This window comes from Eschscholzia californica, unplaced genomic scaffold, assembly GCF_041429995.1.
Source record: "Eschscholzia californica isolate CP2 unplaced genomic scaffold, dmEscCali1.0.p SCAF_1, whole genome shotgun sequence".
Lineage (NCBI taxonomy): Eukaryota > Viridiplantae > Streptophyta > Magnoliopsida > Ranunculales > Papaveraceae > Eschscholzia > Eschscholzia californica.
Window position 1 is genome coordinate 62,489,181 of NW_028238198.1, and position 72,089 is coordinate 62,561,269.

At 39.1% G+C, this 72,089-nt stretch overlaps 3 protein-coding genes and 1 pseudogene across 3 annotated transcripts; all 4 read right to left on the reverse strand.

The window, feature by feature from the left end:
- Nucleotides 1-16,159: 16,159 nt before the first annotated feature.
- Nucleotides 16,160-16,744, reverse strand: LOC147568081 (pathogenesis-related thaumatin-like protein 3.5 pseudogene; annotated as a pseudogene).
- A 3,210-nt stretch (nucleotides 16,745-19,954) lies between these two features.
- On the reverse strand, nucleotides 19,955-21,552 carry LOC147568082 (uncharacterized). Its single transcript, XM_086670462.1, has 2 exons — nucleotides 20,469-21,552; nucleotides 19,955-20,172 (listed from the first exon to the last, which is right to left on the reverse strand). The coding sequence occupies exons 1-2, from the start codon at nucleotides 21,544-21,546 to the stop codon at nucleotides 20,138-20,140; spliced, it is 1,113 nt and encodes a 370-aa protein (XP_086526588.1). The 5' UTR covers nucleotides 21,547-21,552; the 3' UTR covers nucleotides 19,955-20,137.
- Nucleotides 21,553-21,815: 263 nt separating this feature from the next.
- Nucleotides 21,816-26,194, reverse strand: LOC147568083 (secreted RxLR effector protein 161-like). The gene is made up of 2 exons (XM_086658959.1): nucleotides 25,888-26,194; nucleotides 21,816-21,913 (listed from the first exon to the last, which is right to left on the reverse strand). Exons 1-2 carry the CDS (start codon nucleotides 26,192-26,194, stop codon nucleotides 21,816-21,818), a joined length of 405 nt encoding a protein of 134 aa, XP_086515085.1.
- Nucleotides 26,195-47,992: 21,798 nt separating this feature from the next.
- LOC147568084 (pathogenesis-related thaumatin-like protein 3.5) lies at nucleotides 47,993-50,196 on the reverse strand. Its single transcript, XM_086670474.1, has 2 exons — nucleotides 50,106-50,196; nucleotides 47,993-48,747 (listed from the first exon to the last, which is right to left on the reverse strand). Exons 1-2 carry the CDS (start codon nucleotides 50,155-50,157, stop codon nucleotides 48,077-48,079), a joined length of 723 nt encoding a protein of 240 aa, XP_086526600.1. The 5' UTR covers nucleotides 50,158-50,196; the 3' UTR covers nucleotides 47,993-48,076.
- Between the last annotated feature and the right edge of the window lie 21,893 nt (nucleotides 50,197-72,089).

Consider the following 72,089-nt stretch of genomic DNA (forward strand, 5'->3'; position numbering starts at 1 on the left):
CACGGGCCGTAGCGTGTCGTTTTTTCCATTCCTAACGTGTCGTGGTTGACGGGTCTGGGAGCTTAAAATCTCAGACCCGCCACGGCCCACTTGACCCGTGACGGGTTGGCACGACACGATACGCGACGTTCCGTGCCGTGTCGTGTTGCCTTATAAACGGGTTGTGCCGGTCTGTTTTCGTACCGACACGACCCGTTGGCCACCACTAAGCTCAGCGCCTTTGAGCCATTGTCGCTCCAGCCCTGCTAGGGCTAACATCTGGAAATCCCAATTAAGTCAAAGAAATGCTTAAACTTGAAAGTTGTAACTGCCTTGGTCAGGATATTCGCTGGATTCTCTGCCGTAGAAACCTTCTTCATCGTGATCTTCCCTTGTTCAATCACATCCTTGATAAAGTGATACCAGACGTCAATGTGTTTAGTTCTCTCGTGATACATTTGATTTTTGGTCAAATGAATAGCACTCTGGTTGTCGCAGTAGACCTCTATCACCTCTTGCTTCAGGCCCAAATCCCAAACTAAACCACTCAACCATATTACCTCCTTAACTGCCTATGTTGCTGTCATGTACTCAGCTTCCGTTGTAGACAAAGCTACTACCGACTGCAACACTGCTCTCCAACTAATGACACCCCTGCAGAGTGTGAACGTATAACCCGTCAGCGACCTCTTCCTATCAAGATCCCCCAAAAAATCCAAATCTACAAATCCAACTACCGAACCAGAAGTGTCAGCCCTTCTGTCGTAAACCAGACCAAGCTCCGCAGTTCCTCCCAGATACCGCAGTATCCATTTCACTGCCTGCCAATGACCCCCTCCAGGTCTTCCCATGTATCTGCTTACTACACTAACAACAAGTGAAATATCAGGCCTTGTACACACCATAACATACATAATGCTACCTACTGCATTTGCATAAGGCACCCGAGACATGTACTCCGTTTCGTCATCAGTTGTTGGTGATAGTTCACCCGAAAGCTTGAAGTGTGCTGCCAATGGAGTACCGACAGGTTTTGCCTCAGTCATACCAATACGTTCCAACACCTTCTCGATGTACGTTTTCTGAGACAAGAACAGTTTCCCAACAGATCTGTCTCTTCGTATCTCCATACCCAATATCTTCCTTGAGGCACCCAAGTCTTTCATCTCAAACTCACCCTTTAACTTATCCTTTTACTGATCCTTTAACATGTGGATTTCCGACATAACCTTGCAAGTTATCAGCATGTCATCCACATACATGAGTAGATACACATAAGAACCATCCGATAGTTTCCTGTGGTACACACAACTATCATACCTGCTTCTGTCATAGCCGTTTTTAACCATAAACGTGTCAAAACGATTATACCACTGCCTAGGAGACTGTTTCAGTCCATACAAATACTTCTTCAACAAACAAACCTGGTTTTCTTTCCCGAGAATATCAAACCCCTCTGGCTGACGCATATAGATTTGTTCCTCCAGCTCGCCATGTAAGAACGCAGTCTTAACATCAAGCTGCTCCAATTCCATATCATACAAAGCAACCATAGAAAGTATCACTCTAATAGAGCTATGTTTAACAAGAGGAGAAAATACCTCATTGAAGTCTATTCCTTCTCTCTGTAAACCCCTTAGCTACTAACCGTGCTTTGTAACGTGCATCTTCCATCCCTGGGATTCCCTCCTTCTTCTTGAAAACCCATTTGCTACCAACAATCTTTTGACCCTTAGGCTGCTAGGCTAATTCCCAGGCCTGGTTCTTCCGAAGAGACTCAATCTCTTCATTCATGGCAAGAGACCACTGCCTTGATTCATCACTCCTCATAGCTTCTTCGTAGGTGCATGGCTCACCTCCATCTATACTTTCCCCCACACTAAGTGCAAACGCAACTATATCTGCCATCCCATACATTTCCAGTGCCCGGATGTCCCTCCTTCCCTTGTTCCTCGCACCATAGTAATGAACCAGCTCTAGTTCATCTTCCTCAGCTTGCTCATCTACCTGAGGCCGAATATCTTCCAGAGTGTCTATCTCAAACTCCACCTGCACCCAATGATCTTCCTGCTCCACCTGTTTACCAACACCCTCCCGAGCATCTACAGGCGTTACCTTCTGAGTTACCATGGCTAACTCATCAAATGTAACATCCCTACTTATGAGAAACTTCTTCGATTTTCCATCCGAATTCCACTACCGATAACCCTTAATTGCAGACTCATACCTAAGAAATACAGATTTCTTAGCCCTCGGATCAAGTTTACCTTCCTTAACATGTGCATAAGCCAGACAACCAAAGATCCTCAAGTTCTCATACTTAGCAGGATAACTAGACCATACCTCATTAGGAGTTTTACACTCAATAGATGTACCGGGTGAAATATTTACCACATACGCTGCCGTGTTCACTGCTTCAGCCCAGAACACCTCCGACAGTCCTGCATTTGAAAGCATATAACGAGCTCGTTCCAATAGAATTCTGTTCATACGTTCCGCCACCCCATTTTGCTGTGGGGTCTTTCTGACTGTATCGTGTCTCGCTATCCCTTCGTCTACACAGAACCTATTAAACTCGTTTCTGCAAAATTCCATGCCATTGTCAGTCCTTAAGCGTTTGATCGATTTTCCAGTCTGCTTCTCGATCAAGGTCTTCTACTGCTTGAACTTGACAAATGCCTCATCTTTGCGTTTCTGTATGTAAACCCATACTTTTCTGGAAAAATCATCTATCAAGGTTAACATGTATCTACCCCACTATGTGAGCTGACGCGAGAGGGACCCCAAAGATCTGAATGGATGTAATCCAGAGTTCCTTTGGTATTATGAACCGCTGTACTGAACTTTACCCGACATTGCTTCCTGAAGACACAATGTTCACAGAATTCCAATTTTCCAACCTTCTACCCACAGAGTAAACCCTGCTTGCTCAGTATAGCCATCCCCCTTTTACTCATATGCCCTAACCGCATATGCCATAGCTTGGTAGTCTCAACTTCCTTGTCTGATGATGATACCGCTACAGATCCGGTAATAGTGTTACCCTGTAGCACATATATACCATTCTTTTTCAACACCTTCATAACTGTAAGACTCCCCTCCGAAGAACACCACCTTCACCAATATATTTGCAACCATTATCATCTAGAGTTTCCAAAGAGATTAGATTCCTGTTCAAATCTAGAACATGTCAGATGTCTGTTATACTCTTTACAACACCATCGTGCATCTTGATCTGAATAATACCAATTCCAACCACCGTACAAGGAGCGTCGTTTCCCAATAACACCTTACCGCCATTAATGACTGTGTAAGTGGAAAACCATTCCTTATGAGGACATACATGGAATGTACAACCAGTATCTAACATCCACTTATCTTCAGCGAAGCACACATTGATCGCCAGAACCATAGCTTCATCACATTCTTCAATGAATGCCAAGACACTACCATCATCTTCTTCGATGACTGCTGCCTCACCTGGCTTCTTTCTAAGCTCAGGACAATTCTTCTTGAAGTGTCACTCTTTCTTACAATTAAAGCATCTGTACTTTTTAGGTTTCGATTTAGACCGTGAACGACCCTTCCCATCGACCACATGCTTCGTCCTTCCCCTCACAACCAAACCATCTCCTGAGTTGCTTTCTTCCATTGACCTCCGTCTCAACTCCTTCGAGTTCGATGTTGTTTTAACATCCTCAAAGGTTGTAGTTGTTTTATCAGACATAAAAGAATCAACAAAGTTTTCATATGATGGTGGCAAGGATGCAAGCAATTACACTGCCTTATCTTCTTCTTCGAATTTGACATCTATATTTGCCAAATCTAAGAATACTCGGTTGAGTTCATCCATATGGTCTTTCAACGATTCCCCTTCTAACATCTGTAAACTAAATAATTTTTTCTTTAGATACAAACGATTAGTTAAGGATTTCATCATATACCTTGTCTCCAGCTTACTCCATAGCCTAAGGGCTGTAGTTTCCGTCGCTACTTCCCGCAATACCTCATTGCTCAAACAGAGTAGAATCTGACCATGAGCTCTCTCCATGAGATCTTTCTTCTCTGCTTCTGAAAGTGATTCAGCGAGTGTAGCCTTCTTCAACATCTTCAGCAGACCCTGTTGAACTAATACTGCTCGCATCTTAATCTTCCAAAGATTAAAATCGTTACTTCCATCGAACTTCTCTATCTCGTATTTTGCCATCACAAAAACCTCAAAACCAAAGCTCTGATACTAGTTTGTTATGCCAATCAGGGTTAATGTGATCAATACGAGTAATCCAAGACAAGCAATAAAAATAGTAAAGAACAATCAAGAATAGAACAAAGAGATTTACGTGGTTTGGTTGGTGAGACCTACTCCACTGCGACAACGACGCGATGATTTCCACTATGATAAGCAAACAAGTTTACACAAGAGATTCGTGAGATTGTGCTACTGATATCTCCTTAGGGTTTAGTTTATATAGCCAATAAACCCTAACCCCACCGCCTCACCGACTCTCTACAACCGACTCTCTCTACAACCGACATTATACACGGATACGCTAATACTAATAACCGACATAAGCCTAAAGACGATTTATTTGCCTTAATCAACTAAGTTCTTTGTTTTACTCGGGTTCTATTACATGAACGTTCTAGAAACCGGAAGATATTGTCATTAAAATCAATAAGAACTTAAAAATATATGAAGATTTAATCTAAAAATTGACTTGCATATAAATCAAAACAACAACATTCTCATTACAGACTTCATCTAAAACCCTAGATAAGAAATTTAGTTTCTCATGATGATAGATGGAAGTTTAACTAAATAAATGATGGGAGAAAAGTAGAAAAAGTTGGATTTCTTACTGATTTTGCAGCCAAACAGAGCCTTAAGGAATTGATTTCCTTCTGTTTTTCCCGGAAATCTGCCAAACGCACCCTCTGGGAAAACGATTTTTTCGTCTTCCCGGAAATGGATTCCTTCTGGGAAAATAATTTTCTCACCTATTTGCTCGTCTTCTCCAACTCTGTTTCTCACTCTAACCTCCTGTTTCTCTCTTTCTCTTTTACTTTAATCTCTCTATCTATGTTATTTCTTGCTCTCTCACTAAACAGGAAACAAAAAGAAAGAGAAAATCGAAAATCAAATCAATTTCTAAAAATCGAGTTTCTGTTTTTCTCTCTCTCTACAATAACTCTCTTCTTAATCTCTCTGCCTCTCTCTTTATCTCTCACGAATAAAGAGAGTACAATAAAAAAGAAAAGAAAAACAGAAATACTCAAAACCTCTCTCTCTCTCTCTACTGTTCTATTTCTCTCTTAAAACCGAGATTCAACTCGACTTTTCTCTCTGTTCTTGTTTTATAAACTCCTCCTAAAACTGTGATGCCTTTCTCCAAAAAGTCTCTTCTGTTTTATAGACCACAAACCAATCGAAATCTCTCCTCTTCTGTTTTGATTCTTGCCGAGAATATCTCCTTCTCTCTCTCGGTCTTATCTCTCTTTCTGTTTGATAGTAAGATGAGAAAGAGAATCGAATGTGAGTACCAGTGAGATATAGACGTATTCTCCCAAATCAGCCACGGAAATCTCTTGAAAATCTTCAACTGAATCGAATGTTTCTTCCATCTCTATCTCTCGGTTCTCTCTCTCTAAACTGTTCTTGAATAATTCCTAAAGAAGCCGGGAGAGAGGGAAAATTTGAATTCAGTCGGTGGTACTTGGGCCGTCCGATCTAGTCTTCCTTTCTCCCTGTCCGTTGGATGTCTCGGTTCTATTCTAATAAGATGAAACCCATACACTGGATCCTTACAACGTGAAACCCCTGAGCGCCTTCCTTCCGTACCCGAATGTAGCCCGCGTCTCTTCTGGTTCGTGCGATTGTTTCCTGGATGCATGCCATGTGTCCGTCTTGTCATTTAGTCCACCAAGTTTGACCCGAACTTTGACCTTCTCTATTTTATTTATCCGGACTCCGATTTGACTTCGCCTACGGGCTCGTCTTGGACTCTACTTTCCATCCGAACACTAATCTTGACCAATAAGTCAGAATCAACAAATGACCAAAATGCCCCTAGTCCGTATTCTTTCCGACTTTATCTGTTTTGCACGCGTAACTCTGAAAAAGGTACCTGAACATAAAAGAGAGTAATTCGTGAGAGTAACTGCTCTAGAGAGACTAACTCGTCTAAATTAAGAGACTCAGATGGGACATTTCCATGTCTCATCAGACATCCCCAAACTTAGATTTTGCTAGTCCTCGAGCAAAACAGATAAATAAACTAAACCCATTTCACCATTTTCGTAGGGACCCACGATTGCACTTAGCACGTGCAACAAGCCGTTAAACCTCTAGGTTACCCAAGAGGACGAGTTTTGTCTCGTGAGGGTTTGCAGTGAATATACCCACAAAATTCAAAGATCAAAAATGCAAAAGGGTCTAAATATGATGTGGACTAAAAATGTTCACCCGGTAGATTTTCAAAAGTTAATAGACATGAAATCTAAGTCGACCAAACCATACAAATGCTAAAAATCCCTTCACTAGTAATCAAGACTCGAAGTGCACGTGACCAGCCAATATGAGTATCATTTCGGTTCTGAAAAGACAAGACTTCGATTACCGTCTCGATACATTTCGCCTCGACTACTGCCTCACAATCATACACTCAAAAATCAAAGTCACTCAAGAATGGTTCACTCTATGTGTTGGTATGAATATGAAGGAAAACTCAACACATGAAAAAAGACAGACTAAAATTTTGTGGACGACTGATCTCAAAGAAGGAAACAACCACTAATATGGAATGGGGAAACTAACCAACTCTTCTCACCTGATCTACTATCTAACAATGCTTCCTAGAGGTAGATAGACACTAATGAGGATCTGACTAGAACTCCTGAGAACTCGACGTCTTCAAATCTTCAAGAACTACTTCAAGGGGTAAACACTCAAACAAAACTACATAAACACTTTTTTTCTTGCATTTTTCATTTTTTTTTTAATTTTTTTTTTAATTTTTTTGCTACTGACTCTGGTAATAAAACTCAAGATACATAACATACTTTTTCTTCACATTATTCTTTCCTTGGTAAAATTCTATCCACTTTGCTTCATGCCTTATTCTCAGGGTTCTAAATGATGAAGTTCCTATCTTCCTATAGTTGACACTGTTTTCAAGTTTCTCAGACTACAAGAGAAGGTTAGCATTCCTGATGACATCCCTAGTGGTTGTAAAATTTGAACTCAAGAGATCAACTGAGTTCTAAGGAATACTGCGAGGTTGAGTAGCTCTTCATTCTACTCAGAATTAGCTCAGAAGAGATCACTCGAAACAAAAAGAAAGGCTCAGAATCTCACCTGGGTTAAGTCTCCACTAATGATAGATTAAGTTCTCTTAGAAAAATCTACTCTTCACCTATCTAATACTCACATGGCTAGTGCACAGACAACTTCAAGACTCGAAATTCGTGGAAAAACCTTTAGCAAAAGCATAGTACAACCAACTAGACTCTATAACTATTAACAAGCAAAAACAACTAGACTCACGTTTCCAATCCAAAAATTAAAAATTTTGAACCCCTTTTGAATTTTTGAAATAAGGACTAAAATTCAATCCCCCATCCCTAAACTTAAACTGAACATTGTCCTCAATGTTCTGAAGACTAGACTATGCAAAATAACAGGATTAGGGAAAGATATTACCAGATTCAGAAGTCCTATGCATGGGTTGCCTCCCAGAAAGCTCTAAGTTTAACGTCTTCAGCCAGACGAAACTGATCATAGCGGATCAGTTTTGATAGACAGGATCTTCGATAGGAACGTCCTCTGTATCGGTCAACATCTCCAAAAATGGTTTCAGCCGTTGTCCATTCACTTTGGACACACTACCATTTCTGTCTTCAATGTCAACCGCACCATAAGGATACACAAACTTGACCGTGAAAGGCCCTGTCCATCTAGAACGGAGTTTACCAGGAAATAAATGCAAACGTGTGTTATATAATAAAACTTTCTGACCCGGTGAAAATGTTTTTCTTAAAATAATTTTATCATGCAACATTTTCATCTTATGTTTATATAACCTAGCACTCTCATATGCATCATTTCTCAACTCCTCCAACTCACTGAGTTGCAACTTTCTCTCTCTACCCGCCTTGTCAAGCGAAAAATTCAATTGCTTGATAGCCCAATATGCTCTATGCTCTAACTCAACGGGTAAGTGGCATGCTCTGCCATACACTAGTTTATATGGAGACATTCCAATAGGGGTCTTAAACGCTGTACGGTAAGCCCATAGTGCATCGGTTAGTCGTAAAGACCAATCCTTCCTATTGGTGTTAACCGTTTTCTCTAGAATGCGTTTAATCTCCCTATTAGATACCTCGACTTGACCACTAGTCTGTGGATGATATGGGGTAGACACTTTATGGGTAATACCATATTTATTCATTAAAAGCTCAAACTGCCTATTACAAAAGTGTGTGCCCCCATCACTAATAATTGCCCGCGGTGTACCAAAACGTGAAAGTATGTTTTCCTTCAAGAAAGTGATCACAACTTTGTGATCATTCGTTTTGCAAGCAACCGCCTCTATCCACTTAGACACATAGTCAACTGCCACTAGGATGTACAGATTTCCAAATGAATTTGGGAAGGGACCCATGAAATCGATGCCCCACACATCGAAGACCTCAACTACCAAAATAGGATTAAGGGGCATCATGTTCCTACGTGAAATGCTTCCCAACTTTTAGCATCGTTCACATGCCAAACAATATGCATGGGTATCCTTAAATATAGACGGCCAGTAAAAACCACATTGCAGAATTTTGGCAGCCGTCTTTTTACTACTAAAATGCCCTCCACATGCATGATCATGACAAAAGGAAATGATTTTCAATTGTTCCTCATCAGGAACACATCTCCTAATGATCTGGTCGGGACAATACTTAAATAAGTATGGGTCGTCCTAGAAGAACCGTTTCACCTCGGATAAAAATTTATCACGATCTTGCTTGGTCCAGTGTTTGGGTATTTGACCAGTAGCAAGATAGTTCACTATATCAGCAAACCAAGGTAATCGGGAGACACTAAAGAGTTGCTCATCAGGAAAGCTCTCTCTCATGGGTAACTTGTCTTTGACAGACTCGACTACAAGTCTAGACAAGTGGTCTGCTACTAAATTTTCGGAACCCTTTTTGTCCCGAATCTCTATGTCAAATTCCTGTAGCAGTAGTATCCATCTAATCAGCCTAGGTTTTGCATCCTTTTTAGAAAGGAGATATTTTAATGCAGCATGATCAGAGAATATAATGACCTTAGACCCAACGAAATATGATTTGAACTTCTCTAAGGCATACACTACAGTTAACAACTCTTTTTCAGTGGTAGAGTAGTTTAGCTGTGCATCATTCAACGTCTTACTGGCATAGTATATAACGTGAAGAAGTTTATTCTCACGTTGACCTAACACGACTCCAATGGCGTAATCAGATGCATCACACATGATCTCAAATGGAGTACTCCAGTTGGGAGGTTGAACAATAGGGGCGGAAGTAAGCATAAGTTTAAGCTTCTCAAAGGCTTCTAAGCAAGGACCATCAAAGACAAATTTGTTCTCTTTTGCCAAAAGATTACAAAGAGGTCTAGATATCTTGCTGAAATCTTTGATAAACCGCCGATAAAATCCAGCATGTCCTAAGAACGATCGAATGTCTTTGACCGTTTTAGGGACTGGGAGGCTTTTTATCAACTCAACCTTTGCTTTATCTACTTCAATGCCCTTTTCAGAAATGACATGCCCTAAGACTATTCCTGAGCGAACCATAAAGTGACATTTCTCCCAATTAAGAACTAAGTTCTTCTCTTTGCATCGAACCAACACGAGTGTGAGGTGATGCAGACATTGATCGAATGATGAGCCAAAGACTGAAAAATCATCCATATAGACCTCGAGAAACCTCTCTACCATATTTGAAAATATGCTCATCATACATCGTTGAAAAGTGGCGGGTGCATTACACAACCCAAAAGGCATCCGACGATAAGCATAAGTTCCAAATGGACAGGTAAAAGTGGTTTTCTCTTGGTCTTCGGGGGCTATAGGAATCTGATTATAGCCAGAATAGCCATCTAAGAAACAGTAGTAGCTATGCCCAGCTAGTCTCTCTAACATCTGATCAATGAAAGGAAGAGGAAAATGGTCTTTCCTCGTGACCGTGTTCAATTTCCTGTAGTCAACACAAACACGCCACCCAGTGGTCATCTTGGTGGGTATTAACTCATTTGCTTCGTTCTTGACTACAGTAATGCCTGATTTCTTGGGTACAGTTTGAACAGGACTGACCCAAGTACTATCTGAAATAGGGTATATGATACCCGCACCTAATAATTTCAGGACTTCAGCTCTAACTACCTCCTTCATGTGAGGGTTAAGTCTACGTTGCATTTCCCTTGACGGTTTAGCATCTTCCTCTAGGTAGATATGGTGCATGCAAACAGAAGGACTTATACCCTTTAAATCTGATATTGACCACCCTAAGGCCTCTTTGTGGTTTCTAAGGACATCTAACAGTCTACTCTCCTGTTCTTTTTCTAACTCAGAAGCAATAATGACAGGTAGAGTTTCAGATGTGCCTAGAAACGAATACTTTAAGTTGTCAGGCAAGGGTTTCAATTCTAAGGAAGGTGGTTTGTCTGTGGATGTAGACAACTCTGGGATAGATGGACCACTGGACTCATTGGTTGATGATAGTTGATTTGTCTCTAAAGTTGGCGAGTCAATTGGATTTGACAAAATGAGGGGTTCAACTTTCGCTTTCCACTTATCAGTATCCAGTAATGGGGTAGAATCCAGCAAAGCATTTACCTCATTGATACTTCCCTCCTCATCAAAGTCTAAGCCAAAATGAGCCCACAGTGTTTCTAAGGGATCCTCGGATAAAGTTTTAGGTAAAGAATCCTGAACGAACATATCTATCAGATTCAACTCGGTAAAATCCTCAACATCATCTGGAAAAAGTCCAGCTTTATAGATGTTCATCTCTACAGTCATGTTTCCAAAAGACAATTTTAAAAGACCACTCCTACAATAGATAACATCATCAGATGTAGCTAAGAATGGTCGTCCTAAAATGACTGGAATCTGACTCTGGGTATCACGAACAGGGTCGGTATCCAAGATGATGAAATCTACAGGAAAGATGAATTCACCAACTTTTATCAAAACATCTTCCACTATTCCACGTGGTCGTCTAATAGACCGATCCGCCAACTGGAGAACTACAGAAGTGGGTTTTATTTCTCCTAAACCTAACTGTAAGTACACCGAGTAAGGAAGAAGGTTAACACTAGCACCTAGATCTAATAATGCTCGTTCGATCTCATGTTCTCCTATGGTGCATGGTAATGTAGGACTTCCTGGGTCTTTGTACTTAGATGGAAGGGTTTGTTGGATAATAGAACTCACTTGATTAGTCAAGAAGACTTTCTTATGCACGTTCATCTTACGCTTTCTAGTACATATGTCTTTAAGGAACTTAGCGTAAGATGGGATCTGTTTAATGGCATCTAATAATGGAATGTTAATAGTAACCTGTTTGAACATTTCCATTATCTCCTCAAACTGCGATTTCTTCTTAGGTTCTACCAGACGCTGAGGATAAGGGGCTCTAGGAACATATGGCTCAGGCACAATGGGTAGGTTTTCAGACTCAAGAGCCTTCACAGGCTCTTTACTAGGGGTACTAGTTGGTAAGGTTGGTGGTTCATAGTTTGGTTCACTATCTTCGGGAACTCCTACCTTATTGTCAATTGCCCTACCACTTCTGAGGGTGGTTACTGCATTGGCCTGGTCCATAGACATTTTACCCTTCGGATTTGGCTCTGGTTGACTAGGAAATATACCATGTTCTCTCTGCCTAAGGGCTTCTGTAAGTTGACCTACCTCGGTTCTTAGACTAGATATAGTCTGGTTGGTCTGTTGTGCAAACTCCATTTGGGCCTTAGCTAGCTGCTTCATGGTTTCCTCTAAAGACTCTTTGTTCTGAGAAGGATATTGGGTACTAGATTGACCCTGGTTTTGAGCATAAGGATTCCTAGGAGCATTAAACCCAGGAGGGTTCATTGAATTACTAATCTGACCCTGACCCTTTGACCAAGAAAAATTGGGGTGATTTCTCCAACCCGGATTATAAGTGTTCGAATAAGGATCATATTTCTGACGGTTATCTTGCCTAGAGTTTAGATAAAGAGCATTAGCATGCTCTTTCTCGTCAGGAACAAAAAATAGGGTACACTTATTTCCAGTATGAGATGGGTCTCCACAGACCGAGCACGGATAAGAGATGGATTCATTTCCAACACTCATGACTTGAGTGGGATCCTCCCTGAATGCTTTAGGCTGACCAAGTTCTAGGGCTTCTATCCTTCTCGTCATGGCGGCGAGTTTAAGATCTGACTCATCAACTCTATAGATGCCAGCTTTATTCGGAGTAGGATTAGCCCTAGTAAGAGGTCCTCTAGAAGTTTCCCATTGCTGGGATTTCTCAGCTAGATCTTCTAGAAAAGCCATGCAATCATCGACGGATTTATGAGTAAAACCGCCACCACATAATGATTCTACCATGGATGTAGTTGGGTAATTTAGTCCGTCATAGAGAATCTGGACTAGTCTTATCTTTTCAAAACCATGGTGTGGACACTGTAGTAAGATTTCTTTAAATCTCTCAAGATATTTATAGAGAGATTCTTCTTCTTGCTGCACAAAACTGTTAAGACTTTGCCTTAAAGAGGTAGTTTTGTGTTTCGGGAAGAATTTCAGAAGGAATGCACTACTCAATTCTTCCCATGTAGTAATGGAATGGGGTTGTAAGGCATACAACCAAGATTTTGCTTTCTCCTTCAGTGAGAAAGGGAACAACCTAAGTTTCAATATTTCGTCAGGCATATTGGGGAAATTCATAGTCCCACAGATTTCTTCGAAATCCCTAACATGGTAGTAGGGATTCTCGTTCTCAACCCCACGGAAAACAGGGAGCATTTGAATAGTGCTCGGTTTCAACTCGAATTGAGTCGTGCATTGGGGTAACTGTATGCATGACGGTTGACACGTTCTAGTGGGATTCATGTAATCCCTGAGTGTCATAGGCTGATTTCCATCCCTGGCTTGGTTTAGATTCTCACCCATAGTGTCACTCAAAGAGAGACTCGCTAAAAGATTACTTAAATGTGCTTCTCTACCGATGCAACGTCCTCTCTTATCACGATATCTATTGGGCATAAACTAGAGCCCAACGACCAAGGATATTCGAACCAAAGAATCACTACGAGGAACCTATAGGAAAGCAAACACAATCAGTCTGACTCCACCAAGCAACCTAAACAAAATCTAGACAATAGACAGGTTTGTCAGATTCACCCTACAAATCTAGACAGCTCCTACCTCGCCACAACACTTGAACTTTGACTGTTTATAAAGGTTACTCGATCAGAGTAGTCGGTAGACAATTTTCCAGGAAGACAACCAACGATGAACGTTGTGACAGCCGTCTTCCTTCGGCAAACGTTTCCTCTTCTCGAGGCGGCCTTTTTGACAAGAATTGTTTACAAACTTTCCTCTGAGAATGCCTAGATAAAGGTCAATTTCCCGAGTTGTTTTTGAAGGGTCTTATGAGCTCGATACCTTAGGGGTTGATGTCTAAATAATATTTTAGCTTTTTAAGTGAGGTTTGGGTTCGTGAATGTTGTTACCTATGTGGGCAAGAGAACGGTGATGAAATCCGTTTCTTATCTTGTAACTGGGTTAGTGCCCTTACTAGAATGATTACACTAAACAGTTCGGTCACAGCAATTAAGCACACGAATTCACACCAAAAACCCACTGACAGGAGATTCGTGGGTGTTCAAGAAATTTACCTCCCGTTCAAGACGGGCGATGACCTTTGTAGATGACCCGCGAATGTTCCGACCCGAGGCTTCGTTTTGATTTTCGGTGACAATTTAATTAAGCCCTCCAATTTAGGGTCAAAACTTTAGAACCAAAAATAAAAAGAAAGTCTCTCTCTCACCAAATAAAATAAAAAATAACAAAAAATGTAAATTCTTCTTCTTGAGCTCCTCTCCTTGTTGCGCCTTCTCCTTTGCTCCTTAGTGTTTTTTCTACACCAAAAAACAGAAAAGCAAGTAAAAGTGTCCAAAAATATAAACTTACCAAAAATAGAAATAAAATTAGATTAAATTTAAACTAAGTCCCCGGCAGCGGCGCCAAAAACTTGATGGGCCTAAAAGGTTACCCTAAAAGGTCTACACCCGCAAGTGCACGGGTGTCAAGTTGTAATTTTTCGGTAAGACCGGTTCGTTCCTCAGAGACTAAGTCAAACTCAATTTAATCTTAAAACTATTGTGATTTTCAAAAGTGGTTTGATTGGTAATATGATTCAAAAAAAGAAAAGAAAAAGAATAGCAAATATAACTCAAAAGAAAATAAATAAGTTGGTATTCAAAAAAGGGGAACCTAGGGTTTTTGAATCCATCCACATGATAATCCTAAAGACGATTTATTTGCCTTAATCAACTAAGTTCTTTGTTTTACTCGGGTTCTATTACATGAACGTTCTAGAAACTGGAAGATGTTGTCATTAAAATCAATAAGAACTTTAAAATATATGAAGATTTAATCTAAAAATTGACTTGCATATAAATCAAAACAATAACATTCTCATTACAGACTTCATCTAAAACCCTAGATAAGAAATTTAGTTTCCCATGATGATAGATGGAAGTTTAACTAAATAAATGATGGGAGAAAAGTAGAAAAAGTTGGATTTCTTACTGATTTTGCAGCCAAACAGAGCCTTAAGGAATTGATTTCCTTCTGTTTTTCCCGGAAATCTGCCAAACGCACCCTCTGGGAAAATAATTTTCTCACCTATTTTCTCGTCTTCTCCAACTCTGTTTCTCACTCTAACCTCCTGTTTCTCTCTTACTTTAATCTCTCTATCTATGTTATTTCTTGCTCTCTCACTAAACAGGAAACAAAAAGAAAGAGAAAATCGAAAATCAAATCAATTTCTAAAAACCGAGTTTCTGTTTTTCTCTCTCTCTACAATACTCTCGTCTTAATCTCTATGTCTCTCTCTCTATCTCTCACGAATAAAGAGAGTACAATAAAAAAGAAAAGAAAAACAGAAATACTCAAAACCTCTCTCTCTCTACTGTTCTATTTCTCTCTTAAAATCGAGATTCAACTCGACTTTTCTCTCTGTTCTTGTTTTATAAACTCCTCCTAAAACCGTGATGCCTTTCTCCAAAAAGTCTCTTCTGTTTTATAAACCACAAACCAATCGAAATCTCTCCTCTTCTGTTTTGATTCTTGCCGAGAATATCTCCTTCTCTCTCTCGGTCTTATCTCTCTTTCTGTTTGATAGTAAGATGAGAAAGAGAATCGAATGTGAGCACCAGTGAGATATGGACGTATTCTCCCAAATCAGCCACGGAAATCTCTTGAAAATCTTCAACTGAATCGAATGTTTCTTCCATCTCTATCTCTCGGTTTTCTCTCTTTCTAAACTGTTCTTGAATAATTCCTAAAGAAGCCGGGAGAGAGGGAAAATTTGAATTCAGTCGGTGGTACTTGGGCCGTCCGATCTAGTCTTCCTTTCTCCCTGTCCGTTGGATGTCTCGGTTTTATTCTAATAAGATGAAACCCATACACTGGATCCTTACAACGTGAAACCCCTGAGCGCCTTCCTTCCGTACCCGAATGTAGCCCGCGTCTCTTCTGGTTCGTGCGATTGTTTCCTGGATGCATGCCATGTGTCTGTCTTGTCATTTAGTCCACCAAGTTTGACCCGAACTTTGACCTTCTCTATTTTATTTATCCGGACTCCGATTTGACTTCGCCTACGGGCTCGTCTTGGACTCTACTTTCCATCCGAACACTAATCTTGACCAAGAAGTCAGAATCAACAAATGACCAAAATGCCCCTAGTCCGTATTCTTTCCGACTTTATCCGTTTTGCACGCGTAACTCTGTAAAAAGGTACCTGAACATAAAAGAGAGTAATTCGTGAGAGTAACTGCTCTAGAGAGACTAACTCGTCTAAATTAAGAGACTCAGATGGAACATTTCCATGTCTCATCATAAGACTAATAATTTATTTTTGTGTAATAGACTGAAAGTATCTACAGAATAGGCAGAAAAGGGCAGAAAGTAATATTGTAATATGTTGCACCAGTACACCTATGAGCAGTACCTTGAACACCAGGATAAGTCCTAGTAAGTGGGCAAGCTCTCTTAAAACCATCTGAATAACGATTAGGTCGACAATTACTACCAGTATAATTTCCTGTGCAACAAAAAGCTGGATCTTGATACACATCACATGGGCTTTTACAAGCAACTAATCGATCGTTAGGCCCAACAAATAATAAATCCTTTGGGCACTCATTTAGTAAATCATTTTGACAAGCAGCCATTGCACAATCTCCACTACCACCATCCGGAACAACCGAAACCCTAATATTATACCCATGAAGTAAGTTAACTTCATAATTAACTTCTCTCTCATTTATATCGAAACTTAACATTGTAACGGGGTATTGTGGGTCTCCACCGTCACAACTTAGACCTTCGCCTTTACAACCACCAGTGACACAGTTTAGCTTACTGTCATCACCCCTTGTGCAACCGGTTCGGGCCCAAATGTTTCCTGTCCATTTATCTGGTGCTTTTAAGAGGTTTAGGGTATCTGGTGGGCGTTCCCACATGGATTCACCTATGGGTGGGTTGGATCCTATCCAAATGCTCTCTTTGCATTGGTTTTGAGTTTGAAGTATTACATCTCCTATAAATAAACCAAGAATAGGTGGTGTATAATAGACCTATAATGGTCTATTATATGATGGAAACAGAGAAGAGATAGAGACGAGTGATGAAGGAGATAGAGACGAGTGATGAGGGAGGGAAAAGATAATTCAAAATTGATTCTCTTGTATATAATTAAACAGTTTACATTGGTATATATATAGGGAAGTTAAGAGAGATATTATAGGAATACATTAAGATATAAATCTAGGTTGTTACTTGACCAAGTCATGCTTGATCCTTGTGTGATCTTCGGTTGATGTAGGTGGACCAAGGGAAACCGTGTGTGACATGTTAAGACTCCCCCTCAAGTTGGAGTAGAAAGATTAGAGATGCCCAACTTGCCAATTAAATGTTGAAATGTATCCGCACCCAATGGTTTCGTAAAAATATCAGCGAGTTGTTCCTTAGTCGATGTGTAACATGGTGCAATCAACTTCGTCTTTATCTTCTCACGAACCAGATGACAATCAATTTCGATGTGCTTTGTCCTTTCGTGAAAAACCGGGTTTTCAGCAATGTGGAGTGCAGCTTTGTTGTCACAAAATACGCTCATAGGATCATTATGTGAAATACCGAGATCATGAAGAAGGAACTTAAGCCATTGTAGCTCACAAGTGAGAGAGGCTAATGCCCTATATTCGGCTTCGGCCGAAGAACGAGCAATAGTAGATTGCTTTTTAGATTTCCAAGATAATGGACTAGTGCCAAGAAATGTAATATAACCAGTAGTTGATTTTCTAGAGGTGGGACATCCAGCCCAATCAGAGTCACTGTACCCCGAAACATGAAGTGAGCTAGAAGATGATAAAAAAATACCCTTACCGAAAGATCCTTTTAGGTAACGGAGAACTTTATGGGCAGCATCCAGGTGAGAACTGCGAGGTGATTGCATGAATTGGCTCAAGGTGTTGACCGCGAAAGTAATGTCTGGTCTCGTGACTGTGAGATAAATGAGACGACCAATGAGTCGTCGATAAGGTGTTGGATCAGGAAGAAGTGTACCATCGTCGGAAGTAAGACGTAGTTTTTGATCCATTGGAAAGGAAGAAGGGCGAGAAGCAGTAAGTCCAGAGTCTTCAAGGATGTCAAGAGTGTAACGACGTTGGCATAAAAATATACCCTTGGAAGAACGTGAAACCTCGATACCAAGAAAGTATTTAAGTAAACCAAGGTCTTTGAGTGAAAAAGTTTTATCAAGAAAATCCTTGAGAGAAGAAATAGCTGTATCATTGTTACCAGTGATGATGATATCATCAACGTATACCAAGACATAGATGTGGCAATGTCCCTTGGAGTAGGTAAATAAGGAGTAATCGGCAAAAGATTGAACAAAACCTCGTTGGAGTAAGACGGAAGAAAACTTGGAGAACCATTGTCGAGAGGCCTGTTTCAGACCATAAAGCGATTTATTTAATTTGCAGACACGTTGCTCCCCCTTAGTAGAAAATCCGGGTGGTAATTTCATGTAAACTTCTTCCTCAAGATCACCTTGAAGGAAGGCATTGTTAACGTCAAGTTGGTGAAGAGTCCAACCTTGAATAGAAGCTATAGAGAGGAGAGCTCTAACAGTTACTAATTTAGCATCAGGAGCGAAGGTGTCAGTGTAATCCAGTCCTTCAATTTGAGTGTAACCTTTAGCTACTAAACGAGCCTTGTATCGTTCGATCGAACCATCGGATCGATGCTTGATCTTGTATACCCATTTACAACCAATGGGTCTTTTACCTGGAGGGAGGTCAACGAGGGACCAAGTCTTGTTTGATTCTAAGGCCGAGATTTCCTTGGCCATAGCTTCACGCCAATGAGATGAAGTCATGGCTTGAGAGTAATTGCGAGGTTCCGTGTTTGAGAGAACGGAAGCGATAAAAATTTTATGATGATCCGAAAAGGAATCAAAAGATATATAATCGGTTAGAGGATAAGAAACCATGTCATGAGAAGTGGTGGAAGGGAGAGCATTACATATGTAATCGTTGAGACGAGATGGTGGACGACGAAGTCGAGAGGGACGTGGAGAGGCCACTGTCCGAATCGTGTCGCGGGCAGTGGAGGTGTCTGTAGACACAATAGGCAAGTCTGGTATGAGAGTGTCTGTAGAGTGGTCGGGATGAGGGGTGCCTGCAGAGGCGGTAGAAGAAGAGGTGCCTGGAGAGGCGTTAGAAGCAGAGGTGCCTGGAGAAGTTTCCAAAGCAGGAAGTGGAGGTGACGAGCCAGTAGTGTCGCTAGGGGCATCCCGGACAGGAACTGAGGGAATGTTAATACCGAGAGGAGTATTGAAAGAACCATCATCGGTAATGGATATAAAATGTCTCAAGAGAAGTGTCGAAGGACGAGACGGAGAAATGGTTGACATTGGAAATTGGTTTTCGTGGAATAAGACATCACGAGAGACGATAATTTTGCGAGTGGAGAGACAAAAGACTTTATATCCTTTTTGACCATGAGGATATCCGAGAAAAATGCCAGGAATGGAGCGTGGTTCCATTTTGTTTTTAGGAGAGTGATGTCGTGCGAAACAAAGACATCCGAAAACTCTAAGATGTGTTAGATTAGGCGGGGAACCGAGGAGTATTTCATGAGGTGATAGACCTTTAAGTAATGGAGTAGGTAGTTTATTAATAATATAAACAGCGGTCATGATACATTCAGCCCAAAATTCAAGAGGAAGATGGGCTTGAAATCGAAGTGAACGAGCGACCTCTAATATGTGACGGTGCTTTCTTTCGACCACCCCATTTTGTTGGGGTGTATATGGGCATGATCGTTGGTGTGTTATACCATTAGATTGTAACCAAGAATTAACTTCATGATTTAAGAATTCCGTCCCATTGTCTGAACGTAGCGTTTTAATGGAAGTGTGAAAATGATTATTAACATATTTAGAAAAATTAAGAAGTATTTTCTTGGTGTCGGATTTGGAAGATAAAAAGAAAACCCATGTACACCTAGAAAAATCATCGACAAGAGTAAGGAAAAAACGATTACCGGAGAGAGATGGAATAGTGAAAGGCCCCCATACATCCACATGTAATAATTCAAAAATAGAAGTAGAAATAGATGTGCTAATAGGAAAAGGCAAACGAGAAAATTTCGATAAAGGACAAACATCGCACGAAGATTTATTTATTGAATGAATTGGAATACAAGATAAATTCCTTATTAAATAATTGAAACGTGAATGACTAGGGTGACCTAAACGATAATGCCATAGACTTGAATCGGAATTACACTTAGAAAAATTGGAAAACAAAATTCTAGGCTCCGTGCGAAGATAATATAGACCATCCTTAGGATCACCACGTCCAATCGTCTTTCCCGTCACTGGGTCCTGAAAGATACATGAACGAGAGTCGAAATAAACACCACATGAAAGTGAACGAGAAGTTTCGGAAACCGAAAGTAAATTGAATTTAAAGGAAGGAATGTGTAGAACATTATGAAGATACAAATCATTTGTAAAGTAAATTGATCCAATGTGTAGAACTTGGATACGAGAATCATCCGGCAAACGTACATAATAATCCGGAGGTGCCCGATGAAATGTAGAGAAAAGAGAAATATCCGAACATATATTTTTGGAGGCACCCGAATCGATGACCCATGTAGAGGGAAGAGAGAACAAACCTGTCAAGTTGACCGAGGGCTCCTGACCGTGTTGGACAGGGGAACTGGTTGAAGGAGCAGCAGTGGAGGTGCCCTCAGACGGACGTTGGTGGGCCAGCAGACTACATATGTGGGCGTACTGTTCAGCTGACATGGTTGTCGCTAAAGGCACCTTCGTGGGATCAGCAACAGTTTGAACGGAAGCAGCAGTGGGTGTTGATCTTCGAGGTGGATATCCATGGAGTTTGTAGCACGTAGAAACCAGGTGACCATGCATACGGCAATGGTCACAAAAGGGTCGTTGTCTCTTAGGTCGCGGTTTGTCGGATCGGTCAGAGTGATCGGTTTTGTTGAAAGAACCAAAGCCATGATTATGGACAGCTAGGGCAGACGATTCATTCCCCATTGATGAGTCATAGGAGAGGTTCTGTTGAACCTCTTCTTTTTTAACCAAGCTGTGGATTCGAAGAATCGACGGAAATGGTTCCATGAGAAGTATTTGACTACGTATTGCAGAAAACCTTTCATGTAAACCTTGGAGAAACTCCATTGCACGGTCTTGGTTGTAACGCTCAAAGAGGGACTTACCATGTCCGCAAATACAAGGTTCGATAGCATTCAAAGAGTTGAGTTCATCCTGCAAAGATTTGAGACGCGTGAAATACGCAGAGACATCGGAACCATCTTGTTTCAAACATGAAATGGCACGTTTGAGTTGGAAGATTTTTGGAGCGTTGGTTTGATGAAACCGCTCATGTAAGTTGCGCCATATTTCTGCAGCACTCTCATCATACAAGATGGACTGACGAATGTCGGGATCAACCGAGTTCAAAAGCCAACTAGTGACTAAATCATTACATCGATCCCATGAATGCAACTCATCCGTAGAGGTGGGACGAGGAATCGTTCCATCGACGAAGACGAACTTGTTTTTCGCACGAAGGGCCATCTTCATGGCTCTTGACCATGAAGGATAGTTATCACCGGAAAGCAATGGTGTGATTAACACAGTCGTGGGAGAGTCGGAGTGATGAACATCGAATGAAGGAGATGATTGAGAGGCAGAAACATTGATATCCGAAGCTTGTGAAGAAGACATGTTAAAAAAAAAAAAACGTTAATGCTCTAATACCATATGAATAAACCAAGAATAGGTGGTGTATAATAGACCTATAATGGTCTATTATATGATGGAAACAGAGAAGAGATAGAGACGAGTGATGAAGGAGATAGAGACGAGTGATGAGGGAGGGAAAAGATAATTCAAAATTGATTCTCTTGTATATAATTAAACAGTTTACATTGGTATATATATAGGGAAGTTAAGAGAGATATTATAGGAATACATTAAGATATAAATCTAGGTTGTTACTTGACCAAGTCATGCTTGATCCTTGTGTGATCTTCGGTTGATGTAGGTGGACCAAGGGAAACCGTGTGTGACATGTTAAGATCTCCATACCCGCCTACATCATTAAAAAGAAAAAGATGAATTTAACCCTTGAATAGAAAAACTTTAGGTGGTTTTTTGTTTAAATTTACAAGAATGATAGACAAATCGAAAAAATAACCTTGTTGAAATCTACTAAAAAGTGTCATCAACTGCCAAGATTTTGGGCATTCAGAAAGTTACATGTTGACCGATGATCTTTTTTTTTTTTTTTTGTTGAAAGATGTTGACCGATGATCTAGACCATTGGATATGAAATCTTTGATTTTTCGGGTAGTCTCTCATTAATGTAAATTTGACTCGTATGGATACAAAAATTTGTCTGTATTGACTCCTAAACATAATAAGATGTTAAATGATAGAATAGTAACTTAAGTTGGGTTCCACCATTTACATATTTATTTAAGGTCTATTTTAGCTATGAAAAGTTCAATTGACTTGGGTATGGAATAACTCAAATGCTCTACTCTGGGTATAAAGTAACTCAAAGTTTGATATTTTAGCAAGTAAGAAATTGAAATAATAGAATACAACTAAAATCTTCCTGAATTTGAACCTAATTTTAAGAATTTTTTGAAATAAAATAAACAAACACTGCCTCAAATTGAGTTTGAAATTGGGATCATTTTGATAAATGAGATCACTTTATTTTATGATAATGTAATAATTTTGTTGTAAATAATTGTCATCCAAAACATATCAGAAAGCATATCAAAACTTTGAGTATCAAGGAGAGGGTAAAGAAAGATATATACAGATTAAAATTGATAACCAATAATAGCATTTACCTATAACAAAGGTTGCAAGAAGAACAAAAAGAACATTGAGAAAATACCCCATTGCCGCAATATATATATATATATATAGAGAGCGAGAGAGAGAGAGAGAGAGAGAGAGATGAGAGAGATGAGAGAAAGAGAGGGAGAAGTGATGTGATTTTATAGGTGAAAATGAAGGTTGTGATTAGGAAAAAAAGTTGGCAATGGGACAAAATAAGAAAATGGAGTATGGAAGATAACATCCTTACACCCTTAAAATCATTCTGGACACAAATTCTTTCTTGAGAAAAATTCTCTCTTTTTGATACTATGTACATACAAACTTTGAAATAAAGGATCATGTTTTGCTAAGCATATCCTAATAAAAACATTTATAAGAGCATCTCCAATGCAAGACTCAATCTTAAAATCTTAAGTGCCACCTAGGACTTTAGAGTTTTTTTTGAGAAAAAACCTCTCCAATGCAAAACTCAATTGAGATCTTAAGTTGATGTGGAAGCATTAAGTTTTAAGATGTCTCAACTAGAAACTCTATTTTTGAGATCTCTTTTGAGAGTCTTAAGTGTCCTAGTCATCAAATTTAAGTTTTGAACCAATAGAAAGCTTTTCTTTCTCAACCACTTTTTCCTATTAAATGTATGTATGACATGTGTATCTATTAGAGTTTTTTAGAGTGTTGCATTGGAGAAGGACTTGAATTAGAGACACTCAAGTTAGCCGCATAGGAAAGAGAATCTCAATTGAGACTCAACACATAAGCCAAATAGAGTTTTTTTTAAGTTTTGCATTGGAGATGCTCTAAGGAATTACCAATATGCATTTTCTACTTTGGGCGTTTTTTATGGAAAGTTTTGTTGGATATCTGTAATATCTAGAGCCGGCAAGAAAATAATATCTAATTTTCATCGTCCCGATGGTTCAAAGGACAGTTTTTAATACACCGATAGTCATGCTATAATTGTATGGATTGACAATTTTTTACCGTATAATTTGTAGCTCGAAGTACAACAATCCCACAACGCTCATGTGGCAAAATAGTAAAACTATGAGAAGGAACGGAAGGAGGATTTTTGTTAAGAGGGGGCCGAACCATTTTAGTTATAAACTGATCTAAGAAATAGATTATAGTAATTCGATTCAAATTTGCCACTTAAACATATCACTTAAGTCGTAAAGATTAAACACAAAGAAAAATAACATGGGATTACTATGTCTGGTAGTTTTTCTCTTTAATGTATCAAAATGGAACCCGTTGCTTCTCCATATCTCTAAAATCATCTATGATGGATTTTGTACTAAATTTCTAAACAATTTCCTTTTCTATGTACAAAATCAAAGATTGGATGACTTTCATTGATTTTTCTTTACGACTAGAATCGATATAAATTAACAATTAGAAAATAAATTGAAGCAAGTTTACGACTGAACAATAAATAATAGAAATTTACAATTAAAAATAGATGGGTGGTGGAACTTAAGATCATTCAAATTTAAGTGATTACTGAGTAAGAAATTCTAGGCTATGGAAGTTGATAACTTAGAGTAAGTCTTCATAAAGTAGGAGTTTAAATTGGAAAGATTGTTCGAAATAAGTTTGTTGAACAAGTTCTAGGCAGTAGAAGTTGGTAACTTGGATCAAGTATTTGTGAGATAAAACTTTAAGTAGACTTTAAGTAAACTTTGGGGTTGGGTTTGGCTTTGAGTTGGGTTAAGTGACGGGGGCAATAAAGTTGAAAACGCAAAGTTCTGGTATTTCCACATAGAAGTAGTGGTCACCGTACTAAAGGTCAGTGGGGCCATGACCCCCTCCTGACCCTAAGGTAGCTACGTGCCTGATTATGAGCATTTCCAATGCGAAACTCAATTTCGGAAACCCGTAGTGCCACGTAAGATTTTTAAAGTTTCTTTTTTTTATTCCTCTCCAATGGAAAAGTCAACTAGGATCTCGAAGATGACATGTCGAGAGTGGAATGAAGATATCTCAAGAGTGTCCTCTTCAAGATATCTCTAATTGTCCAACTCATCAATATTTGAATTTGATCAAATAGAAATCAAGACTTTTTTTTTTTTTATAGAATAATATTGTAATTGTACTCAAGAGAGAGAGAATTTAAATAGTAACAGGAACACTTAATTAACCAAACTTAGTTATATTATAAATGTATGAGTATATTATTCTCAACTCAACTTACATCCCAAAATTAATGAGAGGAATGGTGTATTTATAGCAAGAGATGTTGGCAACGTGGAGCATAAAGATGGTAAGTCCTAATTGATGTAGGCACCTCATGCTTGTCATCCTAGTGACTCACCCAACAACACCACCTCATGTTTTCTCCCATCTTATCCTTGAGAAGCTTTAGGGAACTTGCATGGGCCACACTACTAAAGTCCCATAGCAACATTGATCTCTAATATCCTTATGGGCAGCCACATGCCATATAACACTCCCCCTTGGATGACCATCACTTAGAATAATTGTCTCATTAAAAACCTTGTCAGAAAAACCCGGTGGGATAAAATCTGATGAAGGAAAAAAGAGTACAAATAATAGATTCTGAGTGACGTTGGATACGCTAAATACTGCCTCGTTAAAACCTTGCCAGAAAAACCCATGGGACAAAAACTGGACGAAGGAAAAAGAGTACAGAGCGTAGATAGCGATACATGAACCTGCACATGATAATAGACTCCCCCTGATGAATATCATATCTTGGAATGATGTAGTCTTACATCATCAGGCTATTCAAGCGTCGCATTCCGATGCCATCTACCAGTTTTCTGAACGTCGTAGTAGGCAGAGACTTGGTGAACAAGTCAGCATAATTCTCACACGATTGTATCTTCTGGATATCAATCTCATTATTCTTCTGGAGATGATGTGAGTAAAACAACTTAGGCGATATGTGCTTAGTCCTATCTCCTTTGATGTATCCTTCTCTGATCTGAGCGATGCAAGCCGAATTATCTTCGTGAATGACTGTGGGAGATTTTGTAATTGAATCAAGACCACTTGAGCTTCTAATGTGTTCAATAATGGACCTAAGCCATACACATTCTCTTGTGACCTCATGGAGAACAATAATTTCTGCATGATTAGATGAGGTAGCGGGCATACTTTGTTTACTAGATCGCCATGAGAAAGCTGTACCTCCGCTTGTGAAAACATAACCTGTCTGTGAAATCCCTTTGTGTGGATCAGAAATATAACCAGCATCTGTGTATCCCTTCACTTCAGAATCACAAGATAAATTCTTTGAGTAAAATAATCCTAGATCAGTTGTTCCTCTGAGATATCGAAGAATTTGCTTTACTCCGACCCAATGTCTCTTAGTTGGTGCAGAACTATATCTGACTAATAGATTTACTGCAAAAGCAATATCTGGTCTTGTGCATTGAGCCAAATATGATAATGCGCCAATAGCACTCAAATATGGTACTTCTGGACCAAGGAGTGTTTCATTTTCTTCTTTAGGACGAAATGGATCTTTCAGAGCGTCAAGGGACCTAACAACCATGGGAGTACTGAGTGGATAAGAATTCTCCATGTTAAAGCGCTTCAGGACTTTTTCAGTATATAAAGTCTGGTGTACAAGTATGCCACTGGTACTTCTTTCAATTTGTAAGCCAAGACAGAATTTCGTTTTCCCGAGATCTTTCATCTCGAATTCTTTCTTCAAATATTCTGCTGCTTTAGATAGTTCTTCTCGAGTTCCTATAAGGTTTGATATCATCAACATAGACTGTGAGAATAGCAAATCCAACATCTCCTCTCTTGATAAATATACATGGACAAATGAGATCATTTACATAACCTTCTTTGATCAAATATTCACTAAGACGATTGTACAACATTCTTCCAGATTGTTTTAATCCGTATAATGCTCGATTGAGCTTTAGTGAATACATGGTACATGGGTTGCCTTTAGGCAATTTAAATCCTTCAGGGACTTTCATATAAATATCAGTATCCAATTTTCTATATGGATACGCAGTGACCACATCCATTAAATTCATCTCGAGTTCTTCCAGAACTGCTAAACTGATCAAATATCGAAAGGTTATTCCATCCATAACTGGAGAGTATGTTTCTTCATAATCGATCCCTGGTTTCTGTAGGAAACCTTGTGCCACAAGTCTTGCTTTATAGCGAATGACTTCATTATTCTCATTCCGTTTTCTAACGAATACCCACTTGAAACCTACAGGGTTTACATCTTTGGGTGTCAGGACTACAGGTCCAAAAACGTTACGTTTTGACAGTGAATTCAACTCTGTTTGGATTGCTTCTTTCCATTTTACCCAATCAGACCTTTTCCGACATTCCTCAATGAAATGTGGTTCATAATCATCATTTTCAGTGATAATATCAGTGGCTACTGAAAGCGCAAATATATCATCGATGATTATGTTATCTCGATTCAACACTTTACCATTACAAGCATAATTTATAGATATCTCTTCATTTGGAGATAACTCATGCTCTTTAAGAGCTTCTGCCTCTTATGGGGCTTTACCATCTTCTAGGGGTGTATTTGGCGTTTCTTCTGGAACATTACTTGCTTGTGGTTGGTTTTTCCTCTTGCGGGGAACTATATCTTTAGAACCGATTGGTCGTCCACGTTTCAGACGTGCTTTGGACGATTCATTTGCTGCAATATTTTTATCGTGTCCTTCAGGGACTTCTATCCTTGCTGGAACATTTGCAGCCGGTATATGTGATTTTGTCACTCTCGCTGCGTCATTAAATGCGTCAGGCAATTTATTAGCAATCTCTTGTAGATGTATTATCCTTTGTACTTCAACTTCAGATTGATTAGACGAGGATCAAAGTGAGACAAATTTGGAGTAAACCAAGAAAGTTCCTTTTTAGTAATATTTGCTTCAGGCAAATTTACTCCCCCTAATGGCGGGAAAACTGTCTCATCAAAATGACAATCGACGAAGCGTGCAGTGAAAGTCTCGCCCGTCTGGGGTTCGAGATATCGAATAATAGATGGTGTATCGAAACCAATATATATTCCTAGTCGGCGTTGAGGCCCAAACTTTGTGCGTTGTGGAGCTGATATAGGAACATATACAGCACATCCAAAAATACGCAAATGAGATATGTTTGGCTGCTGGCCTTGAACATATTGCAAAGGTGAGAATTGATTATTCGAAATAGGACGTAACCTTATCAAAGTTGCAGCATGAAGAACTGCAGGTCCCCATGCAGTAACTGGTAATTTAGTCCTCATCAACATTGGTCTTGCAATCAGTTGGATATGCTTAATAAATGATTCAGCTAGACCATTCTGAGTATGAAGATGAGCTACAGGATGTTCAACATTAATTCCAACTGAGAGACAATAGGAATAAAAAATACTCGATGTAAATTCTCCTGCTCCATCTATACGAATCGACTTGATCGGATAATCAGGAAAGTGAGCTCGTAAACGAATTATCTGAGCTAATAAATTTGCAAACGCTTGATTCCGCGTCGAGAGCAGATTTACATGAGACCACCTAGATGATGCATCGATTAATACCATAAAATATTTAAATGGTCCACACTGCGGGTGTATAGGGCCACATATATCACCTTGAATCCTTTCCAAAAATTTGGGAGATTCGATATGTACTTTTGTCAGGGATGGGCGAGTTATAAACTTTCCTAATGAACAACCTGTGCAGGTAAAATCTCTATCTATCAGAAACTTCTGGTTCTGAAGAGGGTGTCCCTGAGAGTTCTGTATTATTCTACTCATCATGGTAGAGCCTGGGTGTCCCAGTCGATTATGCCAAATCTTATAAGTATTTGGATCGTGCAACTTCGGGTTAACAACGACATATGATTCAACTGTTTTAATCTCTGTAAGATATAACCCAGAAGAAAAAGCTTCAAGTCTTTCCAGAACACGCTTCTGACATGATATACTCGAGGTGATATATAAATATTCTTTACCATTCTCAAACCCAGTCTCGACGTGGTACCCATTTCAGCGTATGTCTTTGAAGCTCAACAGATTCTTCAGGGATCTGGTTGAGTACAAAACGTCGTCTATAATAAGTTTAGTACCACGAGGCAATATTATAATAGCTCTTCCGAAGCCTTCTATAAGGCTTGATGAGCCGCCGATAGTAATCGCATTTGCCTCAAATAATTTTAAGGTCGAGAAATATTTTGTATTTCGAAGTATCGAATTTGTGGTCCCACTGTCTGCTAGACAGCTATCTTCATCACCTTTAGATATGTTTCTTCTGGAATCCATACCTTTTCATTGAATTAAATAATATAACATAAGATTAAAATAACACTATTGCAAAAGAAAGTAAATAAATTTACAATAACAAAACTAAAATAAATAAGTCAAAGTTAGATATGTTAGCATATTAGTTAGTAAAATTTAAATGTATGATTAGATCGATTGACTCCTTCAGGGAGACAATATCTTATACATAATGGTGGATCAAGCTCTTGAGATTCATCTCTCTAGCTTCAGGCTTCAAAGATGCTTGATATAAATCCACAAAGTGTTTTGCCGTACAACAGGTACGGGACAAACAACTAAGCATTCTACAGCTGTGACAAGCTTCTTCCCGAACCTTCAGAGGGTTATTCACCTTATCATTCTTAGGTTCGGTACTACATATTGAGTTTCTCTCTTTTCCCACTTCAGGTGGTAAAGGGCTTGTCTGTAATTTATTCCCATTTATTCGAGTGGGTTACATATTGGTGGTTTCTTCCAGAACCACTTTTCACATTTGTATTTTCTTTCCTTCCATGATCATTTCACAATATTGCAGGTGCTTCAGGCATAGCTGCAGACCCAGTAGGTCGAGATTCATGGTTGTGTAACAACAACTGGTTGTTTTCTTCGTTTAAAACGAGAAAATTAAGAAAATAAAAATACTTGAGAAAACGACGCTCTCGATATTGATTCTGCAGGACTGTATCCGAGGCGTGAAAGGTGTTTAGTGTTGTCAATCACTTACTCATTTGTAACAATATCTCCTCATAGATAAATCTAAATCTGTAACATGAGATTAAAATATGTTAGTTATAATAAAACCAACACTTGAAATATATACCTTTCACTGGGCACAGTAACGACTTATTTTGTGCGATATTTCACCGATGTTGGCGTCGCCAAATAGACAGAGTAACGGCTTCTATCAGCTGGCTAGAGACTCGTGCTGATAACGTATTGTAATTGTACCCAAGAGAGAGAATTTAAATAGTAACAGGAACACTTAATTAACCAAACTTAGTTATATTATAAATGTATGAGTATATTATTCTCAACTCAACTTACATCCCAAAATTAATGAGAGGAATGGTGTATTTATAGCAAGAGATGTTGGCAACGTGGAGCATAAAGATGGTAAGTCCTAATTGATGTAGGCACCTCATGCTTGTCATCCTAGTGACTCACCCAACAACACCACCTCATGTTTTCTCCCATCTTATCCTTAGGCACCTCATGCTTGTCATCCTAGTGACTCACCCAACAACACCACCTCATGTTTTCTCCCATCTTATCCTTGAGAAGCTTTAGGGAACTTGCATGGGCCACACTACTAAAGTCCCATAGCAACATTGATCTCTAATATCCTTATGGGCAGCCACATGCCATATAACAAATAACTAATTATTTCTTCACAAAAATAACCATGTCACGTAATAATAAAAGAATCAAGTTTAGAGTTTGTGCATTAGAGCATATCTAATGCAACACTTAACTTGAAAAATTCAATTTGACACATAGGATTACTTGAGTTTTAACAAAAAATCTTCTCCAGTGCAACGCTCAACTAGAATCTCAAAATGATGTGGCAACAATAAATGTTTTTTTTTGATGAAAGGGCAACAATAAATGTTGAGATGCTTAAAAGAAAACTCAATTATTGAGTTTACTTTTGATTATCTCAACATTTATTGTTGTATCTCAATTGGTCCACATCATCAGTTTATATATTAAATTAAGAAATAAAAGTAAATCTAAAGTAAATGTTAAGGTTTTTTTTAGTGTTACATTGGAGAAGTATTTTGAATTTAGGATCTCAATAATGCCAACTATGAAAGAGAATCTCAATTCATACTTGACACATTGGATTAATTGAGTTTCTGTTGAATGTTGAATTGGAGATGCTTTAAGAACCATACAAAAATTGAGTATCTTTATTTTTTGCCACCTAAGAATAAGAGTTTTTCAGAGTAACATCAGTTAATGATTCATATTTTATGGAATTTATTTATTTTTCTAAATTCTTTTAGGTTGTTGCTGATGTCAAAAATTGTCTCCCGTTAAATCAGCATGGAAAAGGGAGTTGATGCATGACAACCTTCGTAATGACGGTATAGTCTGTTTGGAGAGGAGAGATTCCTCTGTTCAGCTCCGCTTCTCAGCTCTGCTTCTTTTGCTCCGCTCCGCTCTTTTGCTCCTTGCTCATTTGCTCAAGCTCCTGTGCTCCAACTCCTCTTCGTCTGTTCCCGAGGGGGAAAAACCTGCAAAGGGTTCGAAAACCGCTTCGACGCTCAAGACAGTCAGGGTGCTCTTTGCAGTAAAAGAATGAATATTGATCGATCCTTTTGGGGGGCGAGTTGTGAGAACTTTGAGTATGGGGTGATCTTTTCTGGAGTGAAGAGATCGTATTTTGGGGGAGAGAGCGTGTCTGTTCTGAAGAGACCGTGTCCTGTGAAGGACGATGTGGGGGCCTTTTATAGGCGAAGTTAGGCCGACTGTGATTAGTGGCGTTGGTGAGGCGGTGGCTGTCAAATAGAAGTTACCTCTTTTGCGTATCTAGGGTTTCTCTTCGAGTCTATCCTGGATCTTTGATAACTGAAAGTTCCTAAGTTCAAGGATACTTCGTTGATATCTTGCCGGAGTGATAGACTCTAAAGGAGAAGTTTCCTCCTTTAGATACGTGGAGTCTAATCGGGCTTAAACACTTCAAGATGTGTAGCCGACTGAGATCTTTCTGGAAAGTCCGGGATTAAGTCATTAGGCCGCGCAACGCTGATATCTCCCCAGTTCTGGGCGTAAGATATGAGCCGAACCTGTGGAGACCCCCCTTATTCTTTTAGAGATCCCAGGGCTGATCTGTCCATGCCGAGGGCGTTTTGCGCAGAGCTGGTTTCTTCTGCCCGACCTCCCAGTTAGGGGAACGTATGGTGGACCATCAGGTGTTTAGCTGTCCTGCTGCCTTAAGCCGAGCTGTTCGGAGAGACTTCTGGTCTGATCTTTGACTCTTCAGACGTTAGTCAACGTCTGGACATTTTATGTATCATCATGAGTCCCGTCACTCCTTAGTTGAAAGTAAAGAAACTAAGTAGTAGAAGTAACTCGTTTGTTTTACTTTGAAGGCCAGAAGTCGAAAGCATTACCTGTCCCAGAGCTGTATCGTGAAGCTCTCTGGGCCTTACCTAGACCATGGTTGTTTGGTGGAGCTCTGTCTTCCTGTCAGTATGATGAGACATGAAAATGTCCCTTATGAATCTCTATAGTCCTATCATGGTGAGGCGACACGGGTGGAGGAAACAAGACAACATCAGACCTTTCAGGCTCTAGGGTATTATCAGTAAATTCATCGACATTTAACTTAGTACTAGGGTTAGACGTATTAACCTCGTCATCGTACCTAGTACATTCCTGAGTTTGGGGTGGTGAAACCCCTTCCTCGTCGGCGAATAACTGTGACTTAAGCATTTTCACCTGTTGAGTCAATGACTCGATCTCTTGCTGTGTTTGAGTCGCAAATTGTGACATCATCTCTCTGAGACGACTCGTGGACTCTTCAAGAATCTCCTTATAACTATTGTAATTAAATGAAGACTCTTAATCATAACTCCCACTGTACATATTAGGATCATACCTGCCTCTAAAGTCATTGGTCTCAGAATAGTGTGGTCTATAAGGTCTCTCATATATATTTGATGTCGGACCATGTCCATCATTGATCGGACCATCTCTACACATTTGTTGATAATCTCTTAATGTCATATGAAATCGATCAGGCTCATATGGTCTATTCCACTCACTAATCGGACCATCTCTACACATTTGTCGATAATCTCCAAATGTGGTACCAGGTCGGTTAGGCTCGTTTCTACACATTTGTTGGTATTCCCCGAAGGTCATACCAGGTCGGTTAGGCTCAACTTGCCTATTCCTCTCGTTAAGTCGTTGATAATCTCTTAGAGTCATACCAGGTTGGTTAAGTCAGCTTTTACGCAACTGTTGGTATTCTCTTAAGGTTATATCAGGTCGGTTGATGACGGGTCCCTTTAGATCAAGGTCATCATCATCAACAGGGTATGTCCAACCATTAGAAAAATGTGCCATGATAGTAAGGCACGATTACAAGATGAGAACTGACACTTATGTAACTAAACTTGACTCCTTTCTTTTGGTCTAATTTTTTTTTAAACACGAAAACCAAGGAAGCACTACAAAGATCCTAGAAGGAAAACAACCACAATCAAGCTGACCCAACCAAGCTGACCAAACCAAGCAACCTAAACAAAATCTAGACGACTGACAGGTTGGTCAATTTCACTTAAAAGTCTAGACAGCTCCTATATTGTAACAAAGCCTGAACTATAATTGTTATGAGGGTTACTCCGTCAAAGTAATACGGTCAAACAATTCTTGGAGACGACCAACGATGAACGTTGTGATAGCCGTCCTACCTTCGGTAACGTTTCCTCTTCTCGAGGTGACCTTTTAAAGAATTGAGTGACTTTTTCCTTTGAGGAATGCCCAAATAAAAATTAAGTCCTTGAATTGTTTCAAAGATCTTATGAGCTCGATAACTTAGAGGCTAATGTCTAAACCAAATTTTAATTTAAGTGAGGTTTGGGATTCGCAACGTTGTTTCCTAAATGGGCAAGAGATCGGTGATGAAATCCGACTCCTATCTTGTAATGGGGTTTGTGCCTTTACTAAAGACGATTAAACTAAGCAGTTCGTCAAATCAATTAGGCACACAAAACGCATACAAGGACCCACTTACAGGGGATTCGTGGGAGATCAGAAAAGTTACCTCCCGTTCAAGACGGGCGACGACCTTTGTAGACGACCCGGGCCACTCTTCCCTTAAGAGTCCGAACCCGAGGCTTCGTTTGATTTTCGGTTACAATTTAAAAGCCCTCTAATTTATGGTCAAAACTTTAATCCAAAAATAAAATTCAGAAAGTCTAAAGTCTCTCTTTCTCACCAAAATAAATACAAAAAAGTTAAAAAATGTAAATTTCTTCTTTTGAGGTCCTCCTCTTTGTTGCACCTCCTCTTTAGCTCCTTAGTGCTCTACACACCAAAAATAGAAAAACAAGTCAAAGTGTTCAAAAAGTCAAAAGTTACCAAAAATAAAACTTTCCGAGATTAGAACAAATCAAAAACTTAGTCCCCGCCAGCGGCGCAAAAAACTTGATGGGCCTAAAAAGTTAACTAAATAGGTCTACACCCGCAAGTGCACGGGTGTCAAGTTGCAACTTTCTGGTAAGACTGGTTCGTTCCTCAGAGACTAGTCAAATTCGTTCTTAAACTAGGAAGTAATAAGATTTTAGAATAAAATGATTTGGTTTTGGTTTTAAAATAAAAAAAAAAGTATTAAAATAAAATTACGGAAATGAAAATGAACTCAAATGGGGAGAGAAGTCTAGGGTTTAGGAATCCACCACATAAAATCACTTTTTGGAACAAATACTTAAAATGATTAATTCTCTTTTTTTATAACTCAGAATTTCGGATAATGAACTATCCTAATTCCGGGAGATGTTTTCGTTAAAACCAAATAACCACAATGATGTAATCGTTTTGTTTTAAATAAATAAATCTCTAAACTATTATCTATCAATCGGTAAGTATTCATCATCAAAGGATTCAACCTAAGTTAATGTAATTAGCCATATACTTACTAATGCAATTTTTTTAGGCTTACTACGCATGCTCCGAATGATCGCACCTGCAAGAGAAACAATTTTAGACCTAGTCTAGCATGCCCTAAGCTTTACTATTTTCCTCTGCAAAACATAACCCGAGTTAGCCCTGCGTAAAAAGTTTTGAATAGTGTTAGAGTTTTTAGCTCTGCCTCTGGTCGTCTATACCAGAGCTATCTTTGCATAACTAGTTTCACCAGGACTCCTCCTTAGACCTCTGACCACGGCTTTCGCTATCAGAGCGGATACCGCCAGCTCGAGCTCGATTAGTTTCACTAGGAATCTTCCTTAGACCTCTGATCATGGCTCTCGCTATCAGAGCTGATATCGTTAGCTTGAGCTCGGCTAGTTTCATTTGGACTTCTCCTTTGACCTCTGGTCGTGGCTTTCGCTACTAGAGCAGGTTTCGTCGGCTTGAGCTCGACTAGTTTCGCTAGGACTTCTCCTTAGTCCTCTGGTCGTGGCTTTCGCTACCAGAGCTGGTTTCGCTAAGACTTCTCCTTAGAGCTCGACTAGTTTCGCTAAGACTTCTCCTTAGAGCTCTGGTCGTGGCTTTCGTTACCAGAGCTGGTTTCGTCGGCTTGAGCTCGGCTAGTTCAACTAGGACTTTTCCTTAGTCCTCTGGTCGTGGCTTTCGCTACCAGAGCTGGTTTCGCCGGCTTGAGCTCGACTAGTTTAACTAGGACTTCTCTTTAGTCCCCTGGTCGTGGCTTTCGCTACCAGAGCTGGTTTCGTCGGCTCGAGCACAACTAGTTTTTGCCGGGACTCCTCCTGTGTCCCTGGTCGTCGCCTTAGCTACCAGGGCTGTCTTCCTCATTTTAAGCATGAATAGTTTCGCAAGGACTTCTCCTTATACCCCCGGTCACCTTCATCGGGGTGGTAGTTTTAACTAGGACTTCTCCTTGGGGATCCTCAGGGACCACGTTTCACTTGAATAAAAGGTTAAGTTTAGCTAGGACTTCTCCTTGTGAGGCCTCGGGTCGCATCCGTAGCTACCTCCTTTGCTGGCTTGAGCCGATCAGTGTAACTAGGACTTCTCCTTGGGACCTTGGTGAGGGGTCAGTTTTACTCGAGCAAAGTTCAGTTTAACTAGGATTGCTCCTTAGGGCCCTCAGTCGTTGCCGTAGCTACAAAGGCTATCCTGTCCCTGGTCGTGGCTTTCGCTAGCAGGGCTGTTTTTAATTAGGGGCCTTGGTCGCTACTTTCACCTACCAAGGGCGCCTTTAGGTCCCCTGGTCGTGGCTTTCGCTATCAGGGCTACCTACTCGATTCAGAGCGAGATGAGTTTTAGCTAGGACTCCTCCTTTTATAGTGTTTTATGCTAAAAATATTTTAGTTTTATAATGGCTTTATTCAAAAAGGAAAGATAGTAGGAGTAGTGATGACCTTAGTTTTTCAGCTCTGCATATTTGCCGTAGGGTCATCGTAAAACACTTTGTCTCCTCCAACGGTGACTGGATTAATCTCTTCTTGCTCGCAGCCCTGGGCAGAAACGAGATAGCATTCCCGAGCTATTTTCTGGTCTCCCCTGACCGTCCCGATGAGATTCGTTCCCGGAATTGGGAATTTCATCATGAGGCGGTTCATGGAAACTATTGCTCCTGACTCCCTTAGGAATTTTCTGCCCAATATCATGTTATAGGCGTACATCTTGTTGACGATTGCGAAGTTTAGCATTATCGCTTTTGCTGATTCTCCTTCGCCGATCAAAACTGGCAGGGTCGCTATTCCATCTGTTTCGACTTGATTGTCTCCGAATCCTGTCAAGCAAGACTTATAAGATTTGAGATGACGTTCACTTACCCCGAGTTTTTGGAAGCACGTTCGACTCATGACCTCTGTGGAGCTTCCGGTATCGACCAGAATGCGTCCTATCCTCCAATTGGCAACTACGACCGTTATTACCAGTGGGTCCGTGTGTGGAGTTATTACCCCGACCAAATCGTCGTCTGTAAAAACAATAGGTGGAGTTTCCAAGGCAGGCTTGATTAGAAAGACCGGCTGGTTCTTTGCTTCGTTGGCGTACCTGCGCTGGTCTCCTTTGGTTGCTCCTCCGAGGGTAGGTCCTCCTGCTATGGTATTGATATTCCCCACTACTCGGGTGGACTCCTCCGGGCCTTTGTTTGCCTTTCTAAAAGTAGGGCTCTGCTCGTTGATTTCAGACCCCGATCCGATTCCTGCCCTATTTATTGGCATCTTGTTTCGGTATTCATAGGGTCGTTGTTCTTTATGGATGTACTTATCCAGCTTTCCTTTTCTTACCATCTCCTCAATCAGATTCTTGAGGTGCCGACAGTCGTCGGTCTTATGGCCGTAGCCTCTATGGAAGACACACCACGCAGTCATATCTTTGGATCTGAACTCTTCTCGGTTGTCATTGGGTTTGGGCAGTTTAGCCTTTCCTTTCGCTATTAATACCTGCAAGATTTCCTCCCTTCATTTCATTAGGGGGTGTAGGTCGTGAAGTCAGCCCTGGGTCTCCTGCCTCGCTCTCGTTCCCTGGGTAGCCTGACTTCCCCCCGTTCTCTTTTTCGGGGGCGTTCACTTTCGTAAGGAATGTTGGCCACATCCTTCATCCGCAAATAGTTCTCCTCTGTTTTGAGAAACTATTGTTATCTTTCTATCAGTTCTGCGAGGCTACTTGGCTTTCTCCCCGAGATATCTCTGATTACGTCATCCTGTCTGAGACCTCTCTGTAAGGCGACAAAAGCGACGTTCGATTCCAGGTCAGAGACCTCTACCATAAGATTGCGAAATCTCTGCTAGTAGCTTGCTAGAGTTTCGCTCTTTCCTTATACCACATTGAACAGCTCGTCGGTTCCTCTTTTGATACTAGTGCTTCCTTGGAAAGCTTCGCAGCAAGCTTGGGCGAACTGGTCAAAAGACTTTATTAACCCCGTGGCTAGCGCTTGGTACCATGCCTGAGCTGGCCCTTTTAAGATGGTGGCGAATACTACACACCATATATTTCGGTTGGTCGTACACAAGTTCCTCCTCGCAACATAGTTGTTGATGAACAATCCTGGGCCCTTCACTCCGTGATAGTGTTCCAGCGTGGGACACTTGAAGTTTGCCGGTTTTTCGAACTCCAGTAATTCCCGACAAAGAGGTGGCTGCCGAATTACCGTCCTTCCCCAGAGTTTGTCCTTCTTTTTTTCTCTTGTTAGTTCCGCTACCTGGTGTATGAGCAACTTGCAGAGGGTAGGGTCGTCCACGCACCCCTCGCCTATCCCAACATTCTTGGGGATATAAGGTTCGTCTGGGTTTTGCCCGCCTTGTTCCCTCAAGATACTTTCCAAACGCATCTAGTTGTCTGGTTGCAGAGTTAGAGTCTCAGGTGCGTAGGTGTCGCCAGGCGAGAAGAGCCTCCTCGCGAACGCCCTGAGCACTTCTTTCCTTTCATTGGGTGTTGCAACCTTCCTGGCTGTCTCAGCTTTGAGGAGGCATTCCTCCAATCATTTTGCCTCCTCGTCCCTTTAGAGGTAATCAGTTTTGAGTTGTTTAAGTTCAACCGCGAGCTCATCTGCACTCCGAAGCCTGTGGGGTGTCCCACGTGGAGTGTGCTCGTCTGAAGACATGTTTGCTTGAAGAGCTCAGGGAAGTAGTTAGTTCTGAAAAAAGTATTGAGTAGGATTCGGGTTACCGAATGCGATGATTTGCTGGAGAGATGCCCCTTCTTCTAGCGCCCAATGCTGATGTCGAAAATTGGCTCCCGGTTAAATCAGCATGGAAAAGGGAGTTGATGCATGACAACCTCCGTTATGATGGTATATTCTGTTATGAGAAGAGAGATTCCCCTGTTCGGCTCTGCTTCTCTGTTCTGCTCCTCTGTTCCAGCTCGTTACTCCTTCCTCATGTTCGTCTGTTCCCAAGGGGGGAAACCTGCAAAGGGTTCGGAAATCCCTCCGACGCTCAAGACAGTTAGGGTGTTCTTTGCAGTAAAAGAATGAATGTTGATTGATCCTTTTGGGGGCGAGCTGTGATAACTCTGTGAAGAGATCCTTCTAGGGAAGAGAGTCTGTCTGTCTTGAAGAGACCGTGTCCCGTGAAGGACGATGTGGGGGGCCTTTTATAGGCGAAGTTAGGCCGACTGTGATTAGTGGCGGTGGTGAGGCGGTGGCCGTCAAACCGTAATAGAAGTTACCTCTTTTGCGCATCTAGGGTTTCTCTTCGAGTCTATCACGGATCTTTGATAAGCGAAAGTTCCTAAATTCAAGGATACTTCGTTGATATCTTGCCGGAGTGATAGACTCTAAAGGAGAAGTTTCCTCCTTTAGATACGTGGAGTCCAATCGGGTTTAAACACTTCAAGATGTGTAGCCGACTGAGATCTTTCTGGAAAGTTCGGGATTAAGTCATTAGGTCGCGCAGCGCTGATACCTCCCCAGTTCCGGGCGTAAGATATGAGCCGAACCTGTGGACACCCCCCTTATTCCATTATAGATCCCAGGGCTGATCTGTCCATGCCGAGGGCGTTTTATGTAGAGATGGTTTCTTCTGGACGACCTCCCAGTTAGGGGAACGTGTGGTGGACCATCAAATGTTTAGCTGTCATGCTGCCTTAAGCCGAGCTGTTCCGAGAGACTTCTGGTCTGATCTTTGACTCTTCAGACGTTAGTCAACGTCTGGACATTTTATGCATCATCAGTTGTTACTTTTTGACAGAGCCGTGTCTGGGGGGGGGGGGGGGGGGGGGGAGGCAGGGCGCCCTCCTTAGAGAGGCCCACTTTTTATGAAGACCAGGTTCAAGTTATATATAATTTGCATTGTATATATTAACGTGATTAGTTAGCTAGCTTTGTTGGTAGAGTTATGTGTTTTCAAACTATACATCCAAGTTCGAATCCCGCCTTATTTTCATCTTTTTTTTTTTTTCCTTATTTTTTACAGTTTTGTGAGGACTGATGATGATAGGATTGTTGTTCAATCAAATCCTTATTATGGTTTATAATCTATTTTAACCATTTTGATGTTTAGGTGCATTTCTTTGTTTGATCAACCTGTGATCATGTTTTGATAAGTTGCAAATTGATTATTTAATATAATTTCAAGATCCAAACATTCCGTGAAAATTTAAACAAATCCTCTTATTTACAAGTGATTTTTGTTTCTTAATTTCTATTTTCCTACCTTTAAACTCATCTAATGTATCTATTGATAAATCATTTCGTATTTAGTTCAATATTTTACTCTAATTTTTTTCCATAATCAAATTTCGTCCAGGGCCCTCAAATTCTCAGTCACGGCTATGCTTTTTGAATAAAAGAAACTATTACGTATTTGCAAAAATTAGTTAATGTAGTGTAGGAAGACATCTATTTGAGGACTTACAAAGTTAGAGTGATTTTCCTAAAAAAAAAAAAAAAAGTTAGTGATTTATTTTTTGATTTATCTCTTATGTTTATCATTTTCTCACCCTCGTCACAATCCACCAACATTACCCACCACTACCATCTAGGGGTGGAATTTTTACCGTGATCTGAATCCGCTAACAAATCCTGCGAGGGCTCATGGACGCCTGGTAACCGACTCGGACAAAACTCGTCCGTCTAGGAAGGTTGACATAGACCGACGCGGGCCTACGCTTATTTGGTATTTAAATGTAAGTAGTAAGTTAAATATGTAATATGTTACATTAAAAATGATGGTCCAATATAATGAGTATTTTTTTGTTCTGTCATGGGGATTATACCTGGTGCCTGGTGGACCGTTGTCCAGCGAGTCCGAAAAACAGTCATGGACGTGTCTTTTCACCAGGGGCGGAGCTAGTAAGGCACATGCCCCCACAAGTGTTCTGTCATGGGCATTATACCTGGTGCCTGGTGGACCTTTGTCCAGCGAGTCCGTAAAACAGTCATGGACGTGTCTTTTCACCAGAGGCGGAGCTAGTAAGGCACATGCCCCCACAAGGTCCAAGACCTCCTCTTAATATTGTTCTGAAATGAAACTTAACATTTAGTTTTTTTTCACAAGAAGACCACCGTTTAGTTACGAAAGAGAAATCCTATCAACCACGAATATTACTTATAATTGAAGTCTATGGGAAAAAGTCTAAAGCTCGCCCACTATAATCTCACTCTTCTTACGTGAAGTAAGATAAAGCAGAGTACTTTTGTGTAATATAATTTCTTGGAAAACTTAAATTCTCGAGTAACACAATCTTTTCTAATAATCCACTCTTTAAATAAGGTTGTTGTTTTTGCATAACCTTTACATTTTATAGTGTTTATAGTGTGTTGCACCTCGGGAAAGGATTAAAAGATCAAGCACTTGTAGGTTTGGAGGACCCAGCCAACAGAAATCGCACAAGGGTGAAGAAGAAGGTGGATCGTTACATGCATTAGGGTTCGGGAGGTGAAAACAGTCCAATCCCTACTTAGTTCTCACACATGTTAAGAAAGAAATGGATTAACTTTAATGAGTAAAAAGACAAACTTGTATCTCGTGCTTTTCAAGCCCTGATCTTCTGATCTTCGCGATCTGCTTCTCTCTTCTACTTCTTACGTCCTCTTTGCTTCACCACTTGTTCTTCATGCACCAGGAGAGTTGAACTAGTAATTAATTATTACTTTTCCTTGACTTACAGTTGTGGGGGTAGCTTTTATGAATTGTGTTTTTGATTTGGGTGTTAATTTTTGTTGAGATCGATGATGAATACTGCTAGATTTAAGAAAGCTTTTGAGTTGAATAAACTAGGGTTTCGTTCTTGGGAAAAAAGAGAGGGAAATGGAATCGCCTTGCTTACGTCATTCTGCTCCTTCTCTCTCCTCAAAAACCTGTGAAGCCCCGTAATTGCCTTACCTAGCTCGATTATTTATTTAAATAAAAGTGTAACTAAAGTACTATTAAAAAAAATTGTAAATTTTTTTATAAAAAAGACGTGGTCATAAATGGTCAGTCACCTCAAAACTCAAACAAGAAAATAATGTGAATATATATATATATATATATATAATATATAGGGTGCTTCTAAAGGCACCGGAACAAAAGGCTGTTAGCATCCATCTCTGTTTGCACCAGGCCCAACCACTTCTTTCTCTATTAGCACCGTCCAACTATATAGGCACCTTTCAAGTGAAGTTAACCCTAACCCGTCCATCCATCTTCCACAAAATCCAACCAGTATTACAGAGGGAACAATGATGTTCTAAGACATACTAGACGGACATACCGTCCGTTTCCATTAAGTCACGGATTAGCCAATCCGTTACTCTTCACATGCTCACGGATTGGCTAATCCGTTTCTCTTCACATACTCACGGATTAGTCAATCCGTGAGTATTTCAATCCACACAAAAAATAGAGATGCCAAATGCAATCATTTAGGTCTATGATCAGTTTCCTCCAAATGCAATCATCCTGTTAGAATCATTCTCGCCATCTTCCCCATTACTCTAATTCTTTTAATTTCAACCATAGATTCTTCTAAAGAACACCAATTAGGATGTATTCCAACAGGATCATCAACATCAGCTTGCAGAGAGTTGATGGATGACTGTAAAATTGATGAAGACAACGAATAATTGATAATGGATTCAGCGATCAATCGGCGAATTTTTAGCAACGAATCAGTATATTAGCGGGTATTGAATCATAAAGAAGTTTTTGATTATCCTGCATGTACTTAATCTGAACAATTAACATAATTCAAAATCATAAATTTCTAATTGATTCAAAATTCGGATCATAAATGCAGAAACAAATTTCGTCCTCTAATAGAACAATTAACACAATTACTTAGGATGATTTAATAACTAAAACTATTTCAGAACTACATATAAGAAATAGATAAGAAAAATACCTTATGAACTAGATTTTCTCTCTCTAGAATGAAAACGGATTAGAGAAGAAAGATATCACAGGGTTTGATATTCTATTACTAGGAGTAATAATCAAACCCACTTCAATTTTAGACAAAACCCACTTCAGAATTATATATAAGAATTGATCAGAAAAATACCTTATGAACTAGATTTTCTCTCTCTAGAATGAAGATAGATTGGAGAAGAAAGATCACGAGGGTTTGACCCACTGAGTCACTGACCGGAAATTCAGTGGTTTTAGAGGGAGAAATATGACGAAGGTGAACGTAACCCTCATTAAAACCGGATGCTTATAGAAAACTCGGGTCAATGGCCATTGACCCGAGTTAACAAAATTTCCGGATACTAACAGCCTTTTGGCCCGGTGCCTTTAGAAGCACACATACATATATATATATATATATATATATATATATATATATATATATATATATATATATATGTATATGTACACTCTTAAAATGTTAATCAAATGTAATTTTTGTCCATTAAAAGTAAGTGTCGTTTTTTCCTTCTCTTTGTCTTTATATTTCTATTTGAAATTGTATAAATTAAAAAAAATCATAAAGTTGAACTAAATTACCTTAAAAATATAATTAAAAACATATATACCATTCTTTTAAACCCCTTCATAACTGTAAGACTCCCATTAGAAATTCGAAGAACACCGCCTTCACCAATATATTTGCAACCATTATCATTCAGAGTTTCCAAAGAGATTAGATTTCTGTTCAAATCTAGAACATGTCTGATGTCTATTATAGTCCTCACAACACCATCGTGCATCTTGATCTGACTCATACCAATTCCAACCACCTTACAAGGAACGTCGTTTCCCATTAACACCTTACCGCCATTAATGACTGTGTAAGTGGAAAACCATTCCTTACGAGGACATACATGGAATGTACAACCAGTATCCAAAATCCACCTATCTTCAGCAAAGTAGGCATTGATCTCTAGAACTATAGCTTCATCACATTCTTCAATGATTGCCAAGACACTACCATCATCTTCTTCAATGACTGCTGCCTCACCTGACTTCTTTCTAAGCTCAGGACAATTCTTCTTGAAGTGCCCCTCTTTCTTACAATTAAAGCATCTGTACTTCTTAGGTTTCGATTTAGACCGTGAACGACCCTTCCCATTGACCACATGCTTCGTCCTTCCCCTCACAACCAAACCATCTCCCGAGTTGCTTTCTTCCATTGACCTCCGTCTCAACTCCTTCGAGTTCAATGCTGCTTTAACATCCTCAAAGGTTGTAGTTGTTTTACCAGACATAAAAGAATCAACAAAGCTTTCATATGATGGTGGCAAGGAAGCACTGCCTTATCTTCTTGTTCGAATTTGACATCTATATTTGCCAAATCTAAGAATACTCGGTTGAGTTCATCCATATGGTCTTTCAATGATTCCCCTTCTAACATCTGTAAACTAAATAATTTATTCTTTAGATACAAACGATTAGTTAGAGATTTCGTCATATACCTTGTCTCCAGCTTACTTCATAGCCTATCGGCTGTAGTTTCTGTCGCTACTTCCCGCAAGACCTCATTGCTCAAACAGAGTAGAATCTGACCATGAGCTCTCTCCATGAGATCTTCCTTCTCTGCTTCTGAAAGTGATTCAGCGAGTGTAGCCTTCCCATTCCACGTCTTCAGCAGACCCTGTTGAAGTAATACTGCTCGCATCCTAATCTTTCAAAGATTAAAATCGTTACTTCCATCGAACTTCTCTATCTCGTATTTCGCCATCACAAAAACCTTAAAACCAAAGCTCTGATACCAGTTTGTTATGCCAATCGGGGTTAATGTGATCAATACGAGTAATCCAAGACAAGCAATAGGAATAGTAAAGAACAATCAAGAATAGAACACAAAGATTTACGTGGTTCGGTTGGTGAGACCTACTCCACGGCGACAATGACGCGATGATTTCCACTATGATAAGCAAACAAGTTTACGCAAGAGATTCGTGAGATTGTGCTACTGATATCTCCTTAGGGTTTAGTTTATATAGCCAATAAACTCTAACCCCACCGCCTCACCGACTCTCTACAACCGATTCTCTCTACAACCGACACTATACACAGATACGCTAATACTAATAACTGACATAAGCCTAACTTCGCATTCCAGCTCTGTCTCGGAGTCCAGCTCTGTCTCGGAGCACTGCTTCGCATACCAGCCCTGTCTCAACAATCAGCTTCGCTAACCGGTCCCAAATTAAGCGGGTTGGCGGGTCGTAAACCGGGTTCGATACCAATCCATATTCGAGTCACTTCTGACAAAAGTGACTATGGAGACTATGATTTACCTTCGTATTAACGAGATAGTTTCAATTTGTAATTTAAAGTTAATGTCGTATTAGCTTCAATTTGTAGGTTTAGTAAAATGTCGTAGTTTTAGTGAAATATCGTATTAGTTTCGGTTTGTAGTTTTAGTAAAATGTCGTATTAGTTTAATTTGTAGCTTAAGTCTTGTAATTTCAACTAGTTAAATTTATTTTATGAAAAAGTAGTGTTAAAAATGGTAAAAATTAATTTTAGTGTGATGAATAATGACTTGGTGAGTCTCTTAGTGTTTTGCCTTTGCGTTCAACAATTTGAAAACACCAAAAAATTCGGTAAAGATTCTTTTTGGTGTTTTTTTTGTGCTAACCATTGGGATGCTCTTAGCATGGGAATTATCTCACTCTTGTGGGAGGGACAGAGGTCACTTTATATTTGTGAATTAAACCTTGGTTCTTGAGTTAGTCTTTTTTTTTTGATGGGTTTAGAGCATCTCCAATGCAACACTCAAATGGAAAAACTTAGAGTGCCACCTAGGATTTTTTGAGTTTTTTTTTAAAAAACTCTCTCTAATGCAACACTCAATTTGGATCTCAAAATGATGTGGCATCATTTAATATTGAGATATCTCAAGAAGAAACTCAATATTTGAGATTTCTTTTGAGGATCTCAATTGGTCACTCAACATTAAAAGCAAATCTAACCACCTAGGAAATGACACTTAAGTTAGTTTTAGGTTTTTAGAGTGTTGCATTGGAGATGTCTTTTGAATTGAGGATCCCAACATTGACATCTAGGAAAGAGAAACTCAATTGAGCCTTGACACATAAGACTATTTAGTTTTGCATTGGAGATGTGATGTGGCGTGAAAATGCCACATTTAGGTCACTTAACTTCGATGAGTTAGTCCCTTTTGAGTATTATAAATAATATTTTATTTACTTTTCTTGTTAGGTATCATATTTAGAGATAAACATGTAAATCGGAATAAAGAGAGCGAATTGTCACTATCATTTGATGTGCACAAAACGAGAGAAAAAGATTTTAAGCAAATCAAATGACAAGAGGAGTCAATGACGAGTCCGATGGTGAAAACGGAAGTCGAATCAGAGTTCGGACGGAGAAATTATAGAAGATGGAAGCAAAAGTCGTCTCTTGAAATTAGATTTGTAGAGATCAAGTATGGAGGCACCCCTCCTTGTTTCTGAAGCAAAGCCCAAGTCCAAATCAAGCCCACAAAAGAAAATAAGAAGAACAAGATAAAGAGAAATTTATGAGCACCCTCTCTTTAGTCCAAGTCAAAATGGTCTAAGACTTAGTCAAGTTTGACTAAGTCTAGGGTTGTGTATACACAAGTGAGAAAAAGGAGTCAAAGGAATCAACTATTCATCATCTTCTTCACCAAGCAACAAAAGAGAGAGAAAGAGGAGGCAAGAGAGTTCTTGAGAGTTAGGGTTCTTCATCAAGAGGGTTTGAAGGAGAGAACAAGAGAGAAGTAAGGAGGGCCGGCCAAGCTAGGCCGGCCTAGCTTAGCCGGCCGAGCAGCAGCTCGGGCTGCTGTAGAGAACTCGGGACAGGCAGCAACAACAGCTCGGACCTGCAGTTCGGATGTGCAAGGAGCAGCACGGTCTAGCACGCAGCAGCAGCTCGGGTCTAGCAGCTGCAAGCAGCAGCGTGCGCGACATGGAGCAGCAGGCTCCGACCGAAACAACAGCCTATGCACAGAGCACAGACAGCAGCACGGGATGCCTCTCCAGCTGCACGAGATGCCTAAGCACGGTTCGGGTGGAAGCTTCCTAGCTCGGGACGGGCACGGGATGGATGCCTTTGGCCCGGATCTAAGTTTTTATGGCCGGATTCCATGTTTTGGCCAGATTTCTCCATTCTTTGGCCGGAATTTTCATGGTGCATGTTCCGGACACTTTCTTGGCCGGAAACTTTAGGGCTTTTACTTCCCACATCAAGACCTTGCTTCCCATTTTGTTTGATTTGATTTTGAGTAGAAATTTGTAGAGAGAGAAAGCTAGGGTTAGCTTTAATGGAGGTTGTGTTCTAAATGGAGAAGATGATGGTGGTCGCTATGGGGAACCCAGAAATCTGCTAAGGGGAGATCGGCTGCAACTAAAAACTCATATTTTCCGACGATCTTAGCCTCGAACCACATCGAAAAAGGGGGATTCTCTCATCATTTTCTTTCCATTTCTTATTCAATCACCATGTGTAGCTAACTTTAGTGTGTCGATTATATGAGATGAAATGTGATGAATTCGTGATTATGTTTAATATGATTTGATGTTTTGATTATAAATTGATGTTCATTTATTTCGATTATCGTTTTGATTGTATTTTCATGTGTGTTGTCAAGCACTTCACATAGTTAATAGACGAAACGAAGTATTCGATATCGATCGTAGTCTAAGTCATAATTTCATGTGTCTTGTCATGCACTTCACATAGTTAGGCAACTAGACAACACCTTCGATGACTCGGGTTTAACCGATTATGACGTTTGTTTGACTACGTATAATCTCCGGATATACGTAGTACTTAGAGACATCTACTTTAGGAGTCGAACATCGATTATACTTCGACACATTAGATTGGATCATACGTAGTCGTAGGTTTATCATTATGGATTCCCGGACTTCGACACCTCTCTCACCTATATGTTGCTTCCCGACTCTTGTTCCTCCGACTCTTCTCTCGAATCTCTCTCATCTTTTACTTAAATTGTTTAGCTAGTTTTATTTGTTTTCTTTATTTCTCATAAACCAATCAAAAACCTAAATTGACACCTTTTCTTTTTAGTCTAAGATAGTGAGTGACTCGTAGACCGGGGGATAAGACCCTTCGACATCCAAACTACCTTCCTATCCTTGGATCAACTCCGGTTTTACCGGGTACTACTTGATACCTCCGCTTGCGTGTGCAACCTTTTCAGGTGCATCAAGATGCTCTTAGTAGTTATTCGCTTGGTGTAGGTTAATTAATGAGTTAAATGGACTTGGCAAATGGTCTACTCGTTTGTTTTCACTTCGTGCACAATTGATACTATAACTACCACGATAGCAAGCTATTCTATACTCTGCCTGATTTATTGGCAAAGGGGTAAGTTAGTACACCAAAATAGATCGAGTTGGTTGACAGCTGCATTGAGTTCGTCGACAAGGATAGATCGAGTTGGTTCACAGACTGGCTGATTTGGTCGACCAATATAGATCGACTAACTTCCTCTCAATATAAACAAAAGATAACTCAAAATAACATAACAGTAAGGAGAATAAAATTCAAATTTAGAAACATCATATTCCTTCTCAACGTAATACTAATAATTTATTTTTGTATAATTGACTGAAAGTTTCTACAGAATAGGCAGAATAGGGCAGAAAGTAATATTGTAATATGTTGCACCAGTACACCTATGAGCAGTACCTTGAACACCAGGATAAGTCCTAGCAAGTGGGCAAGCTCTCTTAAAACTATCTGAATAACGATTAGGTTGACAATTACTACCAGTATAATTTCCCGTGCAACAAAAAGCTGGATCTTGATACACATCACATGGGCTTTTACAAGCAACTAATCGATCGTTAGGCCCAATAAATAATAAATCCTTTGGGCACTCATTTAGTAAATCGTTTTGACAAGCAGCCATTGCACAATCTCCACTACCACCATCCGGAACAACCGAAACCCTAATATTATACCCATGAAGTAAGTTAACTTCATAATTAACTTCTCTCTCATTTATATCGAAACTTAACATTGTAACGGGGTATTGTGGGTCTCCGCCGTCACAACTTAGACCTTCGCCTTTACAATCACCAGTGACACAGTTTAGCTTACCGTCATCACCCGTTGTGCAACCGGTTCGGGCCCAAATGTTTCCTGTCCATTTATCTGGTGCTTTTAAGAGGTTTAGGGTATCTGGTGGGCGTTCCCACATCGATTCACCTATGGGTGGGTTGGCTCCTATCCAAATGCTCTCCTTGCATTGGTTTAGAGTTTGAAGTATTACATCTCCATACCCGCCTACATCATAAAAAAGAAAAAGATGAATTTAACTCTTGAATAGAAAAACTTTAGGTGGTTTTTAGTTTAAATTTTTAAATTTACAAGAACGATAGACAAACCGAAAAAATAACCTTTTTGAAATCTACTATAAAGTGTCTTCAACTGCCAAGATTTTGGGCATTCAGAAAGTGACATGTTGACCGATGATCTAGACCATTGGATATGAAATCTTTGATTTTTCGGGTAGTCTCTCATTAATGTAAATTTGACTCGTATGGATACAAAAATTTGTCTGTATTGACTCCTAAACAATATAAGATGTTAAATGATAGAATAGTAATTTAAGTTGGGTTCCACCATTTACATATTTATTTAAGGTCTACTCTAGCTATGAAAAGTTCAATTGACTCGGGTATAGAATAACTCAAATGCTCTACTCCTTGAAGTTTTTTAGTGACTTGGGTATAGAGTAACTCAAAGTTTGATATTTTAGCTAGTAAGAAATGAGGGGCGAAACCAGGATTTTTAGACAGACAGAGCTAGCCTAAAGTTACTAGAAAAAAATCAAATTCTAACCTACTTGATATTTAAAATGATGATCAATACGCAATTTTTGTTGCTATGATATATTTGTATTTGTGTTTGTATTCATGAAAGTGAATATTGATTACTCTAGGTATTATTTAAATTCAATCCTCAAAAATTGCACATATCATTTCGATGAAATTACTTTTAGGAAGATAAAATTGTACTAAATTTTCTTACAAAAACGATGCTAATTTTAACGTTTTACAGAGAAATAATTTGAGAAGATTGAATACATTAAATATTAGTAAAAACCATAAATTGAGTCAACAATGAAATTATGTAGTAAACAACCGAGAGTTGATTGGGGGATAAAATAAAAATAATAATTTGAGAAGATGGGATTTGATGCTAGGTCGCTAACATGGATGGGTTACTAACCAACCAAAGCAACTAATGAGCCTTCACAGTTAACATTTCTAACATCTTGCATACAATTCGGCAAATCCAGACCACCTCTAACACCTAATTTCTTCGACAAATCCAGACCTGGTCTCCACATGGGTCCGCCCATGTAAGAAATTGAAATAATAGAATACAACTAAAATCTGCCTGAATTTGAACCAAATTTTAAGAATTTTTTGAAATAAACAAACACTGCCTCAAATTGAGTTTGAAATTGGGATCATTTGGATAAATGAGATCACTTTATTTTATGATAATGTAATAATTTTGTTGTAAATAATTGTCATCCAAAACATATCAGAAAGCATATCAAAACTTTGAGTATCAAGGAGAGGGTAAAGAAAGATATATACAAATTAAAATTGATAACCAATAATAGCATTTACCTATAACAAAGGTTGCAAGAAGAACAAAAAGAACATTGAGAAAATACTCCATTGCCGCAATAGAGAGAGAGAGAGAGATGAGAGAAAGAGAGGGAGAAATAATGTGATTTTATAGGTGAAAATGAAGGTTGTAATTAGGAAAAAAAGTTGGCAATGGGACAAAATAAGAAAATGGAGTATGGAAGATAACATCCTTACACCCTTAAAATCATTCTGGACACAAATTCTTTCTTGAGAAAAATTCTCTCTTTTTGATACTATGTACATACAAACTTTGAAATAAAGGATCATGTTTTGCTAAGCATATCCTAATAAAAACATTTATAAGGAATTACCCCATTTATGTAGAAAAATTCTCTCTTTTTCTACTTTGGGCGTTTTTTATGGAAAGTTTTGTTGGATATCTGTAATATCTATCTATAGCCGGCAAGAAAATAATATCTAATTTTCATCGTCCCGATGTTTCAAAGGACAGTTTTTAATACACCGACAGTCATGCTATAATTGTATGGATTGACAATTCTTTACCGTATAATTTGTAGCTCGAAGTACAAACTATCCCACAACGCTCATGTGGCAAAATAGTAAAACTATGAGAAGGAACGGAAGGAGGATTTTTGTTAAGAGGGGGCCGAATCATTTTAGTTATAAACTGATCTAAGAAATACATTATAGCAATTCGATTCAAAATTACCACTTAAACATATCACTTAAGTCGTAAAGATTAAACACAAAGAAAAATAACATGGGATTACTATATCTGATAGTTTTTCTCTTTAATGTATCAAAAAGGAACCCGTTGCTTCTCCACATCTCTAAAATCATCTATGATGGGTTTTGTGCTAAATTTCTTAACAATTTCATTTTCAATGTACAAAATCAAAGTTTGGATGACTTTCATTGATGTTTCTTTACGACTGGAATCGATATAAATTAATAATTAGAAAATAAATTGAAGTAAGTTTACCACTGAAACAATAAATAATAGAAATTTACAATTAGAAATAGATGGGTGGTGGAACTTAAGATCGTACAAATTTAAGTCATTACTGAGTAAGAAATTTTAGGCGACGGAAGTTGGTAACTTAGAGTAAGTCTTTATAAAGTAGGAGTTTAAGTTGGAAAGATCGTTCGATAAAAGTTTGTTGAACAAGTTCTAGGCAGTAGAAGTTGGTAACATAGATCAAGTATTTGTGAGATAAAACTTTAAGTGGACTTTAAGTAAACTTTTGGGTTGGGTTTGTCTTTGAGTTGGGTTAAGTGATGGGGGCAATAAAGTTGAAAACGCAAAGTTTTGGCATTCCCACGTAGAAGTAGTAGCCACCGTACTAAGGGCCACTGGGGCCATGACACCTCCTGGCCCTAAGGTAGCTACGTCCCTGATTATGAGCATTTTCAATGCGAAACTCAATCTTAGAAACTCGTAGTGTCACGTAAGATTTTTAAAGTTTCATTTTTTTTATTCCTCTCCAATGAGAAAGTCAACTAGGATCTCAAAGATGACGTGTCGAGAGTGGAATGAAGATATCTCAAGAGTGTCTTCTTGAGATATCTCTAATTGTCCAACTCATCAATATTTGAATTTGAACAAATAGAAATCAAGACATTTTTTTATAGAATAACTAATTATTTCTTCACAAAAATAACCATGCCACGTAATAATAAAAAAAATCAAGTTTAGAGTTTGTGTATTAGAGCATATCGAATGCAACATTTAACTTGAAAAATTCAATTTGACACATAGGATTACTTGAGTTTTTAACAAAAAATCCTCTCCAATGCAACACTCAATTACTAGAATCTCAATATGATGTGGCAACAATAAATGTTGAGATACTTAAAAGAAAACTCAATTATTGAGTTTTCTTTTGATTATCTCAACATTTATTATAGTATCTCAATTGGTCCACATCATCATTTTATATATTAAAATAAGAAATAAAAGTAAATCTAAAGTAAATGTTAAGTTTTTTTTAGTGTTCCGTTGGAAAAGTATTTTGAATTGAGGATCTCAATAATGCCAACTATGAAAGAGAATCTCAATTCATACTTGACACATTGGATTAATTGAGTTTTTGTTGAATGTTGCATTGGAGATGCTTTAAGAACCAGACAAAAAATTGAGGATCTTTATTTTTGCCACCTAAAAATAAGAATCTCAATTGAATTTTTTTTTGTTGAGGGCCTCCCGAAAAGCCCGTTCCGAGGTCCACATCCAGTTTCCTTCATGTGTTCGTCCCCATTTAGCTATAAGATCTGCCCTGGTGTTACTTTCCCTTGGGATAAATGAGAAGTCCACTGCTACTAGTTCGCTTGCAAGCTGATAAATGATATGTATAAGGTTTTCTGATTGCCAATATATCGACGATTCTTCTTGATGTAGTCTCCTAACAATGTTGAGATTATCACTCTCTATCCAAATGCGTGGGATCTGATTGAGGGTGGCCCACTGCAGCGCCATAATTATAGCCCAGCATTCACATTCTTCCACATTCTGCCCCCTAATATTATATGCTGCTGCTGCTATGAACACCGAATGATCGTCTTGCATTATACAACCTACGCCAGCCGTTTCAATAACTGCTATGAAAGAAGCATCAACATTGACCTTGACAAAAGGTGTCACAGCCCACAGGCTGAGGAGGCTGACTGGTTATAGCCAATTTTGGTGTATCATAATGGTTACTGGGGTACCCCTAATTCTGTTTACCATCATCTCATGAGTAGTAGTAGTATGCGAGAAGCATTTCTCACACCTGACCTTCCATATATTCCAAAGAATGGTTGCAAAACGAGTCTTTAAATCTTCGTCTATGTCCTGCCAAGTAAGAATCCATTCTTGCAGACTATGTATATTTTCAGAAATAATATTAAACAAAAACCACACAGATTTAGCAAAACCACAATGGAGAAGAACATGGTTCATAGTTTCCCGCTCGTTACAAAATGCACAATCGTATAATCCACCAATAAACTGACCTATTTTGTGCCTGACTGGTAAACTATTGGTACAACATTTCCACACAAATAGTTTGATTCTGGTAATTGTTGGCAGTTCCCATATAAATTTCCATTCCGTAGTTTCATATGGGTTCCTTTCAATACGTAAATGGTAGTACATGGATTTAATAGTGAAATTACCCGATTTGGTTAAAGACCATCTAGCTATATCCGTCTGGTGTACCTGCAGATTGATACTCAAAATTGCATTGCATACATTATCATTAAAGTATTGAGATAAAATATTTGTATTCCAATGGTTATTACTAATCAGTTAGGCCACCACAGAGAGGTGACAATTATTAATGTTGTGCAGCGGAGGGGGATGATTAGGAATCCAGTAGTCATGCCAAATGTTTATATTAGTACCTTTATTAACGTCCCAGAAGACGAGCTTGGACACTTTACTAATATGTTTGGATATGGATTTCCAAAGGCAAGAGTGATGATTTTTTGCCTCTTTAGGGAATTGCTCTTTGGGAAAGTATTTAGCTTTAAGAATAGCGGCCCAAGGGGAGGTTGGATTTTTAATGAGACGCCAAACTAATTTGCTGAGAAAAGCTTGATTATCAAGGTCAGGAAGGCGAAAACCAAGGCCGTCGAGATTTTTAGGAAGACAAATGGCGGACCAGTGAATGGTATATATGTATGGATGATGGGTCATGAAAATGTCCCATCTAAGTCGTTTAATTTAGTCGAGTTAGTTCGTTTCGGGTCTTTATTATAATAAAATGGTTGATTTTCTTGATTAGGTGTGTTTTGTGGAGTTAGGTGTAAAAAACGGTTAAAAACGAGGAAAAGACGCATGAAGGATATTTTGGTCATTTGGAGTGAAGGAAATTCTGGTAATTTGGCCAAGGTCAGTGCGTGGTTGAAAAGTAGAGGTCGAGACGAGTCCGTAGGAGAAAACGGAAGTCAAATCGGAGTCCGGATGGAGAAATAAATCAAGGTCAAAGTTTGTCAAAGAGGGTTGACCAGGTGGGATATTCTGTAGAAATTCGGGTACGCGGGATTCGGAGGGACACGTGGCGCGCTTTGGAGGCCGGTATACGCGGTTCCTGTGTTAGCGCCCAACAGCGAAGTGGAGCCATCGAGCATGATCTGGTGTAGCGCGTTGCAAGTTAGTACGGTAGTGCCACTTCAACATTTTAATCTTGACCGTCCTTCTCAGCGTGTCCCTGATCGACGGTTGCTGAGCGTCCTTACAATCTAATGATTCTGTGTAGCCGTTGCAACTTAACTCTGTGCACCCGCTCCCACGTTATAATCTTGGTCGCAACCTCCCGCGTCATCAAGATCGGACGGCTCCTGTACATCCGTGCTTTATTACCAGATCCCGTGCACCCGAAGCTTCGTATTAACATGCTCCCGACCACGTGTCTCCTTCTCAAGCCGTCCAGATCCGCGCGCGTAAAGATCCAACGGCTTCTGCTCCGTCTCACCCTATTATATTATAACCGGGTACACCAAATCATCCGAAATCACAACCAAACCCTAGCCGCCGACCAGATTGTCCTTTAAACCCCCATTATTCCAATTTTGACCCTCAGCTTTCCATTTATTACCAATTTTAACCCCAACTCAAACCCTAACCCTATAAATAAATCCTTTCTCCTCCATTAGAACTTAGACTTCAACAACCCTCTCAAATGGCTTCCTTACCTAATTTCTAAGCCACTTCTCTTTCTATCTTCTAACCCTAATCCTCCATTCTTTTCTTCTACTTCTTCTCACCTATTTCTTTCTCTCTTTTCTTCTTACTCAATCCCTCTTCTATTAAATCTATCTTTTCTATCTTCTTCTCTTCCACTATTCTTTCTACCATTAATAGTCATCTCCTTCTTTCTTCCATATTCTTCTACCATTTCTATTCCTCTTCATCTCTTCTTCCCAACTTCTTTCTAGATCTAATTTCTTCCTTCTCTCTTCTTTTTCTTATTTGGGTTGCAATAAAATAGCTATTACTTGGATTTCTTGGAGTAACATTCTTGAGATACTTGGAGCTTAAATTGGACAAATTGGAGATACATGGGGTTATGGAATTTGAGCATTCTTGGTGATTTCTTTCCATTAATTTCTTAGTATTTTCATTTATTTTACAATGTCAATGAATGTTATTCTAGATTCCATGTATAGTTAATTTAGCAATCTAAGGTTGTAGAGGAAACCCATATTTGGGCTTATTTTGAGATATGTTATAAATAGATGAATCCTTATTTTGAGCTTCAATGCCTATTGATTGTCATTTCATGTTGATTCTATAACCTTATTGTCATTCATGTATTATAATTAGATATTTCATGCTTTTATTGATTTATTAGATGAGATATGCCTTTTAGATCTTGAATGATAGTGTAGGAAATTAGTTTTATATGGTAGTCAATCATACATTCTTGATTTTGAATTGTGTTATTAAAGAATATATTCCGAAATCTAAATAGTTTATTATGTTAGATTTTGAGTTATACATGAGAAAAGGGATTTGTTAATTAATGCATGTTTTAAGTAGTCCATTTATGTGGTGAAATCGAAAACCTTAGATATCTTCTCCTCTCTCTTAGATAGTTTAGATAGTTTCATTTGTTTTCTTATTGCTTATATATCAATCATCAATTTTATGTGGGGTGTGTGTGTAGTCTAAGTTAGTTTTTGACATTTTAATTATTGAGCTAAACTCGCCGTTAATTTCTGAAATTGCCTACTTATCCCTTGGGACGATACTCGATCTTATTAAAAATACTATAACTTGACCCCGTATACTTGCGGGAAAAGACCTATTTTTAGGCCCATCAATGGATTTAGTTTTTCCCCACCAGAAAGCCCTTTGAAGGGCCTCAATACGTCTGCTTACGCCCCTATGGATGGCAAAGCATTGCATTTGGTATCGAGGAATAACCGCTGCTATAGTGGAGACCACAATAGATCGGCCAGCTTGTGAGAGAAGAGAGGCTTTCCATCTTGAGAGCTTATGCTGGATCTGGTTGGTAAGGGATGAGAACAGTCTAGTTTTATTGGCTCCAATGAAAAGATGGGTACCCAAATATTTATCAAGAGCTGAGGATTGATGAACTTTGAGATTCCTAATGATGAGACGCTTGAACTTAGGATGAGTGTTCTTCGAAAAGAAAATAGAAGATTTTTCGAAATTGATCAACTGGCCAGAAGTTCTGCAGAAGGTGTCCAGAATATGCTGAAGCACGGAAAGATTAGCCAAAGAATTCTGCCCGAAAACAATACAGTCATCAGGAAAAAGCAAGTGTTTGATTTGGATACTGGATCGGGGAATTTTGAAGCCTTGGAAGGGAGTATCACAACAGTTTGTTTCAAGCAGTCTACTAAGACCTTCCATCGCAATAGTGATCAGGAAAGGTGAGAGCGGATCCCCCTACCTAATGCCCCTACTAACATTGAAGGTGGGACCCGGTATCCCATTAATAAGGACGGCCATATTAGAAGTCGAGATGCACTCATGAATCAGCTTAATCCACTTAGTCGAAAACCCCATATGACTCATCACTGTCTCTAAGAACTCCGACTCAATACGGTCGAAAGCTTTAGACATATCTAGTTTGAGAGCAAATTAGCTTTTAGAACCTTTAATGTGTTTAAAAGAGTGAGTTAGTTCTTGACTGATAATGATATTATCAGTGATTTGTCGACCCGGGACATAAGCCGCCTGAAAGGGAGAGATAATATCCGGGAGAAGCAACTTGAGGCGGTTAACAAGCAGTTTGGTGATGATCTTATAAGTGGTATTCATGAGACTGATTGGCCTATAATCGGAGGTGGTTTGAGGGGATTTGGTTTTAGGAATAAGGCAAATATGGGTATGGTTCACTTGGTTATGTAGCTTTCCATTATGAAAGAAATCAACTACCAACTTAGTGACATCTCCTTGAACAGTATCCCATTTGGCTTATAGAAAAAGGGGGATAGCCATCTGGTCCTGGAGCAGAATCTGATTTAAGAGAGGTGACCACCTTAAATATCTGTTTCCGTAGGGGTACGAGTAAGACTGTCATTCTGAGCAGGAGTAATCTGGGCATGAAAGAGATTGAGTAATTCAGTTGAGATGGTCGATCCAGTAAAGGTGAAGATGTTCTAAAGGTTGTAGGAGAAAGTAGAAGCAATATCAGAAGCCTAGTAACTCCAGGATCCATCATTACGCTTGATAGCAGAAATCCGTTTTTTCCTATTGCGATTAATAGCCTTCGTATGGAAAATTTGGTGCTACGATCACCCAGTTGAATATTATCATTACGAGACTTTTCTTTCCACAGACTCTCAAGCTGAATATAGGCATTTTCAAGGTTCACATTCAACATGTGATATGATTCATGATTACTGGCCCCTTGAATAGCCTCTATCAACTGGATGATTTTAGTCTCCAAGTGACCGAAAACTTGTTTATTCCATCTCGCAAGATTAATAGCCAGATGATTGCGCTTAGGGTGGATTTGGCTAGGAATTGAAGGCCAATGGTTTTTAATGAACTCTCCACAATCCGGATGCGACATCTAGGTACGAATAAATTTGAAATGTTTTTTTCCAAGATCAGAAGCAGGCGAGGTGGTCAGCAAAATGGGAAGGTGATCCGAACCCACACCAGCCAGATGAGTGAGAAGAGTATAAGGGAAATCCATAAGCCAATTATAGTTAACGAGTGCAAGGTCTAATCTTTCTTGTATGAGAGTGCCCTTAAAGTTTCTGTTAGTCCAAGTGAAGGGGGTGCCTCTAAAACCAACATCTCTGAGGCCCATATTATTGATCTCATCTTTTATTTTTTTGGCATGACTAGGGAATTCATAGTTGCCTCCCACCTTTTCGGAAGGATGAAGAATAGTGTTGAGATCACCCATTAAAACCTATGGGCTATTCGGGTTGTGATTCAGACTACGAAGGTTTTCCCAGGGTGTCATTCTATTCTTACTGTATGGGCTCCCGTAAAAGCCCGTTAGCTCAAAATTTTTATCACTACCAATGTGTGTGCTTTTAACATGAATTATATGATTATCACCATAAATAATGTCCACCATAAACTCAGTGGACCAATAAAGGGCCAAGCCTCCTGCCTTGTTGTTTGGGTCGACCATGAAGGTGTTGTAATTCAAGTGGATGTTGAGAAGTTTGTGGAGTTGTTCTTTAGTGCTCTTAGTTTCCGATAGGAAGATAAAGTCTGGTCTATGAGTTCAAATTAATATGCAAAGATGCTTGCGATTAAGAACTCTGCCGCAACCTCTAATGTTCCATGCCAGCAAGGTCAGGTCAGGAAGAGGGCCGCCCATAACCGGTAACAGAGCAAGTGGATCTAAAAGAAACCCCAAGGACAAAGGCCACAGAGCAAGAGGGTCTAAAGGCCACCCCCAGAACAAACCAAAAAGCGCGCCACCAACTGACAGTAACGGAAGAGAACCACAAAATAAAAAGAAGAAGGAGAGAGAAGAAAGTACAAAAAGCAAGTAACAGAAGCAAACCCAATAACTTACAATAAAATAGAAATAAACTAAACAAGACCAAAATAAAAGACTAAAGCCTGGTACAATTGGCAAGAGAACCAAAAGACTCCTTAACTTGTGGCTGATCCACCAAGTAAGAAGGAACTAATCAACTCTCGACCAAAGGTCAGAGAGGACTGATCTGTGGCTGCTGTACCAGGAACCACCAAGAGAAAGCTACTAACTATCACCACAAAACCAACAAACTACCAACTGACTAGAACAGACACTAACTGAAAGAAAAGAAACAGGACCTACTATCTAAATTAACAAAGAACTATGTAGTCTGATCTGGTGCAGTGTCGATCTCTCCTTCATCCCTTGGAACTCTAATCTCCAGACTGCGAGTCAGCATCATTGAATCATCTAGCATGGATTGGGTTTCTTGGTTATCTAAACGAGATTGTGGGTACAGAAGTCGCTTAATGAGATCAAGAGAAGCATCATAAGGGTTACACCATCTAGCCACAAACCCTTGGCTGATAGGTTGCATTCTGGTCTGATAGAGGGTTTGTGAAACCTAATGGAGAGCCTACCACGAGAAGACAGAGTGGTTTGGTTAGCCATGAAGAGGGAGAAAGGAAGCAAAACAGTGTAAGCATTTCTGTTTATGTGGTTCGAACTCAACAGGACTTTATAGTTGGGAGATGGAAGAGTCGAGAGAGAGAAAAACCCTAATGGGAAAACGATAACCAAGAAGTGCCAATATACCATCATTAGGCTGCATGCAATGGGATTGGGGGGAGGTCACCACCAGAGGAGACTACTCAGTGACTCCGGCGAAGTCTGTATGCATTCTAGATAGAGGAGGGGAAGAAGGGACGAAAATAATAAAACTCACTGCTAAAAACGAGAGAAGAGAGAGAAAAAAGAGAGCAAAATCTAAATAGATTAAGGTTAGGAAGATACTTAGCTTGAGTGTTTAAGAGGCCAAAAGGTATGATTTCATTTACCTATAACTGCACGCCTTTAATGTGATCTGATCACCACCCAATCTCGTTCGATTTTTCTTCGGGAAGGTGCAATCAGAGAATGGACATCTTGTCTTCTCTATTATACCACTTGAACATGCATGCAAGGCTCTTGATCCGCCCCCAAAGATAATTGTTGGATCGAACTTCGGAATCGAGAAGCGAGAGATTATGGCAGTGAAAGTTAGAACTTATGACTGCTTTGGTGGTAGGAAGCTGGGATTAGTGAAGAAGGCTGAATGATTGGTTGGAAAAGGTTGGATTGAATGGTTGCTGCCGTTAGGGTTTTCTAGAAGACAGTCGTTTAGGGTGAAAAAGGAGAGAACAATTAGGGTTGATGACGTCACACCAGACTATCTCTCCTCCAAAAAAACCCCACCGCATTGTCATCCTTTTTCATCTCAATTGAAATTTGACAATAAAACTAATTGAGATTTTTTTTAGTAAGATTAGTTAATGGTTCATATTTTATGGAATTTATTTATTTTTCTAAACTCTTTGAGGTTGTTACTTTTCGAATAAAAGAAACTATTACGTATTTGCAAAAATTAGTTAATGTAGTGTAAGAAGACATTTATGTGAGGACTTACAATGTTAGAGTGATTTAGTTTTTGGTCTATTTATGTTTATCATTTTCTCACCCTCGTCACAATCCACCAACATTACCCACCACTGCCATCTAGGGGTGGGATTTTTACCGTGATCTGAATCCGCTAACAAATCCCGCGAGGGCTCATGGTGAAGGATATAGTCCTTCGGTCTGAAGGAGATGTTCTTCTGAAGGAGTGTCCTTCGACCAAGGTGGAAATGCGTACAATTTGTCAGTGAGGATGACGATGACTTTATCCAGAAGATCTTCTAGTCTGGTCCAATTAGGGATCGTAATGCTTAGCTAGAAGCCGCATACGACTGTCGGATCACTTCGGTAATCCGCGACTAACATAGACCGGATCCTACAACGGGTTACACCAAATAGTGGTAGATTTTTTGGAGAGAGTTTACCCGTGGGAGCTTGCTTATAGATGGATAGGATCCAGTCTGATAGTGCTCAAAAGATACAAAAGAATCGGGCTTGAAAGAGAAGTCCGAAAAGGTCAAAAAACACACTTTTGGGCCAGGAAAAGAATCCCTTTAAAGGATTCCCCTGGCCGGCCATATAAGATGAGTGGGTTGGCCAAAACAAGCCCATAAGGGGTTGTTATGGCCGGCCACACTAAGGGGAAACCCTAATTAGGATTTTTCCCTAATTAGGGAATCCCAGATAAATAAAACTCTTTTTGTGCTTATATTTTCTGAGTGACTTTTTAGGATTTCTTATTTCAGTGGGACTCTACTAAGGTAACGCCTATATAAGGACCAATTATGAGAACAAAAAAGGTGTGGATTTTTCTCAGGAGAAACTTCATCTCTCTCACAATATACTGCTAACTGCAGAGAGAGAGAGAGGGGTTTAGAGAAAAAGATCTCAATCTATCTATTGAGTCAAAAGAAGAACGGTTCTTCTTCTCAACCTTCAATGGAGTTCTAGCTGACAACAAAGAAGGGAGATCAAGTTATTTACTCGGATGTCTCAAGTAGAGGAGCGACAATTAAAGCTTTCATCTTCTCCGGGATAAAGTTAATGGAATCTAGTTCGTGGGAAAGCGAATCCAGGTATTCTTCTTTAACTTTCTAGTTCATTATTAGTTCATACATATGATCCTGGTTAATTAGTGTTAAACATTTGATGTTTGAGAATACGCTTACAACACTAGTTAGATGATTAGTATGTATTAGATACGTACAAAACCCAACAGTGGCATCACGAGCCGTTTGCATGTAACTAGTTTTAGCTAGAACGAATTAGATTCAAACTTGATTTATTAGATAGATTAGTTTGAATAGAGATTCAGACATGTTTTGGTTAGTTTGAATTAGATTTAGTCGTATTCAAAACACGTATTTGAAAGAGTTTTAATGCATATAATCATTAGATTTTAAGTTTTTTGAAAAGGGTTTTCGAAAACGGATCTAACGGATTATAGATTTTGAAAAACGGGTTTCAAAATCAGGAGTTTTGGTGATGAATATTTCAAAAACAACAGTTTTTTGGGTCCAAACAACATTTTCTGGGTGCAAACAGTAATTTTCTGGTTGCAAACAACACTTTCTGGATGAAAACAGCTGTTTTCTGGGTGAAAATAGCAATTATCTGGATGAAAACAACAGTTTTTAGTCAAGAAAAACCTAAAAGCAACAACTATAGAAGGAAAATGAGGAAGAAGACAGAATTTAAAAGTTCCTAAAATCAAGTTGTCCCGGGCCAAGTTGGTGGGACGCGTCTGGACGCGTCTCAGAATGCGCTAAGGACGCGCCCCAGGATGCGGGAATAACAGACTGTGGTAATCCCAGTCCGATCCCGACTGGGAGTCCGAGACGCGGAAGTCTCGGACATACCAGACGCGTACAAGACGCGTCTGGAACCCTAGTAGGCCTCGGCCTAGGGCAGAGCAGAACCAGAGCGTGTCCAGATGCATCTAGGACGCGTCTGGCACGCCTCAAACATCTCGGCCTAGGGTCGAGATGACATCCACTCGAGCAGACGCGTCTTAGACCCGTCTGGAGCACTAAGACGCGCCCTAACCAATGGGTCCGACATGTTTGGAACGTGCCTGTCCGGTCCGGCCAGTGCTAGGGCTTGGTCCTAGACTTGTCATGGGGAAACCCGGGCTAGTCAAGGGGACTGTTGACCAAGTTTGACTTGGGTCTTTCGAGTATGACTCGGGCCATAATCCGAGTGGGAGGTCTTGATTTTTCTTCTTCCGATTTCACCCAAATTTTCCGAAATCGACTCGGCCCATCGGAGGGCCTAAACGGAGTTTTTCCTTGAACCGATTTTAGAAATCATTAAGGAAGAAACATAACATGCCATTAGTTCATATTTTACGAAAATTGACTTAGTAGCATGTTAAACATAGAGATGTCACAATTTCCCACAAATAGCGAACCTAGAAACGAATCTAGGATACGTACTTTATTTTATGAATGTCATATTTTGTATGTTTATGTGAATGCGTTGAGTAGTATTGCCTTTAGATAAGTAATCGACTCTTGTTTCTAAGCACAAGTGAGTATGTGCCCGAATAAGATTTAGAGTATAGGGTCGTAGATCCATTGATGAACCGAACGATGAGGTCACGGTTCAAGTGGGAGTAATCAATGGAGGTTCAAGGACGTAAATCCAAACGAACCATAGGCGAACAAGAGGAAACCTAAAAGATTAGATCTTTTAGGGGCTATACTAGGAACTAAGTAATTCCTTACGCAAACTCACATAAACTTTACGTAATAAGTCATGAATGGTTATGATAGAATTTACAGTAACGCAATCTTGATAAATTACGTAAAAGTCCCCAAAAAGAATTTTGAGAAAAGCCTACCCAGAATAAGACACCTGTTGATCCCTTGTTCATTGATGGCGGGTCTGCCTCCGCAGGGTGCCATCTTTTACCTCGGGACAATACGGGTAGATCTATGAAGAGGTCTACATGTCTAACTGGTTATTCTCAACGAGTCAGCGAAAGGGTTTTAGATTTCGAGGCAAAGGATGAAGTGAACACAAAAATGTGTTATTCATCAACCAAGACTCATAGGAGTATGATCAGGAAAGTGTTACTCACCCAGGACGATGGGGTTAAGGGCAGTGCCCTAGTACGCTTAACCTCAAAGAAATGGGGTCTTGGAATCGCATTATTCAACCAGGGACGGTTCATTGAATAATGTGGTAACACACATGATAATAAGTTTTAGAATATTGCTTTTTCTTTTAGTGTAGAGTATATATTACAATTAGAAAATAGTTTTCCAACCTTCGCTCATTCCTTTAGAAGGAATAAAACGAAAGTTATTTTCTTGATTGGATTAGAATCCGAGAAACGCTCTCGAATTCGAAACAAAGAAAATGTCCAAGAATATCCCATTCCTAATGTTCGCTGCTACTTTAGTTAGATAGCAGAAAAAATATTGAGGAACATTTGAATCTAAGAGACAAGTTCTTCAGATTCAGGAACCAAAGGAATATGAAAAGAGTTCTTATGATTCATAGGGACAAAGGGTCAGAGTTCTAAAAGCAATTGCAAGGCCATTACAGGAAACTACCCTAAGTACCTGGAAGACAAAAGAAACGGAATTGCGAATTCCGGTTCTTGTATCTTTGTAAACAAAGTTAGTTTGGCAAGTATAGTAGACTCCCTTCATCAGGTGTTTAAAACCGGACGTGCAGCTCAATACGAGCTCAAAGGAATTACATACTTGACAAAAAAGAGAAAAGATCTAAGAGGGAGCAGAAGCAAGTAATTGCTAAGGATGCTGAATTGGATCAAAGTCTTCTTTTAGACACTGGTCTAGCTTAAAACTGAATAAGTGTTATTATGTTCTTCTAGAAACATCTATTGTTTTAAATCGGTGCTAAATTAACAAAAGTCGGTTCTAGGAGAACTGAAACGTTAACAATGATACTATAGGCTACAATGAAAGGATTCAAACCGGTCAACTCTGGTTTTATCATTGCATCAAATTGACATAAGACACATAAGGAAGTTTCAATGGTATGGACTTCTAAGCCTACTGATTTTGAATCATACGACACATGTGAATTTTGTTCAAAAGGACTATTTGACATAGTCACCTTTTCGAAAGGAAGCTGTGACTAGTGAACTAATAGTCTTCATACATACGGATGTATGTAAAACTATTAATACACTAACTAGAGTTAACCAGAATCCACTTGACAAAAATATAAGTCATTCGATTGGATCGAGATGATGAATATTTAAGTCAGAAATTTGATGACCATCAAGAGGTTGAGAAATAGTTTCTCATCTTGCTCCAAACACATCATATGGGTGATGAGTCCAGTGGGAGTAATCAAACATGTTAGACATGAGACGATTAATGAAGGGTATGCCAATCTTCTGAACACTTTATGGGTATATTCTCAACACTGTCGTTCTTCCTACCTAACCACATTTCGTCAATAGCTGAAAAGACACCATAAGAGTATGGGTTTGGAATGGTTCCAAAGAGGTCTTTTCTCAAGGTCTAGAGATATGAAACTAACATAAATGGTTACAGAGAACCAAGTTGTCATATCAAACAAAATATTTCTTTATGCGATAAAGAAATACGGGGATTCTTCCACCAACAATCAGAGAACAAGGTAGTTGTTGCTCATGATGGTGTCTTGCTTGAAATAAGAGTTATTCCAATAAGACAAGTGGGAGAAATTTAAGATATCGAAGAAATTCTATAAGAGCAACAAACTGACAATGGTATTACAAACCAACGAAGGTATACGAATATCAGAAATTACAGTTCCTATCTATTCTAAACGGTAGATATGGAAATAGAGGTAGAGATAGTAGATCTCGGAGATCCTTCTGCATTAGTCGAATTAGATTCGCAAGAGAGCCCTCAAGGAGTTGAGAGCGTCTCAAAGTTGTTCAAACTCCTCGTAGGCCTTGAGGGCTCATAGATCTGTCTCAAAGGACTAAATCTGAAGAAGAGATGAGCTACCTACACAAAAGCAATGACGGAATCACTATAAAATATAGCTTGGAGTCATAAGATCATAATGGAATCCACGCCTGAAATCAAGTTTGGAACTTGATCTATTTTCTTAAAGGAATCATTCCTGTTAAGTAGAAATAGGTTTTTAAAAAGTTTGAAAAACGAACAAGGATGGAAACATTAGTGTTTCCCAGAGCTAGACTAAAAAAGAAGGTCAAAGAGTTCTTGGTTTAGAAGACCATGAAAAGACCATCTCTCAAGTCACGATGCTTAAAACCATAATGATCAATCACTAAGCAATAAAATGTCCACATGACACATTCCGAAGGAGAGTTGACCCTCCTGAAAGCTAAGTGACAATTGCAAGCTTTAGAAATCCATCAAAGGATTGAAGCATGCAAGTAGGAGTAGGAATCTTTGATTCTGCAAAGTAATCAAAAGTTGGTTTCTTTAAGAATGAAGAGAAATCATGAATTCAGATAGTTTAAAAAAGTTAGTGGGAGTGACCCAGTTTCTGTGGTCTGGTATGTAAAAGACATACTAGAGATTGAGAACAACATTCTGATATTGAAAACAGTTTAGAACTGGCTCAATAAAAAAGACCACACACAAAGGTGAAAGGCTTTTAGGCATCAAAGATCTATAGGAGTAGATCGAGAAGATGATAAGACCTATTCAAGAAAAGTCTTGAAAAGTCTAATCTGAAAGACTCAAACAAGTCTCAGGGAACATAGCTTAGCAAGATTAAGATTTCGAGATACTCTGATGAGCAAGCATGCATGAGAAAGATGGTTATGCTCAAGGCATAAGATCGGACATGTTAGACATGATTGGCGTTCACCTTGACGTCTCATAATACTTGGAGTATCTATGGTCGTCACCAATCAAATCTAGATAAGCTGATCTGGATCGCATAAAGTTCTTAAGAAGAACTTATTCTTCGTAGGAAAATTAAAACGGTTGAAAAAGTCATATGTCGCAAACTTCCTGAACAAGATGACAAACTTAATTTGGAAGATCAGTAAGCTGGAAATTATCCAGGAAGAGACTGTTGCAAACTCTACAAACAAAAGAAAATAGTAAAAGCTTAAAAGAAGCTTTAATTTAGTATTAAAATACTAAAGATTATCATCGGGATGATAACCAGCAAAATCCACATAGATTAGATCTACTAAACTAAACTATCACCTAAGACTAAATATGGAAGTGATTCCAGGGTCATAGGCATTAAGCTTTTCTGAAAAGCTTAGATTGGTAAACTTGAGGGTGTAAGAAGTTACACGGAAAGGCTCAAGATTTACAAACACTTATTATCTGAAATAATTTAATTATTTCGTCGTTAAATCGTGGTTTAGTATTTAACCGACAGTCTAAAAATAGTGAAGCATTCCAAGTAGAATTAGCAGATACGTGATTTGGTAAATGAAATCCTACTAAGTGAATTTAGAATAGATTCATTATTAAGGCCCGAGACCGGGTTATTGCATGGACAACAATGACTTACGAAGACTAACATGTGAGATTGATTGATAACGCAGTTTCATGGGTTATGCGAATTGGGAATTCGAGTCAATTACATGGGTGTATGATTGAGAATATACACTAGACAACCCAACATGAGAGTTCTTCATGAGTATTAAAATACGTCATGAACTCTCATGGGAAAGATTGGAGAGATTCCTTAAACATGAGTGTTCCACTCATCTTATGTAAGGATTGTCAAACTTTGGTACTGCCAAACGCCGCGCCGTAAAAGGAGGTTATAAAAGCGGATTACCGGGAATGACATGATAGACATGAAGTTAAGTGGGAGTACAAGACTGGATTATGTCCTCCTAACAAGGTTAGGATTAGTATCTCCGGGCCACTTGAGGAGAAGCAACTGAAAATGTACAGTCGTGCTCTAATGGATTAATAGTTAATCATTAGCTTTGACAGTTGTTCTCCAGATCAAAAAAGTCTGAAAAGATATGACGTATCAGATGAGATGCGAAGTGACGTGGGAATCGAGCATTGCACTTGTTCTAAGTACAAGTAGGAGAGTGAAGGATATAGTCCTTCGGTCTAAAGGATATGGCATTCTGAAGGAGTGTCGATGACTTTATCTGGAAGATCATCTAGTCCGGTCCAATTAGGGATCGTAATGCTTAGCTAGAAGCCGCTTACGATCGTCGAATCGCTTCGGTAATCCGCGGCTAACATAGACCGAATCCTACAACAAGTTACACTAAAGAGTGGTAGCTTGATCGGAGAGAGTTGACTCGTGGGAGCTTGCCTATAGATGGATATGATCCAGTCTGATAGTGCTCAAAAGATAGAAAAAAATCGGGCTTCAAAGAAAAGTCCTAAAAGGTCAAAAAACACACTTTTGGGCCAGGAAGGGAATCAATTTAAGGGATTCCCCTGGCCGGCCATATAAGATAAGTGGGCCGGCCAAAACAAGCCCATAAGGGGTTGTTATGGCTGGCCACACTAAGGGGAAACCCTAATTAGGGGTTTTCCCTAATTAGGGAATCCTAGATAAATAAAACTCTTTTTGTGCTTATCTTTTCTGAGGGACTTTTTAGGATTTCTTATTTCATTGGGACTCTACTAAGGTAATGCCTATATAAGGACCAGTTATGAGAACAGAAAAGGTGTGGATTTTTCTTAGGAGAAACTTCATCTCTCTCACAATATACAGTTAATTGGAGAGAGAGAGGGTTTTAGAGAAAAAACTCTTAATCTATCTATGGAGTCAAAAGAAGAACGGTTCTTCTTCTCAACCTTCAATGGAGTTCTAACGGACAACAAAGAAGGGAGATCAAGTTATTTACTCGGGCGTCTCAAGTAGAGGAGCGACAATTGAAGCTCTCATCTTCTTCGGGATAAAGTTAATGGAATGTAGTTTGTGGTAAAGCGAATCCAGGTATTCTTCTTTTAGTTTCTAGTTCATTATTAGTTCATGCATATGATCCTGGTTAATTAGTGTTAAACATATGATGTTTGAGATTCCGCTTACAACACTAGTTAGATGATTAGTATGTATTAGATATATACAAAACCCAACACATGGACGCCTGGTAACCGACTCGGACAAAACTCGTCCGTCCAGGTAGGTTGAAGTGGACCAACGCGGGCCTACGTTGTTGCTTATTTTGTATTTAAATGTACATAGTAAGTTAAATATGTAATATGTTACATTGAAAATGATTGCCCAATATAATGAGTATTTTTTGTTCTATCATGGGCATTATACCTGGTGCCTGGTGGACCGTTGTCCAGCACGTCTGAAAAAGAAACGGTCATGAACGTGTCTTTTCACCAAAGGCGGAGCTAGTAAGGCACATGCCCCCACAAGCTCCAAGACCTCCTCTTAATATTGCTTTGGAATGAAACTCAACATTTAGTTTTTTTTCGCAAGAAGACCACCGTTTAGTTACGAAAGAGAAATCCACTTTTAATATATATCCACCACGAATATTACTTATAATTGAAGTCCACGGGAAAAAAGTCTAAAGCTCGCCCAATATAATCTCATTCTTACGTGAAATAAAACATAGCAGCATATTTTTGTGTAATACAATTTTTTGGAAAACTTATTTCTCGAGTAACACAATTTTTTTCTAATAATCTCATCTTTAAATAAGGTTGTTGTTTTTGCATAAACTTTACATTTAATAGTGTTTATAGTGCGTTACTTCCCTAGCTCGATTATTTATTTAAATAAAAGTGTAACTAAACTACTATTAAAATGAAGTGTAAAGTTTTTTATAAAAAGGCGTGGTCATAAATGGGCAGTCACCTCAAAACTCAACAAGAAAATAACATGAATATATATATCCTTAGAATGTTAAGCAAATGTAACTTTTGTCCATTAAAAGTAAGTGTCGTTTTTTCCTTCGCCTTTTCCTCCCCTTTGTCTTTATATTTCTAGTTGAAATTGTTTAAATTAAAAAAATTCATAAATTTGAACTAAATTACCTTAAAAACATAATTAAGAACATAATGAAATTTGCATATTAATTCTTAGGATTATTCAAAGTAGATTAAACAACAATACTTTGACTTGAAAAAAGAAATCGTCCAATATTGTCATTTTCTAAATACAAGAAATCGTCCAAGATCGTCATTTTCTAAATACGGTATAATATAGTGTAGAACATACCTTTTTCCATTGAGTCGATCCAGAAGGCACTCGATACAGTAAATTAAAACATAATGAATAAATAAATATTGTTTGATTTATTTATTATATGTGGATTTTTCTTTTTAAAAGTGCCCCACAAAGGAAAACTTTTGGCTTCGCCACTACTTTTCACCAAGTAATTTTCGTTTAGTCTAACGGTTCGAGCGGTAATTGATATGCATATGTTCGTTACCCGAACTAAAAGAATACTTGTCTAAAGACCGGCAATCTCGTCTGATTCCCACCCCTGCTTTCATCTCTCTCGAATCCGAGAAAGAGACAAAAAGGTGAGCCAGAGAGTGATGGTGTTGGTCAGTAGTAGAGGACGGTCTTCGGTGGCCGATAGTGATAATCATATTGATAAAACTGAAGATGTAGATGGAAACGAGTGAAGAGTTTCAAATGAATGACTTCTCTTTCATCAAAAAAAAAAAAATGAATGACTTCTCAATATTTTGATTTGTATATAATCTGAGAAACTGCACGTCATCCTAGCTATTAGAATTATTCCCTGCAACGATTGCATTTGTTCCAAGAATATTGACCTTTCTTTAGCTTTCTAAATCTTTAATTTTTTCTTTTGAGAAGTTCTCCAAATTTAGTTTTAAGATGAATTCGGCCCCAGATTTATGGTCAACTAGAAATGTGATCCCTATATTTGTCCAACATTTTAATTTGGTCTCCAAAACAATGTTTCCGATAGTCAAATTTGAAAAGAAGAGAATCTCAAGTTTTCTCTTATGTTGAAAGTCGTCGACAATGAAACCCGACCTTCTGCTAACTACTTTTCTGGCGACCCTTTAGGCAATCAGGAATGTGGGAAAAGATGGAGAGGGGAAAGGTTTTTTAAATAGAGATAAAAGAGAAATTAAATATTCGACTGTAAACTCTGACTAACAAAATTATGATCTTGAAGAGTAAACTGAAAAGTCGGACGCATATAAGAGGCAAATTTGCGAACTGGTCACAAATGGCTAGCCAAGTTGGAATTAACCCTTATTCTTATTTGGGTTAATTCTGGATGGCCTCCTCATTTATGACCAGCTTCCTGCCCGATCCCCTATTTTATCAAAAATATCCAAATAACTCCCTTTTGTCATTTTAATGCATTGACTAGAAAGTAGAAAGTCAACTTTCTAGTTTCTTATAATACCCCTCTTTAGTTTTTATTTTGTTTCATTTATTTCGTTTCTTTCTTTCTCTCACATCGTCATCTTCTTTCTTTCTCTCCTAAGTTGTAGCCACTGCTGGTAGGCAACCATTTCCGACCGACAATTTTTTTTTAGATTTTTAAGAATCAAATTCTATTTTGATTAAAAATCACTCCTAATCCCCCCACCAGTTTTTATGGTTCACGCATAATCCCTACTGAAATCATTCGCAATCCTTATAATCACCATAATCATCTCGTCAAGGAACCACCCTGAAGTCCTAAAGCATCAAATTACCATGAAATCGTAAAACATCAAGTATGACACAATCAATTTCACCATCATCTTCTTCTTCTCCTTCTTATCATCACCATCTTTTTCTTCTTCTTGAAGATCTGAAATAGAAAACCCCAAAACAAGTAATTTCAAAGCGTCAAACCCTAAAACACAAATTATATCCAGATCTAACATTGGACAATCAAGTTAGACGTAATATTCAGAGGCGGACCTATGTGAAGACTAGCCTAGGCAGTGGCCCAGGCTGGAATTTATACTTATCTGTTATATGAACCAATAACTCAGTAGTTAAGACTTCACCTAAGGCTTTAGCGGTCAGATTTTCAACTCCCACTGTCGGCGAACACTTTTTTTTTTGGGTCTTCTTTGGGAAGTTTTAAAGACGCTCCCTATAACTGTGAGAAGCGCCTCCATTAACTCAAAATTTGTGAGGGAAACAGGTGTTTCTAAAGTTTTCTAGGAGCGTCTTTAAGACTATCTTGAGCACTAATTCTCGTTTTGTCCGTCAAATATGAATAACTCGCAAAAATGACCTCCAAAATTTTACCAACTTCTAAAATAGACCTTAAAATAAATTTTTTTAATCTTTTTCTATAATACATCGTATTTAAGTCTGCCCCGACTAGCTAAAAATTCTGGTTCCGTCCCTGGTAATATTGAACAATCAAATTAGGTTATAATTTATCATTACGCAAAGTTAGGATTGAATGTGATAGCAACCCCAAAACAAACAAGATAACAACTTGAACAGTCCGGACCCCAAAACAAGGGCTCGGACTGACTCCAGTCCGGACCCCAAAACAAGGGCTCGGACTGACTCCAGTCCGGACCCCAAAACAAGGGCTCGGACTGACTCCAGTCCGGACCCCAAAACAAGGGCTCGGACTGACTCCAGTCCGAACCTTTGCTTAGATTCTCAAATAACGCGATCTGTGTACTTTATATCTAGGTGCTAACCGATGTTTTTGGTCAAAAGAGATTGACCATAGTCAATCTTCTCCCCTTGGGGGCTAAGACCAGTTTGTTTGGGTGATTTTAGCCCTTCCCGATGTTGTTCTATACTGGAAGATGCCACCATTTAGAGAGTCCAAATACTCCAACAAATTAATCCAATAATCTTCACCTGTCTTACTCAAGTTCCAACCGACCACTTTTTGTTATATATTTTTTTTTTATTTTTAATTTTTGGTGGGTGGACAGAACTTACAAAACACAAAATTAGTATAATACCACCAAACAACAAATTCGATTTAGTCGCCTACTTAATTAGGTATTGGAAATCATTTGAATTTATAGCTGCTATTTCTGTTCTGTTAGTATGTTGGAACCGTGAAGATACGGCCGTATAGTGGTGC

Excerpts from the sequence above, each read along its gene's own strand:
- LOC147568083 (XM_086658959.1), bottom strand. The coding sequence starts at position 26,194 with ATGGTTGTTAGGTCCCTTGACGCTCTGAAAGATCCATTTCGTCCTAAA. Across the intron at positions 21,914-25,887 it reads GAAGGGATACACAGATGCTG|GCGGGTATGGAGATCTTAAC; the intron begins GTTATATTTCTG and ends TTAATGATGTAG.
- LOC147568084 (XM_086670474.1), bottom strand. The coding sequence starts at position 50,157 with ATGGAGTATTTTCTCAATGTTCTTTTTGTTCTTCTTGCAACCTTTGTT. Across the intron at positions 48,748-50,105 it reads TCTTGCAACCTTTGTTATAG|GCGGGTATGGAGATGTAATA; the intron begins GTAAATGCTATT and ends TTTATGATGTAG.
- LOC147568082 (XM_086670462.1), bottom strand. The coding sequence starts at position 21,546 with ATGTCTTCTTCACAAGCTTCGGATATCAATGTTTCTGCCTCTCAATCA. Across the intron at positions 20,173-20,468 it reads GCCCTCGGTCAACTTGACAG|GACCCAGTGACGGGAAAGAC; the intron begins GTTTGTTCTCTC and ends TGTATCTTTCAG.